Source organism: Thunnus thynnus, chromosome 23 (assembly GCF_963924715.1).
Source record: "Thunnus thynnus chromosome 23, fThuThy2.1, whole genome shotgun sequence".
Classification (NCBI taxonomy): Eukaryota; Metazoa; Chordata; class Actinopteri; order Scombriformes; family Scombridae; genus Thunnus; species Thunnus thynnus.
This window is the reverse complement of record NC_089539.1, coordinates 24,660,208-24,732,296: the sequence shown is the minus strand read 5'-3', so window position 1 is coordinate 24,732,296 and position 72,089 is coordinate 24,660,208. Positions and strand designations below refer to the sequence as shown.

Sequence of the window (72,089 nt, the reverse complement as noted above, 5' to 3'; positions counted from 1 at the left end):
ACCTTCTTGCACCCAACGTTCATAAATTATTTCTTGTAAAAGAAACAGACAGAGCAGCGAAAGATTTCAATTAAAGTTCTAAATGAAATGTGTTTATTAATGGTCTCGAGCTGTTAAATTGTATTTATAATTGTGTCCATCCGTTTCTCAATACAATAATTTTACTCTCTTGGTGTATTCTGTACACACAAATATCAATTTCCTGTCTGTCCATCCCTCTTCTGTTGCTTCTCCTGAGCTTTCTTCCATTTATTTCCCCATTTAAGTATTTTTTGAGGAGTTTTTCCAACAGTCTGAGGACAGAAGATGCTGTATTGCTGAACAGATTGCAAAGCCCACTGAGGCTAATTTATTTATGATTTGTGACATTGGGCTAGACAAATAAAAATTGACTTGACTTGTAATGATTTACACTTTCACTTGGAAAAATCTAAATGTGACAAGCTGACTAGACTCAGTTGACCAGATTTTGCACCAAAATCAGTGGAAAAGAAGAAAAGTATCTAAATAATGCAGATTTATAGCCACATCTGCTTTGTGGCTTCAGGGACGTCAAGGTTCATCCATCACTTTGGTTCAGACTGAAATATCTCAACAACTATTGGATGGATTGCCATTAAATTTAATGTGCCCCCCAGGACAAACTGTAATAACTCTGGTGATCCTCTGACTTTTCTATAAAATTTGAAAATTTGTTCAATACTTTGGTTTATGACCAAATACCCTCAAAACTAAAGTCATTCCCATCAGCCTCAGCTGTACTTTAGAGCTAATTGGCAAATGTTAGCATGCTAACATGCTAAACTAAGATGGTGAAGATTACACCTCCTCATCAGCATGTTAGTGTTTAGCCCAAAACACTGCTGTGACAAAGTACAGCCTTACTGAGCTGCTAGCATGAAAAACCTGACAAACACAATGATCCAAATCAATACAGGAGAACCAGTGATATCATTTTTTAAAATTCCTCTCATTCCTCTTCCTTGTCAAAAATGGGTGCCTACATTTTCCACAATGCAACTGGATTTGATTCAGTTGACTGTACAGATTGAGGTGTGCTATGCTAGTAGCGGCTAATGTAGCCTGTAGCTGCTAGCCTCCAGCAGAGACGAGGAGCTACAGAGGTCTGCTAACCTCATGTCTTTCTCTCTGCTTCAGACTTCAACTTTTTTAAGTTTTCATTTTACCAAAGGATAAACACAAGTGTTTATATTATTACCTAATTATGATGGTGAAGAAACTCAAGTTCATGTTTGCGGTGAATTGTACATGTTCAGCCATGACAAGTCTCATGATTGTTTGTGCAAACTCCACCCTGATAGTCCTGCCATAAAATTACTTACAGTACAAGTGTTGGTTCAAGCCGACACGATACCCAAATATTATTTATCTAAGTCGCAGTAAAAGAGTCAATCTTTGTGCACCATGCAGCCCTTTATCTACTGTAACACCAACAGCTGTCTTTCTGTATTTGCACACTAACAAGGAGCCATTCATGATGTTCACTAACACTGGCTGCTTTGCTAAATGAGCTAAATTAAACTGAATTAGGTTGGAACAGCAGTTTGTTCAGGTTCACAGTGTTTTAGAGCAGACTAAACATACAAGACCATCAATGTGGACTTTTCTTGTTAACAACTCACTTAAACACATCAGCTGTCTGAAATCATTCGACATTTATTATATTTTGGACTATTTTTACTGTTACTGTTTACTGTCCTTCATTTTATTTGAGTGTCTGAATCCTGAGTGTAAATTTATGCTCTATAAAATGCCCCAAAATGGAACGACGAAAGTAGAGTCTTGTACACAACTTACTGCTAACAAACCCACAATGCAATGTGTTGCAGTTTATAGAAGCAAAAACTAACAGTCGTGCAACACTTGACCTTTCAGAGACGACACAGTGTGATGACGATTCAAAAGTGACAAAAATCTCAATTTACTGCTTATTACAGAGTAAACTACAGCGTTTTTTATTTAGTCTTTCACTCAGTGGTTCCCATGTTTATGTTTACAGTAACAAATAGGTTAGTTTAACCAAAATTATATTGTCAAGAAAATGAAAAACATGTTTCTTTCACACATTTCTGTGTAGTTCTGTCAAAAGTATTTCCCTGATGAGCATCATAAAGTTTGATTTCCTCTGTTAAAACTTTGTCCATCTTGTACTTTACATGTCAGTTTGATGTCTAAATACATTAAGCTTTTTTTTAAAAAAAATCTTGTGGTTAAATTTTCTAATTTAGAAACATATCTACATAGTCTGAATATTCATGTGCAAAAGGAAAATTCTTCGTTTGTACAATGTCAGATTATTACTCAAAATGCAGAGTTAGTAATGAAGAAAAGTAGCTGCTGCAGCCACAGTGCAGGGCAGCAGGAGGTCATCAGATAGAGGCTTATTTCTGTGGGCAGCAGGAGGATTAGTTAAGCTCAACAAGGTCTCAGATGACAGAGGGAACTTTAACTGTTGGTCAGGGAACGCGGTGTAAAGTCAAGTCAATGAATCCTTCAGTCAATGTCACTCCAAACAGGTTTAATCATGTAAATATTTAATGTGTGTCCTGAAGAAGAAGAGCTCTCACAGAGAAGGGGATCGATGTGAAACACAACACTCGCTGTTCTGAATCTGATCGTCATTGATCTGATGTGAAGTCCTCCAGTCTGTGATGTAATCATGTGTGTTGTGTCTTCACTGATTGGTTAACCAGACCGTCAAGGAAGCCGGCAGTGACATGAGTAGATTTAGGGTGTAATTGTAAAAAAAACAAAAATGTTGTTGTGTTTTCCTGTCAGCGCCTAAAGTACAATAATAAAGAATAAGGAGATAATTAATAAGTACAAATTATGACTGAAGTCAAATTTAAATTCAGTCAAATGTATGATGTTAAATCAGAGAAAGTAAGTTATGACTTTTACTTATCTTATAATTATGACTTCATACCGCTTAATTTTGACAATCAATCAATTGATTTGCTATCTTATAACTATATCTTGTAATTTTAAATTAGAGGTCAAAAATGGAGACTGTCCTCTCACAAAAAAACCACTGAATCAGCTGTTTCATCACTTGCTTCCAAAGCTACATCTGTTTACATTTAAGTGACAGCGGTCATAGTAGCGCCAAAGGGGGAAAATAGGTGATGTAATTATAGTGCGTCAAAGTCTATGTAGGAGGAAGGTTTTATGAGATAAAATGTCTAAATTCAATTTTTCAAACTTTAAGTGAAATGAGATTAGATCAGAGAGCGTAAATCAAACTGTTGAGTTATCACGTAATTTTGACTAAAAGTCAAATTATTACTTTTTTTAAATGATAGGTGATGTTTTTATAGAACGACAATGTGTGAAGGTGAGAGGTATTATGAGATTTTACAGAAGTCTGTATTTCGACTCAAATTTACAACATTTAGTCAAATGTATGATATTAAATCAGAGAGAATATGTCAAAATGTTGACTTATTATCACATCATTTTGACTTAAGTAAAATTTTTACTTACAATAAAAACTCAATACCTTTTGTGGTTCAGATCAATGATTCACTGGTTAGTTGTAGAGCGTCTGTAGCTGTCGCCTGAGGTCTCAAATCACCAAGTGCAGTATTAGAACGTCAGGATGTAGCTGTTTCTCAACAGCCAATCAGGAAACAGCACAGGCAAGTTGGAAACATGGCGCACTTCTGGACAGAGTAGAGGGAGCCTGTTCCAGGGGGTTTGGCTGGTCTCTAAAGCTAATTTCCTCTTTCATGACAACTGTACGGGGGGTGAATTTTTTTATAACTCACCTGTTTAAATTTTATTAAGCCATAAAGTTATACATAATGAAGGACATGGCTGCTTTGAGTGACAGGTCCGCCAGCCGCTAGGTGGCTTGTTCCAGCCATTCGGCCCGCCTCTTTACCCATTTTTGATTGGCTGGGAGTTAGGCAGCATTACGCACTGCCAAGATGGCGACGGCCGGGTGACGTCACGGTAACTACGTCCATATTTATATAGTCTATGCTTTCATAGGAGTGAACGGGGCCCCGCCTCCAACACTGTATCCAGTTCTCTTTATACATCCGTGTGACCAGCTCATCCAACTGTTTGCATTTACAACGTTCACTTTACGATTGCAGCTCAAAAAACGTACTCCAATAAAATAAACCAAAACAACACCTTTTGCTTGATCGTGTCTGGTCTTGTTCTTTTTCATGTACGTTAAGCTAACGTTGTGAGTTAAGTTAGCTAACGTTAACAAACGAAACACCGTTCACCACTCAAACGGTGGTAACATTCAATCTGTTCATAGACAGTAACGTAGCTTGTAGGCTATCAAAACAAACAGAAATCTGCTAATCCACTAATACAACGTACCGATACAGAAGTAGTGGAGTATGCTGGTGCGTCATCTGTGTCTGTGTGCGTTGCTTTGACGTGAACGGCCCAGTTTTAGAACATTTACGATCAGTTTCATCCAGTTTCGTTGCAAATCATCGATCTGAACTGGACTTTAATTTGGACCCAGAAAGCCCACAAAGGATACCGAATTAGCTATCAGCACTTCCTGTTTGCAGTGTAGATGCATGTATCCGTGGATGTACAGAAAAATGAACTGAAGAAAACTTAAAAATATGATGATTCTCAGGAAAGTTCTGGGCACAACGGGGCTCTGGAGGCTTCTGATTGGTGTTTTTACTATTTACAGCCATTCTGTAGCCCAAATGATTCATCTGTTAATTGAGAAAATAGTTGGCAGATTAATTGATAATGAAAATAATCCTTCCCTGGCTAGTTATGGAAAAGCAACAAAGAGGACAGAATAATAAAACAAACTAATACATCACAGGAGCTCCATAATAACTCATAGAGGTTATCTTGATACAGTATAAGCTGATTTTCTACAAACACAGGTAAAGCAGGCAGCTAGAAAAGGAAATGAGTGTTTAAAAAAAGCCCAGAGAACAACAGAAGTATGTACAGTATTTGCTTTTATCTGCAGCTTGCATATGGTCATTCCTCTTGTAGAGAGAGAGCGATGGTAATCCAGAGGCCTGCTGGGAGAATGTTTTCCATAAATCATAGCGACACCTTTAAATAGACGAGGGCCATTATCTCAATAAAAACAACAGTAGTGGTTTCCTTTTTTTTCCAGCCTCTGGTACCCGCAGGGAAGGTGGTGATGAATCAGTGTGTGTGTGTGTGTGTGTGTGTGTGTGTGTGTGTGTGTGTGTGTGTGGTGACATGCTGGTGAATGTGGATGTAGATGGAGGTTTGGTTAAATGTCTGTGGTGACATTAGCTGCCTGCCGGGCTGATTGATTCTCTCTTCACTCATGTTTTACTCAATCTCGAACGCTTTTATGGTTTGAATCTCTTCCCGTCTTCACTGTATGAAGAAATCATGTCATACAGTCAATGGCTTTTCCATTTAAAACGGCCTTTCGTACACACGATTGGTTCCAACATGTTTAAAGGAACAGTTCAACATTTTTGGAAAATCCTTCCGATAAGAACATCAGCGAGTAGCAGACCGACAGTATCTTGATTCTGGTTCTTGTTGGAGTTTTTTTTGCAGATTTAGTCCAACATAAACAGTCTTTTGTCTTAAGTAATTATGTTTTTTGAGATTGGAAAACTAAAAACATATATTTGAAACATATTTTACTATCTGCAAGGCAAACCAGGCAGCCCAAATCTATAAACACACATTCATTTATTTAAATATATGCAAAAAACCCTAAAAATATAATTTATATTACATACTGTATCGCTATGCATAATATTTATTGATTTACACTTATGTCTTTACTTAAAAAGGCTGACACAAAGTGATAAAACTGATGTTTGTCTTCTTATTTGACTCTGAGGAATAACAATACTAATATTAATACTAATACTAATAACAACAACAATAATAATGTGTCATTATAGGTGCTACAGGAAGTGCAAAAAATGATTCAAGTAAAAGATCAGGTACAGTAAGAATAAAACATCACATAACACGATCACAAAAAATAATCACGTTGTAAGAATAAAATAAAATACAGAAAATATGAGAAAAAAACCAAATATCGAAGCACATAAAATACTTTAAATAATAAAAAGTCTGTTTGTTCAGCCTTTATTCCCCCTCAGAGAAATCAAGCTTCAGTTTTATTGTCACATGATTAAACAGTGAAAAGCGGTTTCAGCCTCCGACCTGCACACAGAAACAATATACAAACAAATATTAAAACATCTGATGCAGAGCTCCTCACAGCAGGTCTCCTGTTCCTTCACATGGACTAAAGTCACTTAACGTCACATGTTCCATCGTCATTAGAGCAGCGCAGAGACGTCGTTAGCTTGAGCCTTAAGTTCTTTGCACATCAAGTCTGTTTTTTTCGTCCAAAATTGTCACACGTTAAAAAATAAATACGACGTCACGTTGTGTTGATCATGTTTACACACCGACTCTGAAAGTTTCGTCCATCGTTAAAGTTTTCGGAACAGGTTCGAGTTTTTTTTTCATCCGTCAAAAGCCTTTACAGAGTTGTTTGACCACTCAGAGCCACCGTACATGCAAACAACACAGCCTGGAAACACTGATACCACAAAATCATCCTCACTGCTTGACGACTCTATTTTGCCTTGTATTGCGAATTTTCGCAACGAATATAGTAATAAAACGCATCAGATGACGGATTAAAAAAACGCACACGAAAAAAAACGGACTTGGTGTCCAAAGACCTTTAGTTTCATCTCTACGTTGGCTGTAAAAGGTGTGATGAGTGTTTCAAACTCACTCTCAGATTCAGATTTCATAACTTACTGTATCCAATTGATTAATTTTCTTTTATATTTGTTTGTATTTTTCCTGTGAGCAGGTAGAGGCTACGCATATGTGCAAAATCAATGTAATATGCAAGTGATAGTGCAAAAAACCCTTGAAGGATACAGTCATTAATTTACTGATTGGAAGGTTATTAAATGTGTATATGTGCATGAAATAGATGGAAAGGAAAACCGAGACAATGGAACTAATTTATGCATCAATGTGTTCTTTTCTTCTGCTGTTCACTGTGTTTGCTGCTTGTTATGTGTTCAACATGCGTCACGCTCTCAAGCCATCCGTGTCCTTGATAAATGGAAGTCAGCAGCCTCTTGTCGAGGAAAAGGACGGACGGGCAGCCATCGCCGCTTATCTTTCCTCCACAGCCTCCCCCTCCACCAACAATTCAGCATCTTAAAAGCCCGACATCTGACCGAACCGAAACCTCACCACCACCACCACGACCTACCAACATCTCAGCACAGCTCCTTCCTCTCCGCCTGCCTCTTCCTCAGGATTATCCTCAGATTAACTGCAATATTGTCTTGCCATCAGTCTGCTGCTGCTGCTGCTGCTGCGTGTTTTGGCTCTTTTCCCAGGTCAGATTTGTTCTCCTGGTGTGACCGTCTGAATGCTAATGAGGCGGTGGATTGACCGTTACCATGGTGATTAAATATCCTGGATGCTTTTGATTATTTATACCATCTTTAAGAGCCATATTTCTACTTCAGTTACATTTCTGATTGATTCTACCCTAAAACACAATTTTCTCTTTTAGACATATGAGCCTCTGTACGTTTTCTGACACATTCAGAGCAGATAAATCGAAATTAATACAAAAAGTACTGAAAAATAACCCCTGCAATAAACATTTTTCTTTCCTACATCAAGACCTTCCATCACAGGTAAAAATAACACACTGCTGCCAGCTGCAGTGGCCTGAATCAGGAGGAATGTATTCATGCGGAAAGATGATTCATGGTTTAATAATCAAACATTTAACCTTTGACCAGACTGTCTGGTGGACGGCTATGGAGCCCTGAAACTGACAAAATGTAGAGAAGTCAAAATATAACTGAATGTGTGAATAAATAATAATTTTAGTCAAATAATTCAAAAAGGAGTCTGAAAAGAAATGTAAAGCTTTATACTTCTAAAACCTCCACAGGTTCACCAAGTTACAGTTAAGACTCTGAGTCCTTTTTAATACCAAATAGAAAACCATTTAATATTTGTTTAAAGGGCACATATTCAGCTTTTTGTGATTTTCTGTTATTTATATCCTGTTCTGATGTCGGATGTTAAACATGGTCAAAGAGTAAAGAAGGAGAAAAAGAAGTGATATCCTGCTACTATAGTTTGTTTACGTAGCCTCCGGAGCCGGAGGAAGCTTCCTGAAAGCTGACCAATCAGAACAGAGTGGGCTCATCAGGAGGCGGGGCCTTAAAGAGACAGGAGCTAAAACGGCCTGTTTCAGACAGAGGCTGAACTGAGGGGCTGCATAAAGGACCAGTAGAAGATCAATAAGGAGTTTTTAACTGGAAATCATACAAAGATATTCCAGTAGAGCCCCAGAATATAAATACAGAGCTGGAAATGAGCAGAATATGTCATCTTTAAACACAAAACAAATACAAAAACAAAAGCATAAACAGTAATGTTCTTTACTTCAAATGTCAACTTCTCAAATCCATCCGTACATGTTGGAGCTGAATCACATCTGAAATATGAGAGTGAACAACACATGGAAACACCTTAGCAACCACCTTAGCAACCAAGGCTACTGAGCAGATAGCTGTTTATGGGCATACATGACAGGCAGCATTTCTACGTGTGTTCACCTCAAGTTTTTGAACTTTGACCATGTTTGACATCCGACATCATAACAGGATATAAATAACAGAAAACTAGAAAAAGCAGAATATTTGCCCTTTTAGGAAATGTGCTCTAAATCCAAAAAACGTATAAACTGTAAAACACATACAAAAATTTAAATACAAACATTTTGAGAGATGCAACAAATACTTTGGTGTTCAGTGAACGTTCAAATTTGTTGAAATTTGACCCAAGCAGACCTTTGTAGACACAGACAATTGCTTGAACTGAAATATGGACAAAGAAAACCAATCGCTTGTGTTTCTTAATTTCCTGAACTGTAGATTCAGCCACCAGTTTGTTACAAAAACACAGTTTGAGTCTCTGAAGCGTATCAATCTACTGCTAGCAACATTAGCATTGTAGCTTGTAGGTTTTTACAAAAGTCAGTTGACCTTATCAAGACAAAATTCTTGTAAAAAAACCCCATAAAAATAAACATCTAGAGGTCAGATTGGATGTTAATAGAGGTCCATGTTCTGTCTGGTTGATAGGGTTAGCAAGAATCTCATTCCAGCTCCAGAACACGCTTTGTCTCCAGTCTTTTCAGGCCCTCACAGACACATGAAAGTGTGTTTAGGTGACGTCTGTTGAGAAAAGAACAACACAATCTGACAGGACAGAGACAGAGAGGCTGCGGTGTCAGCTCTCCGTCAGTGTTTTTTTGGATGAGGGAAGCCGAAGAAACAGATCTCGTCCCCGAGGGCAGATCTGTCCCTTTCACCTTTCGTCAAAGAGTTTCTCTAAAGTGCAGAGAAGTTTCCACCTCGGCAAGGATGCAAACAAAACCAGAGGAAATTTGGCAAGGAAGTCTGTGTGTGTGGGTTTGGATACTTCTACTCACAATACCAAAATGACCTTTACTGAAGTTGACACTGACGAAGGAAACCTCAACCTGCAACATTAAAAATATTCAATTAAAAAAAAGGTTGAAAAATTTGTTTTTTGTTTGCTCCATTTTCTGTTTTTGTCTCTCGTCTCCGTGTAGCAGCCGATAGAAAATGAGAAAATCTCACGAGAGAAATAATAATAATAATAAGACTTATTTATTTTATTTTACTTTATTTTGCATTTCATAAGCCATTTCAAAAATACTGTAACTTGTAATTTTTACATTTTTTTTAAACTCTAAAGAAGTTGAACAAAACCAACTGGCCAACAACAATTGAGGAATGAATAAATGAATCAATCAAGTCATTCTATCAGTGACAGACTATCATATGTTTAAATAACATTGAAAACATCTGCTAAGGAAGATTATTTATAAGGCATTTTTGCTTTATAAGACAGGTAGAGTGGAGAGAAGGATGGATGGGATGTAGAGGGGGGATGACATGCAGCAAAGGATCTGGGTTGAAAGTGAACTCAGGCTGCTGTAAGGACTCAGACTAATACTACATGAACTAACCAACATTTAATGTCAGACATGAAGGAGACGAGTCCACATAAGCAACTACACTTTAGAAACAAGACCGAAAAACTGCAACCTGTAACTACTGATATTTGTAAGTGACGTTACAGTAAAAAACAGCTCAAAGTTGCTTATAATAGTTCTGATCAGTTCAACTTTCTCAAACTTAGCAACATATATCCATCTTCATGAGGAGATTAAGTGACTTGATACCAACGAATTACTGCACATATAGAATTAAAAAGATGATCTTCAGTGCAAACTTACGTTATCTTCAACTGACGTTAGCTTACTTTGTGTCACATCATCAGCTTTTAAATTGATATGTTGAACATGTTAGCAAACAGTTGCTTATTTCCACATCCAGCAGTCACGGAGCAACATTATCATTCATGTGGAGTCGTGTTTCTGTCCAATATTCACTTTCTTTTAGCTCTGTTTTTACTCTCTACCAACTCCTGAGGGAAATATCTGGCTCTTTAGCTGCTAAATGCTCCACTATGTTCACCAGCTAGCCTACAGCTAACTGTGTCTGATTGCAGGTAGTGTTCAGCGGCTTTTTACAGCTTTTTCTCTGAAAACGACACTATGAGAGCGCTGAGAGTGGGTTCTCTGAGGTGAACAATGTTTATTTGGTGTTGCTTACAGTATTTAAAGAGCGTTTCAAACATCAGCAGCAGCATCTCTTTCCAGAGTGAGCTGGGAAACATAAAGTAGATACAATAGCTGTGTTTAAGGGTGATATTTCTTCTTCTACTACACCGTCACCACTAAATAAACACCGAACATTTCTGGCTGCCTTCCTACATATTTGTGCTTCTTGGAGTTGTTTCAGCAGCAGCTTCTTGTGTCTGCAGGTCTGTGCACGATTGTTAGACCTGACATAAACTGAGATGTAACGCTCTCAAAACAAAGCGTGACAGCCTGCCGAGAGCTGTCGACCCAACAATATGGGAAAGAAATACAGTGCGAGGGTGAAGATACTTCTGACTGACGGATGGATTTCCTCTCTCTGTGGGTCAGACCAGCCGGCAGGAATCCTCCTGGAGCGTCGCTCTTTTCTTTCCCTCCTCGCTGTTCAAACACGATATCCAGGACACTAAATGTACGCGGTGGCCTACATACCTCTTCATAACGCAGTCAAAACTCAGATATGTAATGTGTTTTCCTGTTACATTTGATATTAACTCTGCTTTTATCTGATAGTTTTTATCTAATACACAGTTTTTATCAAGTAACAGATATATTGCTCAGAATGCTTAACAACACATTACGTTCACAATTATGATTAATAAATCACTAAAAATCCAGCTTTGGAACATAACTGTGGTTTAAAAAACAATAATATGTTTTTCTAAGAAATATTTCAGCTTTTGGCAGCTTTTTTACATAGTTTGTGGCTGGTTGAAGCTTAACGAGGACCTTGGCTTAACTCGTGCATTTTAGCTTGAGGAGGAAAAATTTCCACAGGACTCCGATGTCAAAAATGATAAAACAAGTATTTATTCCACAGTTTGTAGTATCTTCTTACAGGAGTATTCAAAGCCAAGTTTTCCTAATCAGTAAACTGTACTACGGTAAGAAAACCGTGTGGCTCGGTCTTTACTAGAGCCTGAATCCTTCGAAACCACAGGTTCACCCTGGCAAAACACAAGGGGCCGATATCTCTTAAAGTGACAGTAACCTACTTCACTGTTTTAACAGAAAGTCTAAATAATGGTGCCTTACATCAACATCAATTAAATCAAATAATTATTAGCTGAGCTTTAACAAATTACTATTAATTAACTTATTCAATAACTTATTTGTACTTTCAATTTACATGAATTGTTTAACAAAATGTAGACTCCACTTATTTACTGAACTAAACATACATAAATGTAACTTGGCTCCCACATAGTTTAAATTTATTATTGAGTTATTATTCTTTTAACTGTCTTTTATATTTCTGTCTTTATTTTTTTTTTAAATTCTCTTTTACATTACTGGAAATGTTTTTTTTAAAATCTGTTTTATCATTAAATCCAATCATTTCATAATAAATGATATAAATGAAGATTATTATTAGTGTTATTATAAAAATAGGTTTAGGGGTCTTGTGATCGTTTGGAAATTTTAGCAAGAAGCCCTTTAGCTTCCATTTAATGCTTTCAAAAAGCAATTTGCTAATTTTGCTTGTAAGTCTCTTTGGTAAAAGTGTCTGACAAATGAGAAAAAGGATGTAAATTTAACAGTAAACTAATGGCAGAATCTCATAAAGACTTGATTCTGTGGTGACTTTTCAAGCGATTTCACTGTCGCAGACAAATTTCCAATGTTGGAATAAAATCATGAGAGTTTTGCCAGAGTTGCTGCGGTCATCTCGATCGTTTGGTGTAAACTGGTCAAAAAACTCCGATCTGTCTTTTTCTCATTTTGATATCCTGATAAAATCAAACCTGTTTAATATTATCGGCTGTTTTTAGTCTTGGCTCATGTAAACAGTTAAGGTCAATGATGTGAACATTGTCAACAACCAATAGGTGCTCTCTCTCCAGCAACAAACAGGAAGCAGCAAACCGGGCAGATGAACCCGGTGTAGAACGTGAACAAGTCTCGGTTCTCTCAGACTGTGGAAAAGGAGGAGAAACTGGAGGAGTTGTGGAGTGAACAAGAGTGAATCTTTGACATTTGTACCGACGGAGTGGAAAAGGAAAAAGAGGTGGACAGTAATTGCTGCAGGGGTCGTGTCCATGCTCTGCGGTGTCTCCTGGTTTTTCAGAATAAACCGCTTCACACACACACAAGAGCAGCTGAGGCCAAAAGCTGCTTCTGTTTCTGCTCCATTATTCAAGTTTCTCTTCTTGTTAAATTTCCACCAGGAGCAGGATGGGAAATAATCTCAAAAGGAATCTATAGTTGTCATCTTGCAAATAGTGACCCTGCAAGATCCACAGTCTTCAAAATGAAGACACAATGTCTTCAGATGTGAGAAGCTGTCAGACTTTAGTCTTTTAAAAGTTTTCTCAAAGTCTTTTTCAAAGTCGTGTGAATAAAAAGCAAAAAGACTGAGTGAATAAATGATGATGTACATGAGTCATGTGACTTAAACGTCACTGAAATAATAATAATAATAATAATAATAAATTAGATTTATATAGCGCCTTTCAAAACACGTTGTACAAAATAGGAGAAAAAGAAAACTAAGCCAAGCTTAAATAATGCTGCCACGCTGAAGGCTCTGTCTCCGAAATTGCGTCAGCTGGTGCGGGGGGGTCGGAGAGCAGCCCCGAGTCCGAGGACCGCAGGCTTCGGGAAGGGGTGTGTTGGTGGAGGAGGTCTGAAAGGTACTGGGTATTTCACAGGGAGCCAGTGTAGGTGAATGAGAGTGGGGGTTGAGTTCTGGACATATTGTAGCCCGTCCAGGGTTTTACTGGGAACCCCGAACAGGACTCCATTGCAGTAGTCCAGATGATTTGAGATGAAGCCATGGCTCAAGGTCTCAGCAACGGTGTTTGAGAGAGACGGCCGGAGTCGGGAGATGTTCTTGAGATGGAAAAAGGCGGATTTGGTGACGGGTTTGATATGTGACTGTAGAGTCCAGGATGACGCCCACTCTACCCTGTCCTTCCAGTCATACATCAAACACGTCCACTTAAACGTCACTGAAGAGCTGAAAACGTCAGATCTATGTGGAGCGATGATGAGGAGACTGTAACCTTCCTCAGATTTCCAGAAAACCATCAAAAGAAAATGTAGTGAATGTTTGTTTCCATCCACTGCTGTTGTGTGAATATCAGCAGATAAACAGCAGGTGTCGCTGATTCTCCAGTCGGTGCCGTTAAACCGTCGCAGAAGAAGAAGAACACAACGAGATGATGTCATTAAAAGAGCGACAGTCAAAGCTCAAACGATGGAAAACATGATGGAAATATGACATTTCTGTTAGTTTCATGTGTTCATGTGAGGAAGGTTTCAGTCTCCTCATCATCGCTCCACACAGATCTAATTTTTTCAGCTCTTCAGTGACGTCTAAGTCTGTTTATATTTGCTTTTTATACAAACAAATATACTATACCACCTTTCTCTGCTCAAACTGTTGGAATCTGCTGCAATAAACTAAATGTCAGGAAGTCGCTGCGAAAACGGAAACAGTATACACCATTTCTTCTTTGCTGGTTCCTGCTGTGGTTTTGTTATTTTTGCTCAAAAACGTCCTTTAAGCGGCTTCATGTAGATGAAGACATACTTACACAGTGTGTGACTATATGACTATAGTTCCTTACAGATTGCTTTCTGGATAAAAACACATATACATGAGCGTAACGGTCCTTCTTATCCCCAGCCTCTATCATAGTTCTTATACTGTTTAAATTATATGGATGTTATTTATGCTTTGCCATTGTACATCCTTCATCTGTGACCATTTGGTGCCATTTGGAGATAGATATCATGTTTAATATATGATAATATTACAAAGTTTTTGATAAATTAACACTTTTTTTTGATAGAATTGGTTTATTATGGTTTTTGACCACACTGTAAGATTTCTATCAGTACTTTTGCTCTTAATTCACTTGATATTTTCTATTCTTGACCTTTGGAGAGTTTTGTGGTTATATGGATGCTGCTATAATGTGTTGTAAGATTTGGCATTGTTTTGTATTTTTCTAGTCTTTCCGAAGCGTTTTCGTGCCTCTGTTCTGGCGACAGCTGTGACCGGAGGCTTTGTGTTTTTGGGTTGTCCGTCCGTCATGTTCCTGTCAACGTGATATCTCAGGAACACTTGGAGGGAATCTCTTCAAATTTGGCACGAACCTCCACTTGGACTCAAGGATGAAACACAAAACATGTTCAAAGGTCAACTTCACTATAACATTATAAAGTTCACTTTTCTAGCTGTTATTTGACGCCATAACTCAGGAACAGAGGGGTAGACTGACCGTATTTCATGTTTGATCGGATACTGAACTGGTGACACTAATCTTCAAACTGGTGATTGTTTCGATCTTCTGTGCTGGTTGGTTGAAGATGTGTGTGAAGCAGCAACATCCATATCTGAAGCATCGTCTACTGTCATCGCTACAACTTTGTGTTCTATCAGAATCAGATTTACTGGCCAAACATGTGAAATACAATACATTTATTAAATTCCTTCAAATATTATGAGTCTGGACAGACATGGATGTAAACTGACTTCAGTAGATCTCTGATTGGATGACTGAGGCAGCTCCTATGTATATATATATATATATACTGTATATGGAGGTGTTGTGATGCTGCCTGTGTGTTGCAGTTAATACTCATTTAAAAACCACTTATTATGAGTATCAGCAGCTTTACTTTACTTGATAAATGAACCATGATGTCTTGGATCTAGTTGAATGTCTTCAGTATAAGTTGAGGTTGTTGCAGACACTAAATATAAAGCTTCATGTGGGTTGTTGCAGCTCATTGAACCTGCTTTTCTTGTGGGTTTTTAATGTTTGGACGTTTGCCCGAGTCGGTGAAACACGTCCAACTGTTCTTCATCCAAACACAAAAAAAAAAACAAGACTGAAAAAACAAACTGAGACATCACGCTCAATTTACTGTTTCTCAGAGAGCTTCTTCTTCTGCCAGCGTTTCCTGATCTCTCTTCTTCTCTGGCACTTATATTTGCTGTTAAGCCGTTTCAGCGAGAGAGACATCACAGCTGAGCGCCGCAGCGGCTTCCTGCAGAGCCGCACTGACTCTAATCTGCCTCTTTACACTTCTTACACAGCAGTGAAGGGAAACCTCCAGACTCGACAGCACACGCGTGTCTGCTGGACTCCTTCACTGTCGCTTTTTATACAAACTCAAAACACACCAAGAGCACAAACTCAGTGACGACAGCAGGAAACGGATGTAGAAATAATAAACATGTAATATGAAGAAATACAAATGAATCTAAAACAGTAGAAGCCTCGTGTCATATTTCCATTTCACTGCATTAGGAGCTTTATTGATAATTATGACGTCCATATCTCACAACATCTTTATCTTGTGATTATAAGATGCTAAATTATAATCCTGAGCTACAAAAACCCTAATTATGGGAAAATATGATGATTTTTTTTTAAGAAAAAAAAAACAGCTATAATGAATATTTTTAATAATAATAATTCATGTGTTAATTAGTGCAGGTTTAATATGAATTGTATTTTTTCATGAACACGTTGTGGTGAATGACTTCAGTAGCTTAGAATTACAAATACAATATGTTGTATTTATAATTTAGCATCTTATAATTACCAGACCCATATCTCATAATTACCATGTCATAATTATGAAAAAGAAATCCCATAATTACAAATATTACCTCATAATTCAGGCCTGACTGGAAAGCTGCGTTACTGAGCTGCATCTTCATCCTGTTTTCAGTAGAGAGTTGAAGATATGATGATCAGTCCTTCTGTCGGTTGGTCTTTTTCCTTCAAGCAGCCGACGGACTGGAAACGTCGGAGCGGCTCGGCTGATTCTTCTCAGCTGAAACCTCCAGAGGATCCACGTGTGGTGGAGGAGAGTCGGAGGAGGAGGTCTGACCTCTGACCTGCTCATCCTGTATGTGGGCGAACTGTTTGTGTAAGTAAGTTACAAACTGACGCAAATCAGGAAGAATTTATGACATCCCAAATTTATTTTGAGTATTTTCACCATGAGTTTTGTACATTTATTCTTCTTGTTGCTGTTTCTCTTTGCTTCTTACTTACATCCTCATTGTCTAAGTTTTGTGTATCGTAGCAACACTTTTAATGTCTGTTACTGTCTTGTTTTTATTGTGTTTATGTTTTCATGGTGTTTGTGTTGTTTTTTTTTGCCTGTGGCAGACAGGAAACATACCTGGTTGGGATTGAACCAGTAACCTTTCAGCTACCAAAGCGCTTCATGGTTTTATGTTTTTATGCTGCAGTAAGAATTTCCTCTTGTGGGACAATAAAAATCTGAACTGAACTGATTGTATTTATTTATTTGTTGGATATTTTAGTTCATCAGCCTTAGAAATGATAAATATCCATAAAAAGTTGTATGAACGTTGCATGGTGATGGTTCTGATAGTTGGTTCCATTTTGGATCCAATACAATACTCAGATATGTTAAATTCAGACAAATCTCTTGTTAAATCTTTTATCTTTCGCCACTCTTTTTTTATTGGCAAAGATGAATAGTAAACATAAAGGTAGGCTTCAATCATTTGTTCTACATTTCCATGTTTACACTGTCTGGACTGTAGTTACAGCAGACTGGTTCAAATAGTAAATGAACTGCACTTATATAGAACTTTTCAGTGGACAAAGTGCTTTACAGCTGTTTTTCCAGTGGTTAAGATGTTCTGAAGAGTGGGCAAAAAACCCCACAGCTAATACTACATGAATATTGACGGAGGAAAAGCTGTCAAACTAACAAAACACCAAATTTTCACTGTTTTAGATTTTATGAACAAAGCGGCTCGCTCATCCACCAAGTGGGCAAAGTGACTCCGATGCCGAGATTCTATATTCTTCTTCCTGTCAACAAATCTCATGTTTGGATCCAAACCAACGATGAACTGATCCACTAACAACAAGTATTGTGTTTGTATCAAAGCCTGATATATCTGATTGCTTCGTGCCCTCTCTGCCTTATACAGAACTACTCTCCAGAGACTGAAAATGTGATGCTGTTATTAGTCTTTGGAGCCATTTCTAAACAAACTAATGTGACCAAACTCTTCATGATGAAGGAACACGTCACCCAGTGCAGCGCTGTGACTCACTGATGTGTTTTTAATAGTTTAGTACAATAAGAAAAATACAGAAATTCACCAGTCGTAAGCTTTAAAATACATTTTTCACAACTGATTTTCTGCATAACAGATGAAGACTGAGATATTAACTGTATTTAAGTGACATTAGAAGGTGTGAGAAGATGTTTTTGTGCTGCTGGTCTTCAGTCCAGACTTCTGTTTTAAGTGTTTCAGGAATGTTTCAGGTCCGGCCTTGTAAGATTACTGTTGTAACTTCTCCGTTAAAGTGACTTGTGTGCTTCTTCATTCGTACATCTGGTCTCAGATTAATGTAAAGGGATGCTGCTGGTTTGAAAGGGGCTTTTTTTTCACGTTTCTAAATAATGTGGTTGAGTTTTAATTGATTAATTTCACCCCTTATATTAAATTGAGAATATTATTTTTCCTTTTAAGGCCTGAATGTCCTTCAGAGCACGAGGACGCCAGAAAATACTTGTGATTGTTTCGGTAAAATAAACACTCCTCCGAGGAAATTTGCATAACAGCCGCATCCGCAGTTCAACTCCGATTCGACTCTCTTACTCATTGGATTGTAAAGAGGCTGCTTTAACACGGGAAACACTGACAGGGCCACTTCATTTAAAGATGCATCACCCTGATCCCCGCAGGTTAATGCACCTCCTGAGTATTGAATATGAAGTCCATGACATCACCTTATTGATCAGGAACATTTAACATCAATCCTGCCGGCGTCCTCGTCCCCTGCAGAGGCTCAATAAAGCTTCTCTACTCATCTCATCGCTGACAACACATGATAGGACTGTGAGCGACTCCGCCGTGATGGATCGTATGTCCCGAGTCCTGACATGTAAACGCAGCAGCGGATGTTCCTGAAGTGAAGGACGCCGGACAGAACGGCCTCCGAAGGTCGAACGACGGATGATTTATCAAAGTCATGGAGGGACTTTCCCTCTCACTCAGTGACATAAATCACTCTGAGAGCACAGCAAGTATCAGAGGAGCTTTTACTCAAAATCACTTCAGTGCAGCAAATACAGTCTACATGAGGTTTTGTCTTTCATATTGTTATTATATATATATATAGTAGGGGTGTGCTCGAATACAAATACGTTATTCTGCAAAGCATAAATAGTGGGGTCTTTTACGAATATTTGTTTCATACAAATCTTTTAAAAATTATTTGTTTTCGGGATGAAAAGTAAACCATGTCAAATAACAGCACACAGGTCGGTTACATCACTATCTCAGTGTCTCTCCTCTGCTCCGCTGTTACGTCTATATATTAATGAGGGGAGTCACATCCACCTGCTACATGACACATATTTCCTAATTTGGACATCACTCCCAGAGTTGGGGGTGTTCTCCAGAGATAAAGCTGAGCTACTGACACACACTTCATGAACACTTATTGTAACATTTTAATTTTCTAAAATTAAAAGTGTAATAAAAACAAAAACAGGATTTTTAAGCCTCTTTCCACTTTTATTCAAATACAAATACAAATAATTTTGCTGCCTCAACAAATACAGATACAAATACAAATACTGGGCTGATTTCAGTTCAGTTAGAAAAATTAAAAAAATAAACACTTGCTGCTGTTTTGAAGATGCTACGTGATCATATGTAACCAGAGTAAACAGGCTAACTTAGCTAAGCCAGCTAGCATACGTCCATGAGCATGCTACAGCTAAATGGTGCGCTGCCAAAACATTCCAGGTAGAAACTGCTCTCTAGAATTATTGTTCCAACGTCAGAATTAGTGGATTATTAAATTATTCTGACAGTAATTGTTTGGAGCATCCTAAACTGAACATCCTGTGCCCAACGGTTTGAGACGAATAGACGTACCGTTACACCTCTACTGCAGACCCGAAATAATGTTCCTGCTAAATCATATATTCTGTATATTTGTTTTTCTTTGGAACGTGAATGTCAGTCTCCACAAGTTATTTATATGTCGTATTATTGTCAATCCCATGTAAGATTATGGGACCTTTTTAACAGTATGAAAATTCATTCACTCACACATATTTATATATATATATATATATATACATATATAGAAACATATTTCCACCTGTAACTTTAGTTTCCTGCTACAACTTGAATCACTGAAGTTTACAATAAACAACTTTCTCTCTCTTTCTCTACACATCAATGATATGAGCCAAAAGAAAGACTCAGTATTTAACTGCAAGCATTTAAGTTTTAATGACTAATCTCTAATTTAATTTAGTGATTTCCAGATATTGTGTCCATTGGTTTAAAATAATTTCATTCACTCTGGCAGCGATGTTCTGCCACTTCTAGAGAAAGAGCGCCTTGGTGCAAAACCTAATGTTAAGCTGTGTCTCAAATCACATACTCCTGTTAGTACACTTTCATGTAGTACACTATGTACTTACTGGCGTAGTGCGCAAATTTCTACAGGGTAGTGTTGTCTCAAATCAAACACAGCCGTTGTGCACTTAACCGGAAATGACTTACCGCAAATTAGCATTAGCTAGCGTTAGCATTCATGTTATCGTTCACACTACCAAATCATTACAGGCTGATAAATTAACCCAAAAAACATACTGATGGCTTATATCCGACAACAGTATAGTGGTGCTTAGTGCTACAAAAACACATGTATAAATTAAATTTGTATAATGTGGCGATGTTCACCGTAGTTACAACGTACCCGGCCGGCATTTCCAGTTTGAAAAGTGGTCCCTCCCCTTCTGCTACGTAGCCAAGATGGCGACCATTGAGGGTGAGAAGTATCCATAGTTCCACACTCAACTTTTTGACTGTTTTGAGTGCACCATCCGGGTTCTCTCAGTGCATTTTTCCATACTTCTCAGTGTGAACGCACTAATGCGCTCAAAATGTGAAGTGTAAGTACAGAGCACAGCATTAGTTTTCAAATATGGGAGATTTTTTTCAGCGGGTGGATGAAATATGTTCAGATGAGACAGTCTTCAGTAATGTGCAGCCGTATCTTTATAATCCAACACACAACAGAGGTTTGTGATACTGATGGTGAATCGAAGGAAGTCTGTGTTTCATACATACGGTGTGAAAGATCCAATAAATGGAAACTGTTCAGTGTGAATCAGGTTGTGGTGACAGATGGGTTGAAATTGTATGTAGTGTGTAGTTTGTGTTTGATAGAGGATCTGGCAACTTGAGTAACGTCAGACAAACATACAAAACTTACGGATCCGTGTATGACGATTATTCATAATAAAGTTTGAGGGCCGAGCAAATTACTGGAGTTTCTGAGGAGAAACAACAAAACAGGAGGATGCTGGGAGATGACCTTGACAGATGGGAGAAATGGGAGTGTTGGCAGGTGGAGACAAACATTTCTTACTGTGGAGTCTTTGTTGTTAACCTGGATTACTGGAAAACTATAGCAGAGACTATGGCTGGACACCAGTACGCCACTTTCCCTCTACATCAGTTAAAGCCTCACTGATAAATTGGCTGATATTAGTTTATCACATATATAACACTGTATATGTTAGTAATATAATAGTTTAGAAATATCAGACGTGTTTGAGGTCATGTAGTGAATGATCCTCGTGTGATCCTCACAGCTCGACTTCACTGTGAGCCAGAGATTAAAAAAAAAAATAGCCTCATGGTTAATCTATCAGAGCACCGAAATCAATCAGAGGTTAATTTAGGAAACAAAACACAAGTTGAGGTGGAGGTCTGCTGGATTCTTAATGAAATCAGCCTGTTTGATGAGGAGTTAAAACGCCACAACAAGCAGGAAACCAGTGTGATTAAGGAGAGGACGGAGTGACTGATGGAACCCAGATTACACACCATCATCCACCAGTTAGACTATCGATCTGTGTTTAGCTAACCGTCGCTCCGGCTGCGGTCTGTGAGCTCAGGTGCTCACACGCACGCATGCCACGCAGGGATCAGGGAGGCCGAGCCAAGCCCTGGAGGCCCCTCCGGTGCGCCGCCTCCTGTCCTCCTGTCCTCCTGTCCTTCCCCCCCTCCGCCCCCCCTCAGGCCATCCACAACCCCTGCCACGCAGGATGACAGATGGCCGGCTTCCCACAACAACATGCAGCGCTGTAGCAAAATGCCAAGCCTCCTGCACGGCCTTATCAGAGCTTTATAGACGGAGCAGAAGAGTCCCGAGGCGCTCCGGGTTTTTAGGTTAACGCACAAGAAGGGAGCAGTGATGAGAAAACAGCTCACACGAGGCGCTGCGGTCAGCAGGTTCAGGTAGAAAACTGGTGCAACATGGGTAAATATATCTATAACACAGTAACTATGGCCTGATTGAAATTTGATATGAATATTCAGAATCCTGGAAGGAAGATTCATGATAATGTTGATGATTGATGCTGACATGGTATCACAGAAAGTAGTGAAAGTCATGACGTTTGTTGTAAATATTCACAATCTCTTGAAGATAAAGTTTTTTTTTAAAGCTTTAACACCAGAAAATCTTGACCTCTAGTTGTCTGAAGTTCTCTTTTTTTTTTCACCAAACCTTCAACCAGAAGAGATCAGTTTTCTGCTTGAAGTTACTCTTTAACAGCAAGTCTGGTTTATTAATAATAATAATAAAACTTTATTTATATAGAACATTTCAAACAAAAAGATGCAAATCAATGTGCTTCACAAAACATGACACAACAAACATGAAATGAAGACTATGAACCGCTGACAGCTGGATGCTGGTCGCCCTTTAGGTCCAGTCACCAACTCTGGATCAGGCCTCTTCCTCCTCCTCCTCCTCTTCCTCCTCCAGGCTTTTACACAGACAGAAGGTTTGGAAGTCATCACCTGTAGGAACTGTTCACATCAACATTCAAGGCTTCATTTTCTTCCATTGCTGCAGAAAAGAGTCTTTCATCCATTTCTTGATCCCTGAAGAATGTCTTTATTATAACTCTGATATTAAATTATTTTTCCACCTCCGGCAGTTTATCACTTACCTTTGTACCATTAAAGGTTATTTAAAGGTTATTCACTGGACTTGAACTGCTTAAATTTCAATAAAAACCGAAAAACTGACAGGTAGTGTAATAAATTGAATGGATATTGCACAATAAATCAGAACATCATAAATAGTAAATTTAAGAGTGTCTGTTTCTGTTTTTTTTCTGTTGGGAAATGAGGCTTTAACAGAAAAAAAATGTTGTTTGGAGGTTTGATTTTGTGATTCTTCACACCAAAATACAGCTAAGAGACAAAAGATGTGGATACTGAAATGTTTAGCAGAAACATCAGCACTATGAAACTGTTTAGACAAACACACACACACACACACGGTGGGAGATTATGCACATGAAGCCTCGGGGGAGCTGGACTGTTGCTGAGCTGAGAGGCTTATTCCTGAGACGAGGACAGAAAGAGAAAACAGAGAAGACAGAGAACGAAGGACACTGCTGCTGCTGAAAAACACAAATACTGCACACACACACATGCACACACACACACACACACACAACACAACACACACACACACACACACACACACACACACAACACAAATAAATGAACTCAAAGACACTCAGACAGTAACGTGGTTGTCTGGCTGTAACCAGGTGCTACACAACAACAAAACAAAACTGTTCGTGTCTGAATTATTAAAAGGTTGTTGATATTTGGATTTAAGGTTCAAATTAACCCAAATTACAAATGTAACTGTGTTCTCACTTCCCTCCAGTGGTGTCTGTCAGTGATCATTTTTTTTGTCTAAAAAAAAAACGGTTCTTAAAACTCAACAGGAACAGTGTCTCCTTTACTCCGGATAATCCACAGAACACACTGTCAGCAGCTTTTTTAGACTGTTTCTGTGGTAAAATTCAATAATTTGTGCTCTCAGTTTAATATACACACTAGGGATGTGCAGAAAGCCCAGTATTTGTATTTGTATCTGTTTTTGTTGAGGCAGTAAAATTATTTGTATTTGAATAAAAGTGAAAAGAAGCTTAAAAATCCTGTTTTTGTTTTTATGACACTTTTAATTTTAGAAAATTAAAGTGTAACAAGACAGACCTCTACCTATCAATACACCCATAACACAGAGACAACACAGCGTGTAACGCGTAGAGAAGAACTTTAAAGGTAATTATTGCTTTGCATTTTTCATTTATCGCCTATTTTTTTACAACCTAACTTTGTGGAAAGGAGAAGGGGAACAACAGGTTATGGAGAGTCCCTTGGGAGCACTTTGCTTGTGTCAGTAGCTCAGCTTTATCTCTGGGAACACCCCCAACGCTAGCTAACGTTAGCATTCGTGTTATCGTTCACACTACCAAATCATTACAGACTGCTAAATTAACCCAAAAAACATACTGATGGCTTAAATCTGACAACAGTATAGTGGTGCTTAGTGCTAAAAAACACATGTATAACTCACATTTATATAATGTGGCGATGTTCACCGTAGTTACGATGTACCCGGCTGCCATTTCCAGTTTGAAAAGTGGTCCCTCCCCTTCTGCTACGTAGCCAAGATGGCGACCACTGAGGGCGAGAAGTGTCCATAGCTCCACACTCAACTTTTTGACTGTTTTGAGTGCACCATCCGGGTTCTCACAGTGCATTTTTCCACACTTCTCAGTGTGAATGCACTTATGCACTCAAAATGTGAAGTGTAAGTACAGAAGTTTGTGATTTGAGACACAGAATGTGTCATTCTGCTGCAATGAATTTCAGCGTGGGCAGTTTTTGTTGGATGCTATTGCCGACGCCGACCTGTGGTTGGGTGTCAGAAGCTCTCGTGCAATGCATGCGGTCAATATAGCACGCACTGATGGATTTACTGCTTCCAGTGACTACATTTACCATCAACACTGATTGGACAGCCACATAAAACGTGGTGAAATTTCCCTCTAATAGTCTCTTCTCTAATAAAAGACAACCCCGCTTTTTCAAACATTATTTCCAGAATAAATATCATCTTATATTCAGGACAATATGGTATTTAATGTGTAAAGAGGAGAAACAACTCTTTTAAATCCAGGCTGAAGACTTCTCTGTTCTGTTTTTCATATCTCACACTGCACTGTCATTTTCATTCTCCCATTTAATCTATTTCATTCTATTTTACCTTATTTTATCTTCTAATCTTAAAAAATCCTATTTTTTCTGTGTCATTGTGGTTCTTGTCTTAGAGTCTTTTATGTTTTATGTAAAGCACTCTGAATGTTGAAAGGTGCTTTACGGATAAACTTACCTCACAGGTTCAGGCTGTGCAGAAAGGCAGATTAAATAAATTAATACAATTTACAAGATTTATAAAAAAAAACACTTGGCTTTACACAGCGGACAGTAAAAACTGACAGAGAGCAGCGAGGTGAAGAGAAGAAGAAATAATGTCAAATATGTGCAGGAAAACATCAAAGTAGCACATGTTGTACTTCAAAGAGTGGCGGTATTTGCATATTCTCTCACTGGAGTCTCTTATTAACGTCTGAGCTGAGCGCCATCTGATGAAGAGCATGTCAGTGTGTCAGAGGAGGGCAGCGTATTGATTACAGGCTGCTGCTGCTGCTGAATCTGCTCTGTGTGAGTTTCACTCAGAGGATGTTTTTGCTCTTTTTTTCAATTTCCTTAATTTACAGGCTCATGGCAGAGTCATTAAATGTGTCACCAGACTGACACAAGGACAAGCTGTTCAGAAATGCATCATTTTACATGTGAGATACAACCTCATCTCCTGCACTGCCTTTACATAGTCTCATCACTTTTATATCTCTGTTACTTCTGTAATGTATTTAGGTATTGAACTGTATTGTATTGTAATACTTGTTGAAGCAACGCATTGATAACATTAAGTCACTAATTCGTAATAATCTGTCGAGGGACTACGGATGAAAATGAGCTCATTAGCGAATTCCGGCACATTTACATTGATGTGGAAACTGAAACGTTGCAACTCAACATAATACAGAACAAAAACCTGCAGAGACACAGAGGCAGCTGCATGGATGTATAATAAGAGCTGGATAGGGTGCCGCCGCTCAGCCTTGCAGCCAATTTTTCCCAGTGGCCACTCGCGGTATTGCAGCGAAAAATCCCCCTATGGCCCAAAAAGGATTTTCCCCCATAGACCACCACTGTAAAAGAGACGTTGACAGGACGCCTCGCACTGCAAACAACATCAATTATGACTCTTTCTATTATGAACTTTTGATTTATGTTTGTCAAACTGTCCTCGAGCCGAGAAAAGCGACTTAAAAATCTGTGATGTCATCACAATGTAAAGTCTATGGGCTGAGCGGGAGCTCGTGGGCGGGGCCAGCGGGGGAAACACCACTGCGCATATTCAGTGGGTCGCACAATGCGGAAGCAAACCTGGAAGCTAGAAACTTTTTTTGGCATATGCGCCAGGCGAGCAATTCCTATTGGACTGAATGGGCGCCATTTTTAGTCCAGTATCCAGCTCTTATATTACATCCATGAGCAGCTGTCGCACTGAGAGAAGGTTCCATGTAGAAGCTGCTGCGCCAAAATATGCCAATAAAAATCATACAATCTACAAACCATTTTAAATAAATTGGTAGCCGTGATGATGATTACATGATTAACAGTATAAATTTTACATTGTTTGTTTTACTTACATATTTTTTGTTAATTTCGTCATTAATTCAGATTAAGGCATTATAATTATTAAACTTAGACTACGACAGTACCTCAGAGAAAGTTCTTAAATCGCACAGTGAACTCACATGTCTCCGTTTTGCCTCTTCAGGTTAGGCTAACATATTGTTGCTAATTTTGGAGCTAACCTCCTTTACTTTTCCAGCATTTGGGGAAACAACAGACGTGACTTTTTAGCATTTATTAACTGACACACTGTAGTCTGTGCTGTACATTTACTGCCAGACTGACAACTTACTACTAACCTTTTCCTCTGCTCCGCTTGCATCCACCGTCACTTTCCTGCCCCTCGCTGTTTCCCGCTCGCTACGCAAACATACTAAGTACTGTCCTATTCCTAAACAGAGTTACACAACTGATATTTAGCGTTATTTTTGGTATTAAAAAAATATCTTTTGGCCTGGCGGGGATTCGTTGATATTATTACAGGAGAAACGCTGATTCAATAAACATTCAGTAAACCTTCAGTAAACGTTGAGTAAACGTTGAGTACCGTTAGACCCAGCAGGCTCCATCAGGTTGGGCGAGTTCAAAGTTGTGAAAACAACGGGGGTGTTCTGAATACACCCCCGTTGTTTTCACATGTAATTTGTTAGTCTGTCCCTCCCGCCGCAGGAAATAATGGATTAATCCTGGAAAGCTGTTGATGTAGCACTTTTCTCCTTATGAAAGTAATTTGGAGATTATTCGACCAATGAGAATTTAGTCGGACGAGAACATATCGACCAACTAATCGACCAGTCGACCAGCAGACTGCAGCCCTACCAGTCACTCCACTCATGCATACACGCTGGATAAACAGCCTGCCCTGCACTTCCTGTTCCTCCCCTCTCCCCAGATACACCTGGTGGAGATCTGCACTGTTGTAGTTCAGATATGCAACACTTGTGTCAGCAGGACGTTAGACTTGCTCAAAGGAAACATCTCTAATCGCACACTAAGAGAAACAAACCTGCTGTTTTGGTGTCTCTCTGGAGTATTAGCGTGAAGCGTGTCGTGCATAATCCTCAAGTTTTCCTTAATTTTCACCGCGGTTCACACTTCAAAGAGAGCTCAACCCCTTACATCCAGTAAACTTAATCCCTCCCACACAAACAGCTGTCTGTCAGCGGAGGATCCTCAACCTCTCTGACACGTGACTCACTAAAAACTTCTCAGCAGCTTAGTCAGCTAATTTCCACCAGGAAGCTAATGGGGGGAAAATGTAAACTGAGAGCTTCACCTCTCTGTTCTGGGTTCAGCGGTTACACTTTGTCTCAGGTTTCATGTCTTAGATTTATTTTTTGCTCCTGTGAAACCTGAATATGATGATCAGTGATGTAACGGTATTTATTGACCTTTTTGTTTGGTTTTAATAATAGATGGAACAATATCCTTTTACATAAAGCTAATTTATTCATGCTATTTGTTTTTTTTCTACATACCTGCCAGGTTCTGTGCAAAAACAGAATTGTAAGGTTTTACAATTTTAAAATAGAGTCTTTTTATTTCATTTTATTAATTATATTTCACATAACTTGACTACTGTAAGGTGGTTTTCTCATTTTCATAAACCAATCCTGGTCACCAGCTGAAAGCACCACATTCACTGCATCTCAATCTGCTTTTACTCATTTAATCCATTTGTTTGGGAATTTGAATCACTAAAAGTACAATATCAACTAAAGCGGCTCCTGTGTTATGACCTCATTTGGTGGCGACCACTGATTTGTATCCCAGCGTAGGAGAGAAGGTTGCACTGGACTTACTGGGAACTTGAAGGGACCAGTATATGGCAACAGCCCAACAGCAAGTTTGTGAACCAGAGTCTAAAAGGTTAATCTGGCAATGCATATAACCATTATTGCAACAGTATTTTATCACAATATTTTAGTTAAATAGGTCCTGAATGCTCACTGAAATATTTAGATCATCTCTAACAGACTTTAAAGCTGCAACTAACTATTTTGAGTCTTTTTTTTTTTTTTTTTTTTAAAAAGTCCAAATTCTCTGATTCCAGCTTCTTAAATGTGAATATTTTCTGTTTTTTTAGTCCTATATGACGGTAAACTGAATATCACTGGGTTGTGGACATTTGTGGACATTTTGATCTTCATTTTTCACCGTTTTCTGACATTTTATGGACCAAACAACTAGTTGATTAATCGGTGATGAAAATAATGGTTAGTTGTATCCCTAATAGACACTCAAAGAACTTATATTTTCAACCGAGTGTGTAGTCCAGCTTTAACACCCTAGACATATTTTGACCTACAGATTAAAAATATGCTCCTCAAAAATGATAAACATGTTTTAATCTTGAATACAGAAGAGGTTCGGTCAAGTTCAAAGTTATTACAAACTAGCATTTTAGAAATACAGAAGACACTGAGATTATAAATCCTCCAACAGAACCATCAACCAAACTTATTCATTCAACTTTTCAATCATGTTTTCTGTAAATTTTATCTTCCTACATAGCTCTGGTGGAGAATACAACATTTGTTTGTCTAAAACCAGTCAGAATGTGTTTATGTGTGCAGTAGGGGTGTAATAGTACCAGATAAACTCTTTATAATTCACCCAAATTGTCGTAAATATCACCAAGGACATCGGTGTCCTCTATAATGAAATGTGTCCTGAGTGCAGCTTGAAACTTTCATTTTTAGGCTCACCTAATTGCTGCCGGTAAATATACTGCAGGGTGTGTCCGACCTGGTGTTGTTTACTTAGGAAAAGGGACGCTGTCGGAAAGCAGCCACTTGTCTGCTTGTGTAAGGAAATAACAGCGGAGCCATGTTTGTCCTGTGTGTCTGCGTACATGCAGCGTTCCTCTGCTTATTTATGCTCATTATGTTTTTTCCATGCCGGTCTGAGGGTGGCTGTAGTCCTGCTGTCTTCCTGCCAAATGTGTGCCCTAGTTGCAGTTGGCAGCACTTCTCAGGCCGCAGTCCAATGTACACAGTGCACCTGTCAGCTCTGACGGGGACAGTACAGCCTTGTTTTCTACCTGTACGGCCGTGTCGGCTTCAGACAGATACTTCACTCATCTAAACCATCAGCTGGAACAGGATTCATGGGTCATGAGTGTCACTGAAACTGTAGCTGAGCCTGTTATGACTCATAAAATGACAAACCAAAGCAAATATGTTGGTGGTGAGAAGTTTACACGGTCGGTGCATCAGTGTTGAAAATCTGTGTAAACAGAAAGCAGAAATAAAAACTTGAGCTGCTGCTGGTGTCTGCAGCTCTACAGCAGATTTTATATTTCTTTTAAAATGAAGCGTTTCGTAATCCAGCGCCACTACCAACAAGGACTTCCTTATTTACATTATGTAATGATTGATGAACATGATAAGAGAGCAGTGGTAGACCAACAGCAACAGGATCTTTCATCCTTTTCTGATCCATTACAATGAGATTTACAGATAGACATTCAATAATCACCATTTTTCATTACTTTATTTGATGCTTGCACTAATTTTTTTGTAATTTCTTTTCATATTATTTCATAATCACATCCTTTCATAGAACATATAATCATGTAATTCTACTTTATAGATAACAAATAGACTCACACATCACACTGTGGTTGGCTCAGTCAGTATCTCAATTAAGAGGATAATTAACATAACATACATTTTTCATTTTATAATCTCTGAGTCTGAACACAGTGTGGAAACGGAGGAGACAAAAGGCATTAATACTGCAGCAGGGATTGTTTGTATATCACCAAGTTCCCTCAGTATTACTGTACTGCACTGCAGTGTGGTGAGCCAGTGGCCTGTTATCCCTGGTTGATAACATCTGATGGTCTGCTGTCTGTTGGTTAGCTCCGTTAGCTCCAGCAACAGACTGGCAGAACAGCAGCTCTGCCTGCAGGCCGACCCAGTCAGTTTATATAATGCATATGTATGTGTGTGTATATATATATATATATATATATATATATATATATATATTTCAGAACTGCATTTTAATAGGGAACAATATCGACTAAGTTCTTGCAGACAATAAAGTTGTGGCCGGTGAATCGGACTTTCTTGACTGACAAGGAACCAAAGTATCCTGCAAACTCCTCAGATGTTCATCGGGTGAAAAGAGGTTTGAGAACCAAATAAACAGGCTAAATGATATCAAACAGCGGGTTTCAGCATCAGACTGGAACAGGCGTCAGATGAATGCCACATTGCTGTCATCATTTCAACAGAAAAATACCTTTCTCCAGAGAGACATTTGAGGAGTAATTCTTAAAATAACTGCACTCTGGTCTGATAAGGAGTCACTCCTTTTGGCAAAGCAGTCATTTCCCGCCGCTGTTTGCTGTTCATACTCATACATACTCATAGAACCTAAGAGGACAAAGAGATAGAATATCAATCTTGTGTAAAAGGGGTCTTAGATATGTGATCACACCTGAAGAAGACGGCTGTCTCTGTTCATGTGCAGCCAATCAAATCATATCCCTAAGTTGTAAACATGTGATTCGCTGTTACTGACCCCAAACCTGATCTTTCCATGGAGCTATTACTCATGGGTTTGTCTGAAAGGTTGCTGTAATTAAGAAGGTTCTGGCAGAGAGTCGACCTCGAGGAATCTAAGTGGCACTGATGATTGCTCTTGTCAAATCTGTGTTTTCTTTCCAGCCTCCTCTAACCTTGGAAACACAGGACCATCCTTCATTTAAGAGGACATATTCTGCACATTTCCTGGGGCTCTACTGGAATATCTTTGCATGATTTCCAGTTAAAAACTCCTCATTTATCTTCTACTGGTCCTTTATGCAGCCCCTCAGTTCAGCCTAGGTCTGAAACAGGCCGTTTTAGCTCCTGTCTCTTTAAGGCCCCGCCTCCCGATGAGCCCACTCTGTTCTGATTGGTCAGCTTCAGGAAGCTTCCTCCGGCTCCGGAGGCTACGTAAACAAACTATAGTAGCAGGATTTCACTTCTTTTTCTCCTTCTTTACTCCAAATGTCAACTTCTCAAATCCATCCGTACATGTTGGAGCTAAATCACATCTGAGATATGTGGACAACACATGAAAACACCTTAGCAACCACCTTAGCAACCACCTTAGACAGCAAACAAAGACTACCAATGGTCGGCTGTTTGTGGGAATGTACGAACAATCTGATGTCATCACGAGGAGGAAGTAGAGGTAACTTTGCAAACTAATTATTTTGGACTGAGTGAAATGTATCCGTGACACCAACTGTAGGGTACCAGAAGTTAGGATTGAATGTCTGGTTAGATTCTTGTTGACTCATACTTTACATGGAGATGTCAGTAATTTTAATCAAGGTAATGGTCCGATTCATTTCGTCACCTGTCAATGGCGTCATACCCCCTCTACCAAGTAGTATACACATAATAGATAGATAATAAGTCAGCGTTGTGGTTGTCTGTCGGAAACTTTCATAAATGGAGTTTTATTCAGTTTTAAGCCACATTTTTATGATAAACTTTTTATCATAAATCTTATCATAGATCTTAAGTTATCAGAGAAACAAGCTGAGCAAACGTTAGCAGCGGCTCAGCTAACACCACCTACCGGACGTCCTGTGTCCGCCGAACAGCATCGGAGAAACGCTTGATTTTTTTATGTGAGACAACTTTTATTTATTTATAACATTTATTGTTTTGACTGAGAGACCCCTACTGGCAGAAATGACATATTGTGTGTTTAAGATCTGCGTGGAGTTCATGCAGTGATTTGGCTCCTCTGTCTCTTATATACTCTGCAGGGATTTATCCTGACAGCTGACCTCAAGTGAAATCCATTTACAGGAGGCAGCAGTTTGGTTTTAATCTCATTGATCAGTGTGGAGCTGAGGAAGCGGCAGATATGTTCAATTTACCAGATTAGAACCCGACACTGGAGGGTTTAAAGTCACAGAGCTGACCTATTAGCTCCTAAACTGCTGACACTCCAGTGTGCCTCCAGGAAACCGTCATATAATAATAATAATAATAATCATAATAATTGGTGTTGACTATGCTCTAAAGCTTGTAAATTCATAGAGATTCTAAACTTTGAATCCAAGTTTAGAATTAGTTTCTACTAACATGGATCACTTCCTCTATTCCCATTATTATGATCCTGACAGGGAAAACTGGATTAAAAAGAACAATTACAACTAGAAATTGAAAATGAAAGAAGTTACCAAGCTCTTTTTGAAATGTAAATATAGTTTTTGCCAACTGATATCTGCTAGCTGCTACAACACACAAGCTAACGGTCAAGTACAGTTTTTGTTTGATTGGAGACAGCTGGTCGTTCCCAAACCATGTGATTAATTGGGTAAATGTTTAAGAAGAGAGACATTTTTATTAATTTTACTTAAATTTATTTCACTGGGTCTTAAATTGTTTATTATATGTTAGCTACCTACCCCAGTAAGCTAGCTAACGTTAGCATGATAACCTTAGCTGGCCACAAAAGAAAATGTCAGAAAACTAAAAGCAAATTATGCTTTAGTATTTATTGGAACATATTTCTAAGCAGATAGCTGTCCAAGTAGCTGTTTGAGAGCAGAAAGAGTGCTGACTGACTGTAAACAGGCGACAGTAAACATTTTAAAAGTATGCTACTGTCGCAGTGTTGGGTAAACAGTTCAGATTTTTAAAATGGCAGCTGTTATGTGGACAGCCCAAAACTGTCAGGTGAAAAATAAAGGAAAAATAAATCACTGCTGGAGGTTTGTGTTTTATTCTCTTGTTACATGAAAGTGTCTGTTTCTCTGATGAGCTGTCATATATCTAAACCTCATAATCTCTGGACTGGTGTGAAATCCTTTTCATCTTCAACACAATACAAACACATCAACTCGTGTGCCATGAAAATAAAATTATCATATCAAAGAGCTACAGTAAGTGATGATTAACATATCAAATCCAACAACACAGTTATTAGATGTTAATCTACATTTCTAAAACAGAAAAACACACTTTGAAATGCATGATGAGAGTATATCACTTTTCTTTTACAGGATAAAAAAACACATTTGAATATACAGTCTATTATTTAGGAGAACAGAGGTTTGGAATAGCTTGATGCACACTCCTGCTTCCCTCATCTGTTTCGGATCTTGTCTCTTTTGAATTTAAGTCCTAAAACTTTTCAAAGAGCATTTTAGTTCATTCATACCTTCACTTCTAATCCCTTGTACCATCAGATCTTTGATGAATCACGACCTCCTGAAAGCTCTCTCAAAAACTGTGCAAGAAAGTGTTTTTATTTTCCATCTGCACTTTGGCTAAACCATATTTACTCCAAAGCTCCACCTGGCAATTTGAAAGGGGACAACCTCAGTGACCGCTCATTTTGTAATTACACAACGTCCTCCAGCAGCTGAACTGAATACACACAACACTGATTCGGTTTTTCCTTTGAGGTAATGACTCCCACTTACAGCACTTAAAAAGGCACTAAAGATGTTTTTGTCATAATTTAGAGCTCCATTACTCAAAGTTTTATATTAACAACGGATTAAAGGTGTCTCTTCAGCACTTTTCAGCCTCTTTTAGCTCCCAGTTGTGTTTCAGTCTCAGTCTTCCCAGCAGTTAACTACTAGCTGGTGAAGAAAGTGGAACATCTAGCAGCTGAAGAGTGATTTTAGTAATTAAGAAAGTAGTTAAAAAAGTACATTCCCTCATTTTATTATAGCATCTAATAACTAGGGCAATGCATAAATGTTGAAACTGCTATTTTGTACTGACAAATGGAGATTCAACCTTTTTCACTTATTCATAGGTTAGGGTTAAATTGTTTTTTTGTAAAAAAAAAAAAAAAACATTTGCAAAGATGTTTTTTGATGTGTCTTATGTGGGGATGTAAGTCACAATTTTTATTTGTCAATTAATCGTTTTAGTCTATAAAATGTCAAGATGAAGACTTTACATTTTGTCCTGCAAAACCCAAAGATATTCAGCTTACAATGAAATAAAGACAGAGACAAGCACTACATCATCTGGAGAAGCTGGAACCAAAACATTTTAAATATTTTTTCTTAAAGAAATGAAATAATTATATTGTTTATAATTATTTTCAATCATTTTTCTATCAATTCTATAAAAAACTTTTCACTGGGTCTTAAAGAGTTTATCATATGTTAGCTACCTACACTAGTAAGCTAGCTTAGTTAAAGTTGTACTACTAACACAGAAGCTAAAAGATGTTAGCATGCTAACATTAGCTTGCCACAAAAACACCAGAAACCTAAAACCAAAAAAAACCAAAAAGCTTCAACTGAACAATTTTCCGAACAGATTGGATGTTTGAGAGCAGTTAGACAGAGAAAAACAGGAAATCATCACACAAAAGAAGCTGCAACCAGATTTTTTTTTAACATTTTGCTTCATGAATGAAATTAGATAGTTCGCAGTTATTTTCTATAATAAATTATTCTTTTAAGAACTACTTGCCTGTGTAACTTCTATTTCTAATTGGTAATTTGTATATTAACAAACCAGAAGCAACTTCATATTACCAACACTGATGAAAGCTCCTTTACTCTGATGCCAATTATGGTCTGCAGGATTATCCATTCAATATATTTACATTCTGTAATTATTTCTCCAGGCTGGATCTATATTGCCTTCACACACATGAGGGATTCACAGGAAACGATGAAGCATGTAATCCAGCGTTACTGTTTGTAATTTGATCTCATTGATATCAGCTTGTAATAACTGATTCTTACTATTATGCTTTAAGGTTATTGTATTTTTTCTTTACTCTAGCTGATCATCAAGGTTCACCTCTCTCTGTCCTGTAAAGCTCAGGTAAACCTTCCACCCCAAGTCCAACTTTGACAGCAACATGGAACTTTTTTTTTTATTTTTTCCCCCCCCGACCATATTTCTCTACATGGGTTGGGCCTGGTGATAAAAATAGCCACACTGACCATTGATGTTGGTGCCAACCGTCGCTTACCACCTACCAGCAGAAGTCCTCAGCACCTGCTCGTCTCTCCAGTTTGTGAGTCTGTGTTGCCTGGAAACCAGCATTCCCCCCCCGTCAGAGGAGCCGAATGCTTCGATATGAAAGGACGAGGCGAGGCGAGGGGGGGGTGGCGTAGAGGGCATCAGCAGCAACATCAGATGTTTTCTCCAAACACCGACTTCCAAAACTGCCTCGTTAACATTAAGTTCATAAACAGTTTAACTATGGAAACACAGCTGCTCCTCGACATTTCGGAGCCTTTGGAGAGACGTCGACTAGTGAGAGGCAACTGATCTTTTCATTGTAATATATTATATATTATATTTTATATTTATTTCACCCCTCAGTTTTCACTGGAACCAGTTAGTTTTGGTGACCTTAAATGTGTCAGTACATTCATGTGTATTACATCATTTGGGTTTTAACTTCAAGGCAGAAAAGAACGACACTGAACAAGCAACAGTTGGTAAATCTAAAAATCTGGCTCGTAGAGAAAACAAACCCCAACAGATGGATTATCATCACCTGTGCAGGAAACATGTTGAGAGTCGTGCGGTGACCCAGAAACACAGACGGGCCTCGTCAGCTCAAACAGGAAACACTGTGAGGAGATGAAGACCGACAAGCAGAAACATGAGCGCTAAACTTCTGACCTGCAGAGAAAAAAGATGACGCTAAAAGTCAGCAGACATGAACTGGCCTGCAGTATTTTAAAGGACCAGTGTTCAGGATTTAGTGGCATCTTAGCAGTCAGGTTGCAACCAGCTGAATATCCCATAATAATCAACACGACCTACAGTGGCCATGAAACTCTTGAAAAAGTGAAAGGCTCCCTCTAGAGCCAGTGTTTGGTTTGTCCATTCTGGGCTACTGTAGAGACATGGCGGTGCAACGTGGTGGGCTGTAGATGTAGATATAAAGGGCTCATTCTCATTTTAAAGTAACAAAAACAATGATTCTTATTTTAAGGTGAATATACACTAATTAAAACATACTTATGATATATGCCAATAGATCCCCTTAAATCTTACAGACCGGTCCCTTCAGAGAAAAACGATTCCAGTTGAAGATCAGTTGAATTCTCTCAGCTCTTCAAAGACATTTGTGGTGAATATTCATTATCCCCTGAGGATGAATATTCTTGGTGACCCCATTTACGTTCTGTAGCTCCACTACAAAAGGAGGAGAAAAATCATCAGGATATTTTGTTTTTACTGTCCAGAATTTTAATTTTTGGGGCTGTAGTGAGGCACTAGGGGTCGAATCATTTACAAAAAGGAACAGTGGAGATACAAAGCTCTGCTGGTTTTTAGTGTCAGCACACCAAAACTGAAATATTTAACAACTTTGTCTAGTTGACACTTTGATGGGTATGAATGTTTTCATCGAGGCAGAAGCTCTAACATCTTTCGCAGATAGATAAAAATCACATATTGGACGGATTTACATTAAAACACAGTTAATCCAAAGTAGTTTTCGGCACACACAGAGGAAAACACAAACATAGAAAAAGAGAAATAAAATGGCACAAGGTCACTCAACGCACATACAGTAGAGACAACAGAGACCTACAGAGGCTTCAGAGGAAATTAGGTCAGCAGTGGTGGAAAGTAATTAAGTACATTTACTCAAGTACTTAAGTACAGTTTTGAAGTACTTGTACTTTACTTGAGTATTTCCATGTGATGCTACTTTCTACATTTCAGAGGGAAATATTGTACTTTCTACTCCACTACATTTATTTGACAGCTTTAGTTACTTTTCAGATGAAGATTTGACACAATGGATAATATAACAAGCTTTTAAAATACAACACATTGTTAAAGATGAAACCAGTGGTTTCCAACCTTTTTGTCTTTTGACGTCTTACAAAAAGCAGTGTGTAGTCGGGGTCACATTTCACATGTCTATGAGTTGTTAACAGCTCCACCAAATAGTGATTTTTCCCTCTAAACTTCTCACATGCTTTCATTTCAATAAATGTTCAAATGATCCAATATTTCAGCAAAAATCAAAGATTAGAGAAAAAGTCCAAAAACTGAAAACAGATTTGTGTATCAGAACTTTGTTTTTTCTTCTTTCCTCTCCCATTAATCATCTCACCACCCCTCAGATTTATCTGCTGACCCTTTGGAGGGGCCCGACCCCTAGGTTGGGAACCACTGGACTAAACTAGCTAACTGTATATAAAGTAGTGTAAACTAGCTCCACCTCCAGCAGCTACAACAGTAACATGCTGCTCTAACACTGATGCTTCACTATTAATAATCTAATGATGTCATATATAATAATATATCAGTCAGAGGGACCAAACCACTACTTTTACTGCAATACTTTAACTACATCAAGCTCATAATACTTATGTACTTTTACTGCAATACTTTAACTACATCAAGCTCATAATACTTATGTAATTTTACTGCAATACTTTAACTACATCAAGCTCATAATACTTATGTACTTTTACTGCAATACTTTAACTACATCAAGCTCATAATACTTATGTACTTTTACTGCAATACTTTAACTACATCAAGCTCATAATACTTATGTACTTTTACTGCAATACTTTAACTACATCAAGCTCATAATACTTATGTACTTTTACTGCAATACTTTAACTACATCAAGCTCATAATACTTATGTACTTTTACTGTAGGAGGATTTTTCATGCAAGACTTTTACTTGTTTACATTTTTTACATTGTTGTATTGGTACTTTTACTGCAGTAAAGGATCTGAGGCACAGTTCAAGGCTAACGAGTACAAGTGAGTTTTAAGATGACATGAAAATCTTAATAAATCTCAAATGACTCATGTAGGCTGGAGAAGAAATCCATAGTTTTGGAGCAGCAGCACAGAAGCTGATTGTGAACTTTCATTCATCCTGTTACTGAGAAGAAAACATTCTTGCACTTCAGCAGAGCAAGGAGAGAAGTTGTTGGGCATGTTGCTAAAACGCCGACCTATTTCAACCTCACAGGGTCTTTATCAACTCTTAGCTCAAACTTTTAGCGTCATGTAGGAGGACTCCATGTGGTAAGATGAGATGCTTTTTGTGCCCCTGAAGTAAACTTACTGTACGTAAGTTGACAGGGGTGTCCATGTACTTTTGGCCGGATGTGTACGCTAACTGCATGCTGAGCCTTGCTTCTTCTTCAAGATATTAAAACTGTTGTTTATGTTTTAGTGTTTTTATTGGAGTCAGATTGAAGTAGTCTCATCCAGCTGCAGATATATCCACTTGTTTTAAGCTTTAGGACTCTAATAGACAGAATAAATGTTGAGATGGGGATGTTTAGCAATGTATTTCTGCCTGGTGGACAGTGTTCAGTGGACCATCAGATGCTAATCAACATTGTTTGAGCAGGAATACTGAAAAAATATGCATATTAGCCTGATATTAGACTCATGTATTACTCATCTTAGGGGGATTTTCAGCTCAGCTAATTACTTCCAGACGTGTTTCCTCCTGTTCAGCACGAGTGGGCCTCTAGAATCACCTCGAGAGCTCAGTTTCCTCCTCCAGCTTTTATTTCTGAGACCTCAAAGAGACAGAAAAGACCGAGAGTCGCTACCAAAAGCTGTTCCCCATGCAGACGAGCTTTCCTCTCGCTGCTTTGATGAGGATTCACACGATGCTGTGGACTAAACAAGAAGGAAAGATGGAGGAGGGGAAGAGATAAGTGTGTGTATGAATGTTTTTGGAAACCTTTATTTAACCACACTGTGTGTAATGGGACTTTTCCATGCTTCACTTTTGCCCCAGTGCTCCACACAACCCAACCACAGGAAGTGCAAACAGGGGACACCACAGATTATTAGAATTTAATATTTAATTTAACTCAGTTTAATAGAAAATACACTTCATTACACCAAAATGAAAGCAGTGGAGGTTCACACAAAGACAGAAATATGCACATGCACTCTTTCCATCAGATTTATAAAGCCGTGAATATACATGGTTCTGTTTTATAAATCATTGTGAAACTGGGCGCACGTGCACGAGCCTCATTTCCACTTCAGTTAGCCATACATGGATGAAGACATTTTGCCACACCTGTCTGTACACCTGTCGATGAAACACTGGTGAGATTCTCCAGCATATTTGAAGGGCGTCTGTTAATAACCAGTATGAAGAGGAGGAATGATTACAGCAATAAAAAACCAGTTTCAGTGTTCATTTGGACGCCCCATCCTTTAATTGACTCCCTAAACATTTACTACGTTTAACCGTAAGAGTCTCCTGTTGACTTTCCGGCGGCAGTGTGAGGTGAATCCTGACAGGTAGCTGATTTATAGAGGATCATTTATTTACCTAAAAGAGTGTGCGTAGGTGTGTTAGCGTGCCTCAGTGTTGTCTTAAGGATGTGGTTGGTTAGAGGAACAGATAACAGTGTGTGATTCCAAGACAGCACACAGTCAGTGTGTCCACACACACCCAAAGATGACGTCCTCAAACGTCCTGATTTGCAACCCAGTCGCCAGAAGAAAACATTGGCATTGAACGTTTCTGCAAACCACAGAAACGATGAATATATACGTTTCAACATGTGTAATACGTATCATATCAACGTTTCTACTTGTTGAATAATGATGTTTTATGGTGTGACAACACTGTGGTTAAGGTCTGGTTAGGTTCAGGCACGGAGACCACTTGGTTAGGTTTAGGGAAAGATCATGGTTTGGGTTAAAATAAAAATAAAAAATAAAATAAAAACGGCTGCAAATGTCCTGACGTCTCGCTAAAAACACCCGCTTTTGTCGGTTGAAACGGGAAGCGGACATTGGTTTCGGTTTCGAGGTGGTCTCGAACCGTGTTCGATGCTGATTTCCAACAAATTCCAACAAATTTTCCAACAAACTTACAAACCATCCACCTGCAGCTCCTCCTCCTCCTATATAGGAAGGATCAACTCATATAGATCACATGTGAACTACGTCACTTTAGAAATGTTGAGATGATACGTATTTTGGAAATGTTGACATCATATGTTTGGTTGACATTTTCATATGATAAGTTCTGTAGAAATGTTAATATGCTACGTATTTCACGTGTTGAAACGTAGATATTCAACGTTTCTGTGGTTTGCAGAAACGTACAATGCCAACATTTTATTCTGGCGACCAGGCTGTGATTTGTCCCGATCAACAGATATTCAGTTTACTGTCATCGACAAGTAAAAAAAACAGAAAATCAAAATCTGGCGGCCTCAGAGCAGCAGTGAAAACATCTCCAGGAAATAAGTTAAAGGATAAATTCACACTTTTTAAAGTCTGTCATAAACAGTGTTGAGCAGTAGCTAATTAATTAATCAGGTTTCTTCAGTAACAATAGTGTAAGGGATTCCCAGTAACGCTCACGTTTACACTTGGGGGTTGGCGTGCTCACTGTCTTACCGGGACTAATGGAGGGTTGATATCAGTATGGTAAGGTATTGTCTTAATGTTAATGTTAATGTTAGCCACAGGTCACCTGAGGCTACGCTAACGCTAGCCGTTGGATGGTCAGTAAATCCTTCCAAACTGTTTCCTTCCTGCGTCTCATTTCTATTTCTACATGTGTCACGAGTGATATAACACGTTACTGGATACCAAAAACAGGTATCCAAGCTGTTGATGAGACTAAACATTTCAAAACCACGTTCATAAGGGCTGAATGTTTGCCTGGATCAATATCCCAACAATAAAAAATATAAGACAATAACAAGGGAGTGCCCCGGAGTGCCTGACTCAGTGCTGTACAACTACAGGGAAAAATAAAGCGTGCTAATTATTGACCAGACCTGTTAATGTTTTTTTAAAAGAGGAGGAAATAAAAACCATCTCCTGTCAATAAAACCGGCACTTCAATCAGATGTTAGTGTTTACAGAGCAAACAGGAAGTGAATCATCTGACGGTTGGATGCTCATCCATCACTGGTAACCTGCTGTCAGCCAATGACAGAGTCACGATCAGACACAGTGAATCCTTCACCTGCAGCACAAAGCAAACTCACCTGACGAGGTCGAGAGCTTTTACACCGTTACATTTGGATTATTTTCTTTGTGAATAACAGATACTCTTGAAATAAAGGTCAAACTTGAAGTGTTGCTGTTGTGACTTTTATTTTGAAGTATCTTGAGTGTCAAGTGAGACATGACACCAAAATGGAAACTTTAAAGGGGCGAGAGTGATGGACAGCAATGGGATACACATGATAAGCTGTTTTACTCTGTAAAGTGCAATAGATCACAAGAAATTTGTGAAAAATTTTAAAGCTGCTATCTTTATCTTGTAAATCCTTACATTTGCTATTTACATTTAAAATTTACATGTACGGTAGATGTAAAGAAAAATACCAGCTCTGGACTAAAACAAATCCATTTTCACTATTAAATCACCCAAATACCCTCAATTATTACTTAACTTATCCAATAAATAATAAATTAACTAAATTTTAAGATGTGCACCACTTTGCACTTCACGTTCATGTGAAATATTTTAATTTTTTAAATATTATATATGTGGGAATGTACATATATGTACATATATGTATGTTTGGTATTTTATTTTGTCCTTATTGTAATCGCTGATTTTATTATGTGCTATATAAATTAATATTATTATTATTATAAAGTTGTTATTATTGCTGTTGTTTTTTAAGTCCATTAAAAATCAATTTCATGTGTTATCAGAGTCGAGGGATTTTGGTTTATGTTAGTGGTCTGATGTACTTTTAACTGTAAATTGATGATATTTTAAAGGATTATTATTCAGTATTAAAGTATTCAATAGGTTTACTCCATATTTAGGATTATCAATTATTACAGTACAATGTGATTTTAATTGGTTTTCTGCATAGATTAAAGGGATGAAAACACCTTAATTTCAAAATCCTGTAATTAACAAATGAACTAGATTTTAAGATGTATTTGATGATTGCTTTTGGGAATGTGTATAAATATATTTATATATATATATATATATATATATAAATGTGTGTGTGTGTGTGTATTTTATTTTGTCCTTTGTTCTTTTGATATTATCATTATTATTATTACATCCATTAACTATCAGTTTAAGGCCTTGTTAACGTAAAGGGATTATGGTTTATGTAAGTGGTCTAAGATATTTCCAGCTGCAAGTGATTTTTAAAGGGTTTGTTATTCAGTATTCAGATTTTTTATGGGTTTACTCCACATTTTGGGTAATCAGTCGTTATAATAAGGTGGTTTCTGCATGGATTAAGGCGTTTTCAAGGGATACAAATTGAGAAATTGTACATAACATTTAATAACCATTACAGAATTACAGGTTTTACTCTACAGATTAATGGGTTATACTATATTAAGGAGTTTATAATGGTGGAAATCCCCATAAAATCGACCAGATATTAAGAAAACCATCCCTAAATTCTCTCCTTAATTGACAGATGAAGTGATGGCTTTCATGTTATGTGGTCAGTTTGATTTTTTTTTTTACCCTGCACAGGTAATCCATTAATTAACCCCTAACTAATTACATCACTGTTAATGGATAAATTAGTGGAATTAGGATTCAGCTGGTGTTTCCCCTTTTCATGACTTTCATGACTTTACTCGCCACTAAATTTAATTTAAAACTGTTGAAAGATTTTCTGCTTAATAACAAACAAAGGATGTAAACAGCCCGCAGAGGTAACAACACCGAACTGGTGAAAACAAACAGGCCTGTTTGTATAAAAGATTGTGTTTTAAATTAGAAAACATCCTTTCAGTCCACCTTATCAGCATTCTGGGAGCATGAACGTCTGCAGGCTTCGCTGCAGCCAACCGTCATCCAGAATCAGGCCATTCGTTCAGATTTGCACCATTTGCCGTTATATTTTGTGGTAAATTAACTCTGACTGCAGAGCGGAGCCCAGAAGAGCCGAGCCATGCCGCTCTGTGTTGTGTTATCCCTCCCCGAGACTGCGATCATGAAGTCAGAGGCTGCATGTCAGGAAATAAACCGGCTGCAGAGAGACAAGGACGAGCCCTCCTCAACGCTCCGCTGCATAACAGCAATCACACTCAGGCTGCGAGTGTGTGTGCTCATCTGTGTGCTCATGTGCATGTGTGTGCTCTGTGAAAGCAGGAGTGCAGCGGGGTCTCACTTTCAATCTAAATGCCCATAAATCATGTCATGAACCACAATTCTCCCCCTCGCTGCACCGCAGATCAATAACACCGAAGAGCGACTTATTAAAGATAAACAGGCCGCGCTTATTCACGAGCTCTCTGAGGTTTCTGCTTTTTAATGTGTTTACTCTGGTGAACTCTGGTTAGATTTCCTCCCTCGGTGTGGTTCGTTTGGTCGGGTGTGAGCACAGTAATCGCACTCCGGTACGAACCAAAACAACCGCAGCAAGACCCTTTAGAGGAGGTGGTCTCGGTCTGGTCCCAAACGGTTTGTTTGTGGTGGGAACGTGATCCGACCCGATCTGACCTGACTACTAGGTGTACTCCGCAAGTTTGAGCGAAACGGCTCCAGTAGTCAGGTGAGCTTTGCATTGTGGGATGCAGATGAGTGAATTTAACAGTTGGATTATAGCACAATGCAGTGTGTTTCCTTCAGGACCTACTTCCTGTGCTTCTGCTCTGGACACATCTGACCAATGAGTGACGAGAATGTTGCTGCATTTTGGCTCGCTTGGATTTTTCTCTGTGTGAAAAGAAACCAAACAAAAAGGAAAATGCACCAAGTTCACCAACTCATCAACTGATTCACACCAGAGCAAACAAACTACAGGTGTGAAAACACTTATGATTATTATAACTCATGTTTTATCCATGAAGACTTTTCCTGCTGGTGATTTGTTCAGCTTATGATCAGTTAGTTCAAAACAAATTAACATTATCATATTTAACGCAGGTGTTGATGAGTAATTACACAAGAGAGGAAACACTGAAACAGCAGCTTCCCTCAATGGATCAGATACTAATAAATACACTCTGCTGATTCAGACTTAAAAAAGGAACCATATTTTATTTTAAATGGAAGTTTGCTGGTTAATTATAATAGTTGTTAATCAATAAACTCTGACCTGTTAATAAGACTGATGAGATGAATAAATTACTCAACTTTCCAGCAAAATAACTGATGTTAACATGCAAATATTCGACTAAACACTCGACGACTTCTTAAAAGTCTTTGAAGATTTTTGAAAATACCTTCGTTGTTAAATCACAGAATGAACCATTTCAGACATAAATGCATATTAATTAATAACGTTTAAGTATGTTGGACCCATAACCAAATAGAAAAGAAACTGTGCTTCGATGCTAATGCTAACAAAGCATGATAATATAATGACATTAGCATGCTAACATGCTAGTGGCCAAACGATGGTGATGATGTCACGACTAGTTAAGACAACGTGTACATGAAGCTGCTAAATTCTAAATTACCGTTTTCATGCAAAACCAACAGCAGAAGTTTCAGCTTGTTTCTGCTAAAACCTCCGTCCACATTAAACGCACAATATGTAATTTCAGCCGCTAGGCGTCTCAATCAAAACAATAACAACAGACGGAGTGTGATGACGGTGTGAAGTAGCAAGGGATCATGGGAGTTGTTGTCTTCGTTGTTAAATAACCAGCTTCACCGGGATAGGATTACTCCAGCGTTCATCATTCAGGATGTTTTTATCCGCAGAGGTCTCCTCCTCTCCAGAACAAACGGACACGCAGATTAAAATCGTTAAAATACTAATTAAAGCTGTTTCACCTAAAAAATCAATATTTCTCCGACGATGTTTGGTGACCACCGGACTTCCTGGAGGGGCTGTTAGCCGAGCTGCTGCTAACGTTTGTCCAGTTTATTTCTCTGATAACTTAAGATCCAGACGTCCAATGACTAAAATCCTTCTTCCGGCTAAAAGATATAGTTAAAAACCACCTAAATTTATCATGAAAATGTGTCTTAAAACTGAATAAAAGTCCATTTATAACAGTTTGTGTGGAACAACCACAACGCCGATGTATTATCTTGTATGTGTGTAAGTTACTCTTTGGTAGACGCCATTGTAGCGGACAAACACAGCGCCGCCGTATGCATCTGGTGCGTGTTTACTCTTTGGTAGAGGAGGTATGACGCCATTGACAGGCGACCAAATGAAACGGTCCATTACTTTGATTAAATTACAGATTTCTCTGAGTTTGAAAATTGTTGGAAACATTTGGGATAATGTAAGTACACAACTCAACAACATATATAACATAGGTCTAGTTGTTTTTAGACATTTTAATGTGGAATAATTACTTATTATGCGGAGGACAGATGAGTTGGTGCAGTTGAATCATGGCTGATTGTTTGCTGCAGCGTGCACTGACTCCAGTCAAACTTTAAATGAGCTAAAGTACTGTTGCTGAAATGCCGAATCAATGAGAGTCTGATAGTTAACTGTAGAGATGAGATGTTCACAACGGAGCCGAATCAGCTCTTTTAAGAGCTGCAACCTTTTTTTTTTTTTATTGACAGAATTTTTCAATTCTGCTTGAGAATATCAAAAAAAAAAGTTTTTAAGAAACTGTTAAAACGGTATAAAGTACACTGTATATTACTGGTTTGCTTGTTGAATTGGGACACAGCTTCTGTCTTTACTGTGCTTTTTACTCTGAAAGCTGAACTCCAGTGAACCGTCCACACAAGAGACTTCAAGTCCAATCAAAGGTTTAACCAGGTGTTTACCTCAGCAGGTGTGTGTGTGTGTGTGTGTGTACTGCAGCCAATTACACTGACGAACTGCTGAGAGCTGCTAACTTCAATTTCAGCTGTGTGTGTTAAGTCCTGACACGAGGAGAGACTGAACCCGGAGCTCACACTTACTGTAAAGCTATTCACTAATGAGTGTGTGTGTGTGCAGCACATACAGGGACTGACTGTGCTTGTTACACATGACGCAGGTTAAATTTATGACTGTTGTGGCAACAAATATAAATCATATAATCATAGTGAAGCATACAAATACTATACAGAAACTGCATCACCAAAGCGAACAGATGAAAGCCAGTCCTTTGCCTGATAGATTCAAGTGCCATAAAATAAATGGCCACAATAAAAAGGAGCAACAACGTACAGAACTCCTTCTGTCCACTCACAAGACATGCAAGCATAAGAATATTGTACAAAACAATCAATAACTGCAGGTATTACAGTCTGTTCCTACTTTTAAAACATCTTCCTCCTGGTTTTATGTTTTTTTGGCAAAGTCCTTGATTAGAGCATTAAAGTCCAGAGTTCTAATAATGTCACTCTCCAAAGACATGTTAAGTCATTTTAATTTAACTCGATGTTCAAACTTCCTGCTTCAAACAGCCGCTGGACAGTTTCCGTTTCGTAGCATAGAAACTAAACAAAGTCCAGACACCACAAATGTAGAAAAACCAGGCAGGAGTTTTAAAACATTAAAACGGCTTTGATACTGATTTCGCCAAATTCCTGTGAGTGCTGCAGAGGAAGGAGGAGAAACTCTGGACCTCCATCAGTCACATGGAGAGCTCACCTCTTACTGGGATTATAATTTGTATTATTTCATGTGTACAGGAGTTTCCTCTCGCTTGTTGTATGTTATAAATCTTGACTAGTGTTCTGTATGCAGGAAGGTTCATGTCTGTCTGTTTAAGTCAGCAGTTCTCTTAAGAAGATGTGACACACTCAGCTCTAAAAATCATGACTGAGGTTTGTTCTCCCATCAAACGTCACATCATCTAAACAAACTTTGCCACTTGCTGTTCATGATAATCAACACAATTGATGTCACACTTTGTTCTACATTATACATTGCTCAAAGAACTTCTTGTGATATGTAGCACAACAAGCTAGTAGTGTGCCTGAATACAAATACATTAATCGGCAAAGCACAAATAGTGGGTTTTATACTAATATTTGTTTCATACAAATATTTTAAAAATGATTTATTTTTGAGAAGGAAATAAAAAAAACATATCAAATACCAGTTTGTTAGTCGGTTACATTGTTCTCTCCTCTGCTCCGCTGTGACGTCTATCAGGGGTAAGTCCAAAGGGACTCTCCATAACCTGTTGTTCCTCTTCTCCTTTCCACAAAGTTAGGTTGTAAAAAATAGGCAATAAATGAAAAGTACAAAGCAAGAATCAGAGGTCTGTCTGCAATGAGGTGATGAGTAAAGTTTTAGTTCAGTAGTCAGCGCAGTCGTCTATGATCTGGGAGACTCCGGTTCGGTAGGTAAGATATTTTATTCATGAACACTTATTGTAACACTTTAATTTTCTAAAATTAAGAGCGTAATAAAAACAAAAACAGGATTTTTAAGCCTCTTTCCACTTTTAATCGAATATAAATACAAATAATTATGCTGCCTCAACAAATACAGATACAAATACAAATACTGGGCTCTCTGCACATCCCTACAAGCTAGCGAAGCTGTAAACAGAACCGTGTTCCTGCACATGCTCAGTGGCGTCTGCCTTACACAGAACTACTCTCTAGAGACTGAAAACATGATGCTGTTATTAGTCTTTGGAGCCGTTTCTAAACAAACTAACGTGACCAAACTCTTCATGATGAAGGAAAATGTGACCCAGTGCAGCGATGTAACTCAACAACTGAGGAATAAGATATATCAGCTTTGATACACACACGATACTTGTTAGTAGATCAGTTCATTGTTGGTTTGGATCCAAACATGAGATTTGTTGACAAGAAGAAAACTATAGAAAAGGCAGAACTTGTTCAAATTAAATGTAAAAAGTGATAAAAACAATTACTGATGGAACTCAAAGCTCCACTGACTGTTGTCCAGCTGCCTCAGTGGGCATCATTAGCTGTTTGCATGACGACGGCAGTGACAAGTGAGTGGAGGATGGATTCTTTTTGGAAGGAGGGGAAGGGGTCACATGGAGGAGGAAAGAGCTGCAGAGTGAGAGATGTGATGTGGAGCTTTTGGCGGCGTGACAGCGGGAGGCCTTTCATCGTCCGTCATCTGAGCTGCTGTATTGTTATCCCCGCGGTGAGAGGCGCGGCAGGAATGCTCGGCTGGTGGTGCTTTCTATACTTAGAGGATTGACTACATGCTGCACCTGTCCCCCGCCCGTCAGCACGCCGCTCACGCCTCAGAGCGGGCCCAGAGAGGACGACTCCACGGCCCGGGAACAAAAAACTGCTGAAGCCGTTTTTTCCTTCACAGAACTGTAAATCCTGTTGAGAGGCGGCAAAGACACGGCCGCTGACACGGCGGCATACGAGATGTGACACCGGCCTTTTATCGACTGTTACATCCTTAAAATATACAACCCACATGTTCACATGAAAGAGTGTAAATTCAAGCTCAGCGCTGCCAGTGTAACACACACAGAACTGGTCTTAACAGGCGGCTTTACTGAAGGGTCATACATGCTACTCTAGAGCTGACAGAAATATAATTAGCAACAATTTTGGTAATTAATTGTTTACAGATCCCCTCCAGACATGTTTAAAATGTATATAAAATACTCCACTTTGAATATTAATTTATGTATAATATGGTTTTTCTACAAAAAAAGTTCAATTATCTCATTAAAATCTCCTCCTTCTCCCTCATTAGTTTCAGAATCTATGAATATGTAAATATTGTTCATTTCTTAAAGTTTTCCTGCTGGACACCAGATGTGTCCTCCTTCACTGTAAAGTTCATCTCAGTGTTTGTGCAACTGGAGGCTTCAAGTTTCCACATCAGGCTTTGAGTTGAACACTGGACCAGGATTGTCTTCCAGACTTTATCATCGCTCATAGACTCGCTTTTTTAAACTAACTTAATGAGCTCAGAGAAACTTTCCACTTTCAGCAGATGAATGTGAAAACAAACTCTGCACAGAGATCCAACTGAAAGGAACAAGAAGAGAAACATGTTTTTGAGTGAAAGGGACTTTAAGTTGTTTTTTTTAACTGCAAAAATGCCAAAAAAAAATCACTCGTACCAGCTTCTTACATGTGAACATCTACAGATATTACTGTCATGGAGAATTAACTCAACATCTTTGGGTTTTTTGTTGTCACTTGGGCTTCAGGTAAGAATGATTACTATGATGATATGTATATATATATAATATTATAATGGTATTTTTCACTATTTTCTGACATTTTATACACTAAAGCACAACAAATATATATATTAAAACAGTTCAGATCTTAAAACTTTATATTTTGACCCTCTTCAGCATCAGGACCACAGGATCCAGCCTTCTTGAAACAACTATTAGTTTGACTCAGAGGATTTCATATTGATTAGTAAATCAGAGTAATTAATGAGTGCTCTGAAGGACGTGATGGAAGCTAAACTGTTGGGCTAAAAGCTTCCCATCAGTGGTCTCTGCTGCTAGTTAACCCCTCGACTGTCTGATGTTCAGTCGGCTCGTCTCTGTGAATTCCTGCAGCAGCGGCGGGTCTGAGGTGGCCGGTACCTGCGTGATGACTTCAGCTCCCTCCGTACCTGCCTACACACCTGCAGCCTCGTCCAACAGGAACACGTGCAGACAAAAAGAGATGATCTGTACATGCGACCTGCGACTTCTTAAGACTGTTTTAGACACGAGATTGATCACATTCAGATATTTTAACCTGGATCTGATGGATGCAGAATCACAGATAGAAAAGATTTTATAAGGGAGTCTAGAGTTGGATGATGAGATGATATATATACCATGAGATGATGGAAATGAGTTTTTCCTGCATTGTTACATCTGTTATATCTCTGGTTGCATTTAGTTGTAGCAATGTAGGAAAATGATGAGCAAGTTATTCATTGATGACTTATTTTAATTTAAAAGTAATGAGCCCTCCTAGTGTGTCCAACCAACTGTCTGTGTCCTTAAAGAGGAATTTCACCGCTATAAATAGGATGATTTCTAAAAACTAGGTCACCTATGTAGAAGAAATGTGCAATTATTTTCTAAATTGTGGCCCTATGAGTAGAGAAAACTGAGAGAAAGGCTGCAGAAGTCGTCCTTTAACCTCCAACATGCACCTCTTAAATTCTTCTTGTCAAAGTGTCACAAATATGACAGTCTGTCCATCAACAAACAAGACTAAGTGTTTTTAAACCTTTATCTGGTTTTCTCTAGTCTTAATAATGAGTTGGTTCAGTTTTGTTCCAGCTTGGCTTATTTGCATATAAAAAAAACCTGAACAGAAACGTTGGAAACTCGAAAGAAAAATCACAAAATATCGCAAAAAAGTGTGTCTGAAGTGTAAAAGTGTGGATACAAAGCAAATGTAAACAGACTTAAGCCACAGACTCCAGAACAGACGTGTACACGGACATCTGCAGACACCACAGACACGTAGTAGTGCTGTTTATACAACTTTCTGGAGGATGCAATCCGCACATGTGCAGTAGATCAGCGTTAACAGGAAGACGGCGTAGTGACCACGCAGACTGTCGATGAAATTTACGCCAAGCGGACCCTCGTGTACTCACAGATGCGCAAAGTATAATTTCGGCTTTAATGAATAAATGATGACTTAAACGTCACTGAAGAGCTGAAAACATCAGATCTGTGTGGAGCGATGATGAGGAGACTGTAACCTTCCTCACATCAATACATGAAACTAACAGAAACGTCATATTTCCATCATGTTTTCCATCGTTTGAACTTTGACTGTTTTAATGGCGTCATTTTGTTGTGTCTTCTTCTTCTGCGACGGTTTAATGGCACCGACTGGAGAATTAGCGCCACCTGCTGTTTATCTGCTAACATTAACGGCAGTGGATGGAAACAAACATTAAACCTTTGTGTCCAGATATTTCACTGGATGTGTTCAAACTTTGACCTGCTGGTGGCGCTAGAGGATCACCAAGTCACTTGGGATTCATCGTTCTGAGGAACATGAATGTTTGTACAACATTTCATTGCAACCCATTTGATAATTGTTGAGATATTTCAGTTTGGACCAAAGCGGTGGACTAACTGGCTGGCTGACACTTCTGTTGGGACACTGAGCTCAACGAGGGATTTTTGGGAACAGCAGAGCAACAACAACAGGGCTGATTAATGCAAGAAAGAAACACAGTTTGTCATTGTCACCAAACTGTTCAAACATTCATCTAAATGAAGGTTTAAAGTGCTGCTGGGCAGGTTTTAAACACGCATTTGAGATGGAAACTGGTATTAAAAAGCAAAACAGCGAGCTGTCACACCGGATCGATTCAGGAAATAAGAATATGAGAGGTCTGTGTGTTACTCTCCCCCCTCCTATCCATGCCTGCTGCAGGTAATTAGGTCCTTGACAAGGACACGGACCCCCACCACCACCACCACCACCACCACCTCCATCCCCTCCCCTACCCTTCACTTTGCCTACGTGACAATAAAAGCCTCCACACACCAGCAGCCTTCTCCTCCTCCGTCTCCGTTTGTAGAAACATAAACCCTCAGTGTTTGTTAGGAAACAGACTCGAGTGTGACAGTATATTACGAACCATCTATCACATCTGTCACATCTGTCAGCTCCTCCTGCTGCAGCACAGGAAGAGGTGTGGTCAGCTGTCAGTCACCAGCAGCTAATTTAAAAAGGAAAATCCATCCGGTACATTAAATGACAGAGTAACATCTCACCAGGAGAAGCTCGCTGCAGTGCAGGAGATGTCTGGTGATGACGTATACTCTCTTAGTTTAACCTCTTCTGCAGACTTCCTTCTCTGCTTCCACTTCAGGCTGTGTTTAAATACGTTACCCAGAATGCCTTTCAAAAGAAACTGTTACCTCTGATCAAATGGAATGGATTATTGTAATTAGGAGATTCCCACTTGTGAATTGTCAACATCCGAGTCACAATTATGACTAATGAGATATATTACAGAAACGTCTTTAAATCAAGCAAATACAAGTCAGTCATTCGAGGAGATTAAACCCACATTTACTGGATATAGAGTTGTGCAGTTGTGTATTGTACAGTCAATGCACAGTATTTTTAACCCTAAGTCGACCAACTCTAATCTTACAAACATCTTTGAGCCTTCGCTTGTGTCAGCAGTTCCGCTTCATCTCTGGGGAACACCCACAACTCCGGGAGTGATGTCCAAATTAGGAAATGTGCGTCATGTAGCAGGTGGATGTGACTCCCCTCGTTGAGACCTGCTGATAGACGTCACAGCGGAGCAGAGGAGAGACACTGAGATAGTGATGTAACCGACCTGCACACTGGTATTTGACATGGGCTTTTTTTTATTCCCGAAAACAAATAATTTTTAAAATATTTGTACGAAATAAAGCACTATTTGTGTTTTGCCAAATATTTGTATTTCCTAGTAAATGTGATCTTTCCCATCCTTACCATGCATCCCATATGATGTGAAAAATGACTAGCAGCCATATAGACATTCAAAGTGAGAACCATGGTTCCAAGTAAATTATTTACAACAAATTAGTAAACCTCATTTTATATTTGTTTAAGTGATTTTAGTGTTATTTAAGGGCTTTTAACTGTATAAGTAGTAATATTTTGATTATATCACATTGTCTGTGCTGCTGCTCAACTTCCAACATTTCAACATGCAAATAAAATTTGAAATATGGCAAAATAGAAAATAATTAGCATAGTTTTTGACACCCCTAAAATAGATTTTGAGGTATTTTGTGAGGACACATTGTCTAAATGTATATAACTGATTCTAAGCAGTAAAGTAAATTCAGTGTGTTCCTGCTCCTCTGCAGTGAGCTGCAGCAGGATGAGCGCTGTTTGTTAATGGGGGTCCTCACATATTTGTCTGAGCTATTTTAAGACGAGGGAAACCCAAACCTCATGCAGACTGAAACTGTTGAGTAAGAGGAGTCGGAGGTCGGGGCGTCTCCGGGGTCGACGGGGCTTCACCTCCAGCCAACACTCAACACGTTCACTGGCAGCTTCTGACATCCAGAAAATGACATAACTCATGAGTGACAGCCAACATCTCCACCCGGCTCTGACACCTTCTGTCAGCCTCACTTCTGATTTATCCCCCTTTCTTATTCCTCCTCTTTGCTCTGCTCTGCTCTCTGTAAAGACTCGGGGCAGCTGATCAGCTGCAGATAATTATCATCCTCTGGACAGGAAGATCCAACCCCAGCTGCTTAATTGTTAGCTTCAGCTCGCCCTTTGCTTCCCCCTCATCACTGCTGCTGTTACACAGGAAAACACTCGGAGGGAAACTTGGATTTACGGAGGCTGGAAGGTAAAGAGGCCGAACAAGACATGCAAATCTCTGTTTCCTAAATGCAACGTTCAACTTCATCAGCGTCTTAACAGCTTATTTTAGACTGTAAACATCAAACATCAGTGATTTTTAATTAAACACAGACTCCTAACGGCAATATTAAAGGTTTCTATCACAAGTAGCAACATTTTTAAGAGTGGGTGAGGATTCATAAGCTCTGCCAATATGATGCACATTCCTGCTGAAGGTTGCACGCTCCTCTGCTGATCGACAGTTGCCCTCGGTAACGTAGCAACACGTCACCAAAGACCTCCAGCTATTAAACGTGGATGTAAATAATGCCTGATTTGAAATAATCAGAAAACTGAGTCTGCAAGTGTTTTAAAAGGAGAGAAAATGTATTCAACATGTTTGTTAGACCTGAAGGATACACATAATCAACACTGACGTGGATAAAACTGTTTGTGTTTTCAGGAAAACTCCACAGGGCACCATTAAGAGCTTTGGGAGCACATGTTTGTCAGGGTTTTTATATTTCGTGTGTTTCCAGGCAGACTTTATGGCCTGATGACGTTACTTGATGAAAGGCCAGAGTATTTATCCTCTGGAGACCATGAATGCAGCAAATTTCAAAGAATTCTGTCGAGGCGTCTCACTCTGCACAACAATCTTTGGCATCCTTAACCTTTCGACCCCTTTCAAGGACGCTATTTCAAAACTAAATTCCTACCATTCATATGTGAAACCAAGACGCACAGACTTCAGACACACACTGTAAAACCCAGCAGAACCTTCCCTTTACAAAGATGTGTGTTTCTCTGTGATAAGCATCAGGTTTAGTCAATCTTTTTACAGCTATATAGTTTATATTTTGTTGGTTTGGCTCTATCAGTACGTTTAGACGTTACCAAGGCCTCGAATGTCCCATCAACATGGACAATCTCCTCTATCTGTTCACAGATGGATATTTGAGCTGAATCGAAAAGTTCTGTATGTAAAGAAAAAAAAATTACAAAACATCAATTTACATTTTTGTTTTTTTCCCCATAAAAAGTCTCCTAGATGATGTTTAGTACTACTCACATGCAAAATGATGGAATGTCTGAACTTGACTCTACCATGAGCGTCTAAATGAAGTAGGCTGAGCAGATAAATTGATTGATATTTAGATTCTTTATTGTCCTTCAAGGAAGTTTGTTGCCACAGTCTGTACAGAGCCTCACATGAATGCATAGATACATGAAATAATAAAAATAATAATCCGCCAATTATTTCCTCAATTAATCAATTTATTGTTTACTCTATGAAACGTCAAAAAGAAACAAACACAAAGTGATGTCCTTGAATTGCTCATTTTATCCAACAAACGGTCCAAAAACAAAAAAATATTTCATTTACTTTCAGATTTGAGAAGCTGGAACCAGCAAATATTTGGCTTTTTTTCTTGAAAAATGACTGAAACGATTATCGCTGCTGACTGATTTTCTTTCTATTGACTATTTGATTAACTGACTAATTATTGCATCCTTGAAATTAAATCCACACAAATTATTATCAGTGTAAGGCTTCCTGTAGAAGTTCTAAAACAAACTTCTGAGGGAGAGATGTTGAAAGACGCTCGGACGTCTCGGTGTGGAGGTGAAACTCGGGTTCAGATGGTGACCGAGCTGTTGGAGAGAGAGGACAGAGGGCTCCGGTTTCAGCTCGTATCCTGCTGGAGACCACAGCGAGGACACGAGGAAGGAGGTGAAAGACAAACCTGAGACAGAGGACGTCTGAGAGTCGGAGAGCAGAGAAGAAGACGGGGACGAGTTGTTTCCTCTGCTCGGTGACCTCTGCGGCGCAGCCACTTGATGCAGAGAGATCCGTTCGATACGTTATCTCTGAACCACTTGATGAACTGTAATCAGGATACGGAGGATATTTGTGGAGCAATCAGTCGTTCTGCTCCGACTGTTTCCTCCCTTAAAGACCTTGGACTTGATGTACTGAACCTCCACATGCTGCATGATGATTTTACATTTCCACATGTGAAGATCGAGGTCACAGTAAATAACATGTTTGCAGCCTGGTACAAAAAATGGTTTTGTTCTCTGTAGCTAATTTCCTCTTTCATGACAACTGTACGGGGGGTGAATTTTTTTATTACTCACTAGTTTAAATTTTATTAAGCCATGAAGTTCTGCATAATGAAGGACATGGCTGCTTTGAGTGACAGGTCCACCAGCCACTAGGTGGCTTGTTTCAGCCATTCGACCCGCCTCTTTACCCATTTTTGATTGGCTGGGAGTTGGGCAGCGTCAGGCACTGCCAAGATGGTGACGGCCGGAGCGGCTCTCATCACGGTAACTACGTCCATATTTTGATACAGACTATGGTTAAATCTGATGTTTTGTTGACCCATCCGTCTCGTCTTGTTGTCTTATGTATAATTTGATCTTTGTCTGGAAAAGTTTGGGTTCAAAGTTGATTTTTGATCTTGGAAATAGTTGTTGGAAAATCAACCTCAGCACAAAGTTAGTTTGAGCAGCTGCTCTGGAGTGTTTTAGACATCCGTCAGTTGTCTATCTGATGTAAAGCAACACTACAGTCTCCTAGAAATTATGCTTATATGTTACTAAACCGTTTCCCCGATTATGTCGCATCGTCAAACGTAATTGCTAAGCAGCTATAATCAATATTTCTATAACTGCACTGTATTCACTGTCAGTGTGTAACGTGTTGGTTGTGGCTCTTAGTGATGAACCTACAGAGACTCTGCAGCTCCTCTCCGCTTTACGGAGCTTTATAGTGAGTTTCAGCTCATTGTTTATCTGTCCGGCTGCAACTTTACTGTTCTGGTTCACTCTCAGCGTCTCATAGCGTCGTTTTCAGAGAAAAAAGCTGCTGTACACTACCTGCTCAGCACCAAACAGCAAACAGACACAGTTAGCTGTAGACTAGCTGGTGAACATAGTGGAGCACTTAGCAGCTAAAGAGCCAGATATTTCTCCTGCTCTTTGGCCGCCACTTTTATATCATCATTGCTCAACAACCAGAACATCAGCAGACTATTGGATAATATTTGCTTGCGTTGCACAATACAATTCTTAAAACTCTAACAATATCAGATATTTGAACATTTCCAAGACTTCACAGTTAAAGGTCAAGGATGTAAAGTGTCTGTCAGGTGCAGAAACCAGAAACCTGCTGATCTAAGCAGGAGTGTTAACTTGCACAAAATTTTAGTTACAAACACACACACTGACCAAAAATTTCCATCATGTGTTAGTCAATCGTCAATTTTCATTGAGTCTTTGCAGAGAATTACTTTAGAGGTCGGTTTGGGTGGAGTGTGTCTCGGGCATACTGTGGTGAAACCTTTAATAATGTGACAAAAGAAGCCACATTTGTCAGATGTTAAATGTTATTTAAACAAAAGCATCCATCTGTATAAAATTAAGACTAAACTTGGCAAAATTATGATGTAAATCAATAAGAATCTGATCAATTAATAAGACAAAGAAACAACAAGAACGAGAATTTGACAAGATTTTCAGTGCCAACTTCCAGAACATGACAGTCTGATCCCCTGAACATGTTTCAGTTGGCACAAAAAACAAAACATTCACAATATAACAAATATCTTTATGAGTTTAAACTTCAGCTCTCACATCAACAGATCATCCTTTGTGTTGGGTGAAGGTTAAATGTGTAAGCAGGTATGTTTGGAATTTAATTAAAGATTTTTTCCATCTGAAAGAATGGAACAAAATGTCGCTCCAGCCTGCGTTCAACAGTGAAGACAGAACAAACCTGCCTCAACTGTTCTGCAGTTTATTGATTTGTTTCGAGGCTCCACAGAAAAGAGTTTGTCTTATCTTTCGGTACAGCTGCTCCTCGTACAACTCAGCATGTCCTTCTTTACATACATCAGCCCACAGTATGAACTCATCCACTCTGTCTCCCACTCTTTCACATACACATACCTGAGCACGCAATGCCCTTGAGAGAACAAAGCACACACAAAACACACACGTGGATCTTGTTCATACCAAACAAAAAGCTGGATAAAGACTCACAGGGAGCACAGAGGAGCTGATGCTGCAGCCTTCAGGAGTTATCAGGTTCAATCTTTTTACTTTCCCGCTGTGCTCTGGTTGGTTGCTAGGGGTGTTCTGGACTTGAATACAACTGCTAAAGTACTACATCAACATATCTGCTCTTTAAATCACTTGTCCTGTGTTCTTTGTTTGAGAAAAACAGAGAAAGCCCCTTAGTTTTACAGTATTTTGATTGAATATCATTCCATCATCCCCTTACGTAGCTGGAGTCCTTATTTCCATATAGCAAATAAAATCTTTGCATAAAGTGATAACGTGTCGTTGTGTCACAGTCAGAGCAGACGGTCACACCGAGCCTGATTGCATCCCGTTACACAAGAGATAACAACCCACATTAGCTTCCCTGCTAAAGTGTCCTTCTTATCTAACTTACAAACATGAACACACATCTCAACCCGCAGCTTGTTGAATGAGCCACCAAACAAGGTGTACCACTAACATCAGTTAGCTCATTAGCTGCTCAGCTGCAGCACATTAAACATCAGGTAAACATACCTGCAAATGTTCACTTCAGACCTGTTAGATGCTGGTTTGGTCGTTGCTCTTCAGAATCCCTGTTAGCGTCACGCTGTCTGTCTATGACTCGTAGCTACAGCAGCTCTTTTATTTTGTATCTGTTCATACGGTGAAACACCGGCAGCCTGCCAGCTGCTGTCAATCAAACACAGACACCGACACTCCCTCCTACCGGCTGAGACAAAAAGCAGCATTTCTGATATTTGTCTTCATTCTAATAATACAAAACTATTAACAAATCATGTAAAAAACATGTTAATATTATTTTCCAATATTTTTGCAAAGAGGAATGATTAGATGTGATTTCAGGTGGTCTTTAAAGAAAAACTAGAGTCTATTTGTTACCAGCTCATATCTTAAGATTCTTCAAATTAAATATAATTTTTGTATTGATGATGATGATGATGATGATGATGGAGCCTCCAGTCAGCAAAGGTGTGTATTCACACACATACATCACTGATAAATTCAAAAACACACATGAACAAAACAAGTTGTTGGTTTGGTCCTTGTGGCTGATAAAAAGATGAATCAAGTTCCCAAACTGACTGATTATACCTTCAACAACGCTGGACTGAAACAAATGATATAAAAGTGTATGAGTGTGTGTGTGTGTGAGTGTGTGTGTGTGCAGGTTGGGGGGTACAGGAGAAGACAAATCATAAAACTTCCAGAAAATAGATCTCCAGTCATCATCGATCATCGAGCGTCGCCGCTGTCAGAGCGTTCTGGAACTGAGATGGAGCTGCTGATGTTTGCTGGTCTGCAGGAGAAAACTCAGAGATGTACTGTACACTGTATATACAGTATATGTACTGTATATACATGTGAATATATGTATATGCAGTACATATACTGTATATACAGGTTGTAGCGGTCCGTCAAGTCTCCCATCTGAAAAGCTCTGGGGTTATTTTGCTGAAATCTAACAAATTTGCACCTTTAACATTTAAATGGAACCATTACTAACGTTTTGAGTGTTTTGCGTTTTGATTATGATTTTATTTTAACCTGTTTTCTCTTTTTTTCTCTGAATTCTGACCTCAGCTCATCAATGCTTCTCTTGTATCTTCATGATGGGATCCTGGGGCTGTTTTGTAGTCTCTCTGTTCTGTGGCGTGTTTTCAGTCCCGTGTGGAAACCACAAATATGTGTGTTTCATGTGTTCATCACCTCAGTGCAGCCTGGAGTGCTTTTCCTCTCAGCAGAAGTGGAATCATTATTACCTCGCAGCCCTCGGCGTCACCTTCCTTCCCTCTGTGACAGAGTCTGTAACCTCAACATGACTGCTAAAGTGTGCATTTGTTTCGTCACATGGGATGAGGTTACTGCAGCAGTAGCCACTCATTTCAGACAGATGATATGAGCTGGTAATGAACCCGGTGTGTGATGGGTAATAGAAGCTATAACAGCCTGTCGGCGGCGACCTCCTGTGATTGATGTGGCACTCTCGGACACGTAAGAGCAGATCTCAGGTCTGTGATACTCCTGAAACAATGACAGGAGGGTCAGAAATTGAAGTCAGAGGTCGATGGTCTATCAGCAGAGTGAAGCGAGGAGGCTGTAATAGAATGTCTCGACTTAAAATGCAGCATATAGTGCCTCATTCTCAATGAATGTAACGGCTTCTTTACCTCACAGCTGCTGAATGAAGAATCAAACTTAAAACTGTGTTTTTAAAACTCTTAGTTGCGTTCAGAAGCAAAGATTCAATGTTCACCATGTTTGACTGCAAAACACAGCTGGATCTTCTAACCAAGACCCTGAACTTTAACCCTGAGTATTTTTATTTCTCTCAAAGGGGCCACATTCTGCTTTTTTTTTTTTTGGTCATATTTGCTGTGTACCACTCTACAATTGAATTAAGTCAATATGCTTTCTTGGCATGAAACATCATTTAAATAATATTACACAATATTATTACACTTTTATTTTATTACTACTATTTTTGTCTTGTACTTTTTTTATTTGCATTAAAAAAATACGACACTTTATTTTGATCAGAAAAGAATTAAATGTTTCACGGATCTAAACTTGAAAACGGGTCAAATTTGACCCGAACACAAGAGGAGGGTTAAATGAACCAAGGTCCTGTTCTTCCTACGTAGCGTTCATAGAGAGATTACTTAATTTGACTGATGATGATTTGACACAAATCCTCAGAGCTGCAACAAAATCTATCTGTGTTGTTAGACCAATAAATCCTTAAAGGATCAATCTGGTGATTTTCTATATTTTTCTTCTTGTCAGCACATCTCATCTGGATTCAAACCAACAATGAACTGATCTACTAACAAGTATTGTGTGTGTATCAAAGCCTGATATATCTTATTCCTCCGTTGTTGTCCAGAAACTATTAGAAACACGTCAGTGAGTCACATCGCTGCACTGGGTGACATGTTCCTTCATCATCAAGAGTTTGGTCACGTTAGTTTGTTTAGAAACGGCTCCAAAGACTAATAACAGCATCATGTTTTCAGTCTCCGGAGAGTAGTTCTGTGTGAAGGCTGATTTACGGCAGGTCATTCAACACTTTCGATAAGTGTCGCTCAACAGAAATTAAAGAGAAATTTAAAGGGAAAGGTTTCAGTTGTCTCCATAGTAACCAGATGCCATTCTATCCGATCATGTTTTCAGTCTCCAGAGAGTAGTTCTGTGTAAGGCAGACGCTACTGGGCATGTGCAGGATTGTGGCTCCGTTTACAGCTTCATTAGCTTGTTGTGCTTCATATCACAACCTCTGGACTTTGTACTGAAGTTCTCTGAGAAATTTACAATATAGTATGAAGTCAAGTAGCCCAAGAAGCTAACTGTAGCTAACAGAACTATGTTCTTGTGAAGTTACAGAGTCAGTCTACAGCTGAACATTTCAGTGGCTCCATCGCCACATTAAAAACTGCTGCATCATCTCTGTTTGTTTGCAGTTGTTGGTCGCCATGGGCGGATTGAAAGCCTGACCTTTGACCTCTGGCCCAGAGAGAGCTGTTAACGATGCCAGAGAAAGTTACTGCTCTATCAGTGTGAGACATCTGACACTGCACCGAGAGGAGCGGGTGGAGAGAGAGAGAGAGCGAGAGCGAGAGAGAGAGAGCTAACAGCCAATCATCTGTCGAGAAGGATCATTGTGTCCTGAATCATCCAGTGAAAACAGAGTCTGAGCAAATGCACTTTGACAGAAACAGTGATACAGTTCATTCTGTGATATTTTCCTGTCTGGTTCACTGCTGTGGTCCAGACTGGAACAGCTTGACAAAAATTGGATGAATTAGCACAAAATTTGGTCCAGATATCCATGTTCCCAGTGGATGAACTGTAATAACTTTGTTGATCATTTAACTTTTCATCTTGTTCCATCATCTGGTCAAAATGTATGTTCAGAAAAGTGAGTTTTAGAGGTGGTGCGAATGCATTCAAAGTCAACGAAAAGGTGATAATTCATGCAGATTCCTGCTTATTCCAAGACTTTATGAATCCACTACATAAATCCACAAGAAGTGGAGGGGAAATATCAGAAAGAAGGAGTTTCTGGTGAGTTCTGAGTTCAGTCAGTTTGAGCTGAACACAAACACACAGAAACAGTCTGTTGCTGTTTGTGCAGATGGTAAATTAGCTGTTTGGGGTGAATAAACCCAAAAGGCAAAAATCTGTTTCTGAAGCAAGATGCAGAGGTGGCGCAATAGCATTCAAAGCCAATGGAAGGATGTGATTAGACGCGTCCATGCCAGAAAATGAAAATGTTTCAACTTGAGTGAAAAATTCGGGATAGCTAGCTTACAGCTTACACACAGCTGGTGAATTGGCTGTTTGAGGCATATAAACCCAAAACAGACCAGCAGTCAATTCTTGTCTTGTTTTTGCCGTCTTCTCATCAAAACGTCCACTTGGACATATAAAATATATGAATCTAACAGGCAGTGATTGAATAAACTTCCATGAAATTTCCATGTCAAGTCAGTTTTATTTATATGGCGCCAAATCACAACAGAAGTCTTCTCAGGGCACTTTTAGCCTCGACTGGACTCTTTAATTTACAGAGACCCAACATTCCTCCATGAGCAGCGACAAGGAAAAACTCCCCTTTAACGGGAAGAAACCTCAAGCAGAACCGGACTATAGGTGGACGCCATCTGCCTCGACTGATGGAGGTCTTTACGATCTGTACATACAACACCTTCTATCTTTATCCCATTTTACCATAAATACCAGTTTCTGACTTGTAAACAGTGTTCATGTCAAAAATGCAACTGGGAAAGTCAGAGTTTTGTAAAAAAAAAACAACAACCAAACATCGATGCCCAACGGCAGTCAAACTGCATCGTTAAAGATAATTAAACCCACATTTTCCGGATAAAGTGTTATATTAAACAAAGAGGTAGTTGTGTGCACATCCTGTCCTTCATTCAGGACAAAAGATTCAATGAAAGGATTTTTAAAAAAATGTATTTTCTGAGACACAGTAAGGTTGAAATGTGGTTGAAATACAGTGTTTTCTGCAGATAAAATCCAGGGTTTGGACACAATACTTGCTTTTTTAAACATTATAGTGTCAGTGTACTGTATTTGTAACTGCAGTCATAAAACTGTCTTGTGTTGTCTGGTGATGTGAAGATACTCAGCCTTTAAATGCTGAGTGTAAAAATATCTGATGCTGTTGCTGTGATGTGATTTTTAAAACTCTTCTCCTCTTCATGGCATTAAAATTTCAGCTTTATAAGTCTGGCACCTCATTATAATTGCCTCTCCTGAATGGCTTGATTGGGGTCATCTCACTGCGGGTAATTGCAATAATTGTATTCTCCCCCTGCTCATTATGCAAAGCAGAGAGGCTGCAACCATCACAGTGAAGTGAGAGACCAACCTTCAGCAGAGTAAGAAGAAAGAAAAGACCAATGAATATGTTTTCGTTGGTCATTTAATCTTCCTGCAGGATACTGAAATTAAAGAACTCTGTTAGTTTTTTATTTTGTGGCATTTATTAGCTTTAAAGGAATAAAGATTATATAATTGTGTGGTTTTAAAAATTAAAAATGACTCTATACAATGTCCATAGCTCATATGTTGAATATTTTATTTAAAGCTCTAATATGTAATTATCCCACATTAAAATGTCTAAAAACAACTAGACCTATGTTATATATGTTGTTGAGTTGTGTACTTACATTATCCCAAATGTTTCCAACAATGTTCAAACTCAGAGAAATCTGTAATTTAATCAAAGTAACAGACCGTTTCATTTGGTCGCCTGTCGATGGCGTCATACCTCCTCTACCAAAGAGTAAACACGCACCAGATACATACGGCGGCGCTGTGTTTGTCCGCTACAATGGTGTCTACCAAAGAGTAACTTACACACATACAAGATAATACATCGGCGTTGTGGTTGTTCCACACAAACTGTTATAAATGGACTTTTATTCAGTTTTAAGACACATTTTCATGATAAATTTAGATGGTTTTTAACTATATCTTTTAGCCGGAAGAAGGATTTTAGTCATTGGACGTCTGGATCTTAAGTTATCAGAGAAATAAACTGGACAAACGTTAGCAGCAGCTCGGCTAACAGCCCGTACCGGACGTCCGGTGGTCACCGAACATCGTCGGAGAAACACTGATTTTTTAGGTGAAACAGCTTTATTCAGTGTTTTTACCTGTAATCTCCGGGTCCGTCTGTTCTGGAGAGGAGGAGACCTCTGTGGGTAAAAACATCCCGACTGATGAACACTGCAGTAATCCTATCCCGGTGAAGCTGGTTATTTAACAACAAAGACAACAACTCCCATGATCCCTTGCTACTTCACACCGTCATCACACTCCGTCTTTTGTTATTGTTTTGATTGAGACGTCTAGCGGCTGAAATTACATATTGTGCGTTTAAAGTAAGACAACAAGGTTCTTCACATCTACAGATGGCCACAGATATTTTATAACTGTCTGAGTAAAATCAATTACAATCCAAGAAAGCCCATCAGTTTTACTTAAATCATGCGGAAAGGTTTTAGTTCGGACAGTTAGTAGGATTTCATGATTTTTATTCTTGTTTTCTTTAAATAGAGTTTAGCTTATTCTGAGTTTGAATATTATTTTTTTTTAAAATGAAGGTACCCATCATCTCAGAAATGTGACGTTGTTCTCTTCTCTGTGTAGAATGACGTATGTGGCAAATTTGTTTTGAATCTCAGTTTAACACGTGAACCTACGAACAGGATTTATGACATCACAACTAATTTGGAGCCAATCGTGATCCAGTATGCAACTTACTTGAAGCCTCCAGTGCACAAACACTGAGAATGAACTTTACAGTGAGGGAGGAAACATTTGGTGTCCAGCAGTTAAAACTTTAGAAATCAACAATATTAACAGATTCACAGATTTGGAGGAAGGAAGGAAGGAACTTTATGGTCCAAACTGTGGAAAATTATCTTTGGATTCATTACGAAGCGCTTAAAAACAACACAAAACAGGTAAAGTTGACCAAACAGGATCCTGGATCTTTACATGAAGGAGAAGGAGGAGATGATGTTTTAAGAACTTTTAACTATGTAATCGCTACGTTTTTTTGTTGTTGTGGGAAAACGGTATTACCTACAACACTAAAAAAAGGTTTTACTTTACTGCATTTAGAAAGAGTATTTTTTATGGCTTTTTCAATTTGTGTATAAAAAAAATGAGTAGAAATTTGAAAAAAGTTGAAATATGTTTTTTTAATATTGGATCAGGTGGAAAAGTTAACGTATGGAAACAGATTTAGCGAATAAATGATGATGTACAGGAAGCATGTGACTTTAATTTTCGATGCTGTGAAACAGAGTAAGTGCAGGTAAAATATGACACCTCCAAATAATAACACACAAGGTCACCTTGAACCGCCTCCGTCTGAATACTAAACAGGCAAAACCTGGTGAAGCTGAACTGCTGCGACAATGTTCATGTTGGTCAAATCAGATCCAACAAATAGACTGTTTGAGTGTGATGTCGCTTTAAAATTTGATTAAAATACTTTGAACTAAACATCTGTAATTTAATCTTTGTTAAATATTATTTAAAGCCTCTAAAATGTGTCTTGAACATTAAATACTCTAAGTGAGCAAAAACATCTTTACTTATTATTCATGGAGAGTTTAACTCAACTTGAGCCTCAACATCACCATTATTTTTTAATATATTGAATTAAATGTTGATAAATCCTGATTGGTACACAGAAAAATGTGACATCACCTTTTTTCTAATTGAATCCCGCCCACTTCAAACCATAAATAACAAACACACAAAAATCTCTCTTGTGAAATAACTAAAACTTTGTCAGAAAACTTTGTGTGAAGCTGATTGAGAAAATCTGTTTTCGGGGCCCTTAAATGTTCGTGTTCATGTGTAGATGCGTGAGGATCTATATCAGTCTGCTACACTTTACGACTTTATGTTCTCTAAAGTTCTGATATCACGGGACGACTTACTGTGACATTAATTAATGAACGGATAATGAAATCTGCAGAAACGTGCAGCCGCTACATCTCAGAGTAAAGCTGAAAAGATTCTTGCTTCTGCAAACTCAATGTCTTGTCTCTACTATTAAGGTTCGGCAGACGCCACTGAGCATGTGCAGGAACACACAGATGTAGCACAACAAGCTAGCATAGCTGTAAACAGAACTGCACATGCTCAGTGGCGTCTGTCTCAAGGCTGATTTATGGCAGGTCGCTCGACAGAAATGACGTATTTTGGACAGAAAAAAGTGACGTTCGACACTTTCTGCTCATTTTGCGCACCAGGACGATTTTGTTATGTCGTGGAAACCATATTTGGTCACGCAATGTGATTGGGTAGTGTTACTGATGTTGCCATTGTAGTTTTCACTGAGCTTCCTTATTGATGTTTTAGATAACTTGTAACATCTTTGTTTAATTAATCCCGGTCGGGATGATGTAATATAACTAAACAAGCTGGCTGGAGGATAGCGTCTGGTTACCATGGAGACGACCGAAACCTTTCCCTTTTAATTTCTCTTTAATTTCTGTTGAGCGACACTTATCGAAAGTGTCGAGTGAAAAATATAGAAAATTGCCAGAATGATCCTTTACAGACATTTGAAATGAACAGTGTGAATGAGGCCTAAAATACAGAGATGAGGTAATAAAACAGGACCTGCCTATGTTGATATTCTACGCTTGCAATTAATCAAATTATGTACAACCAAACGTCTAAATAAACTGCTTTATTAATAAGCAGAATTGACACACTTGTGCATTGAAGTCAATTATTTCTAGTGATTTAGTGTTTTTCTCTCTTCCTCCTTCCACCTCCTCGTTTTGTTTTCATGGTATCATGTTTGTGTTTGTGTTGACCGCGGATGCTCTCTGAGGCTGAGAGCAGAAACATCCTGAGCGCTGCATGAATGTATTCTGTGTGTGATGGGATGTGACAGGTCAATCTCTGCAGAGAGGACAGTCCCAGGTTGCCACGGCTACCGACAGTCTGGCACGGCAGGTAAGCTTCCCTCCAACCCCCCGAGGGAGAGACGCTGTGAATTAATTCTGCTTTAGACCTTGTTTCTTCTTCTTCCTCCACGGCGGCTGGAGATGGAGGCGATAAGGAGCCCGCAGTTATCCGTTCTGACACAATGCAGAGCTGGAATCACATTTTAAAACATGCTGGGACTGTGCAAGGGTGGATGTTTGGCTCAGTTTAACAGCCCTGTTAAGGTTCAAGCTCAGTCATTACTCGGTGGTATATGAGGCGAGGAGGAGGAGGAGGAGGAGGGAGCTGCGGTGTCAAGCCTGACTGACAGCAGAGCTCTAACCTCCAGCCATGACCGCTGCGGTGAGTAACGGCTGCACCGAGCGTCAGCAGAGCTTTATGTGTGTACGTGACTTTAATTCAGCTCACCTAGCAGCGTCCTGAACCGCATGCAGATAAAACAGGGACACTCAGTGATAGGAAGCACCTGAACACTAATATCATCCACCTGCAGAGCTGCAACACACCTGCAGCTCCACTTTAAAATGTAACACCGACAGGCAACAACAGTGACGGCAGCAGCAGACGTAACGACAACTCGACACGATTCATCTATTTTGCGTGTTACCTTCTTGCAGACGGCACCAAACGCATCCAATCAGCCGAAGAAGACGTTTCCCTTAAACATCGGTTACTTCTTAATGTGCTGATGATGGTAAATGAAGAGCAAATAAAACTTGTTTGACTTGTTTGCAAGCTAACCTGAGCTGGATGACATCTGCAGGAGTAGGAACGTTTTTAAAGTATATCCACATATCAATTATTGTCCAAAATCAAAATAAATCCAAATAAAGTGATCCATAGTGAGGATGTCTGCAGGATGAGATGATGGCATAGGGGATAGAGGAGTAAAAAGAACAATACTGATGGATTTATGAATTGTAGTGAAGTAAAAGTATCATTCAAACCTACATACTCAAGTAAAATACAAGTACTTTGCATTGTGCTTACGTGGAGTATTTGAGTAAATGTACTGTACTGACCTCAGGCAGATTGTTGCAGTGGAGGCCTCAGACTCGGTGTTGGTGGTGATTACATCATGGCTGATCTGGCAGACGGCTGCAGGCCCGTGCCAGCTCCAGGCCATGTGGTGAGGACGGGCCAGTCTGCACAGGAAGTGACTGAGGAGGGACGATGACTGCTGATTCAGGACTGACTCAGTTCACCTCCTCAAACTGAGTCTGTTGTTCATCAGACCGGCCAAGACATTTCAATGGAAAATATTTTGGATGCACTAAGACTTGTAATACTCTCTTACTCTGACTCTCGGAGGTAAACAAGATTGTTTGAGTGATGGTGGAAGGTTATTTTTGCATCTTAACAGTGTCCCCAAAGCTAATTTTTGCTCTGCGGAGCACCAACAGGTTAAAGGAACAGTTTGACATTTTGAGAAATAAGATTTCGTGCAGAGATGTTCGATAAAAAGGTTGATACCACTCGAATATAACTCCAGATATGAAGCTACAACCAGCACCCAGTTAGCAAAGCATGAAAAGAAATAGAGCAAGATTTTTACATTTAATTTTTTGTAAACAAATGAGATATAATGTGTTAATTAGTTTAAGAGGTTCTAGTACAGTAGAGCTAGGCTAGCTGTTTCTTTATGTTGTCTTTATGCTAATCTACAGGCTGCTTACTGTAGCTTCATAGTTATCGTAACGACACAAGAGTGGTGTCAATCATCTCATCTTACTCTCGACACTCCCAACATATCAAACCTTTGCTTTAATCTGGCCGTGCTGACCAAACTTCCTTAATTATTATACACATTACATCTATTGTCATATTTGATATTTTCATAGACTGTATAAAAATATGGACGTAGTCACCGTGACGTCATTCGTTGGTTTCTGAAGAGCAGTTTTGAAGCTCAAAGCGAGCCGCTCCGGCCGTCGCCATCTTGGCAGTACGTGACTCTGCCTAACTCCCAGCCAATCAAAAATGGGCAAAGAGGCGGGCCGAATGGCTGAAACAAGCCACCTAGCAGCTGGCGGACCTGTCACTCAAAGCAGCCATGCCCTTCATTATGCAGAACTTTACGGCTCAATAAAATTTAAACGGGTGAGTTATAAAAAATTCACCCCCCGTCCAGTTGTCATGAAAGAGGAAATTAGCTACAGAGACCAAAACCGTTGTTTGTACCAGGCTGTAAACATGTTTATTTCTGCTGTAAAGTTGGGCATTTTAACATGGAGGTCTATGGGGATTGACTCGCTTTTGGAGCCTCAAGTGGCCGTTCGAGGAACTGCAGTTTTTGGCGCTTCTGCATTGGCTTCATTTTACAGCCCCGGAGGTTGCTGCTTGGATATTTTCCCATAATTTTCAAATGTTATTATTTAAGAAACACTGAGTGATTTTGTTATTACTTCCCAAATTCCCATTAAATTTACTGTTTATGCTGTTAAGAATGAATTAGACGTGTTTACATGTTTTTACCTCTGTAAAGTGTAAAACCTTCAACACACACAAACAGCATCTTCTCGCTGAACATGCTGATTTACAAAGTTAAACAAAGCTGAATGTAGTAACACTTCATGATATCTGAGACTTTTCTACTGATTATTATTAGAAGCAGTTTTTTCCCTCAAAAATAAAGTAAAACTTTGAAATACACAGAAAATCTGAAAATCTTGTGATGTGACATGTGAAAAATATTCCATGTGGTGAACAATAATGTAGATTTTTAACCAGAAACCACTATATATATATCTGCTTTTTGTGTTTTGCAACACAAGAAAAACAGGATTTTATTGTTACATATGAAACATGTAAAAAATAATTAAAAATAAGACAAATAAATAGATGGTTGAACCTCAAAAGAAAACCCTCAGTTGATTGATAATATGCGAGGAACACACTGGTGCTGATGATTGTTCCACTTATAAAATGTGGGTCTCACATAAGACCTGAGCTCATTATCGCTCCGAATAAAGAGCGACCTGCACAGCAGCTATTAACTGTCAAGGTGAAAATTAAATGGACCTTTGTTGCTCTCTGCAGGAAACGTCCTATTGAAAAATCAATAGAGCTCGCTCTGTTTCTGGATCCATTACTGAGGAGAGTGGAAATGTGGTCTGAGCAGCCGAGAAAGAGCCAAGAAAGACTCTCTGCCAGGGAGAACATGCATCCAAAATAAAATTAAGTAATAGCAATAACAATGGAAAAATAATCATTTATAAATATAAAAGTCCTGAACAGGACTTATGTAAGTGAAGCAGGAGAAGCAGCAACATCTGTGTATCACAAGTAGAAGATGATAAAAACAATCTGGGTGTTTATTTCAAAACATATTTTCTGTTGTTTTTTAGTAGTTTTCATGGTTGGATGTTCATGTGTCACTGATTTTGTACAAAATAAAATTCTTTGTCAGTGTTGAGTGGAATTTAACACTTTACGATCAGTTGAAGAAATAAATAATAAGGAACAATAAGAAGGAAAGTAGGTGGAACTGAGAGTTAAAAACCTTTTAAATGGATCTAATCCAGTGTTTATCAGTGTTTGCGTAATTTAAAGAGACATATTCTGCATTTTTCCAGCTCTATATTTATATTCTGGGGCTCTACTGGAATATTTTTTGCATAATTTCCAGTTAAAAGCTTCTTATTTATCTTCTACTGGTCCTTTATGCAGCCCCTCAGTTCAGCCTCTGTCTGAAACAGGCCGTTTTAGCCGCTTAGCTAACAGGATTTCACTTCTTTTTCTGCTTCTTTACACAAAATATAAACTTCACAAATTCATCCATACATGCTGGAGCCGAATCAGATCTGAAATATGAGAGTGAACACCTTAGCAACCACCTTAGCAACCAAGGCTACAGATGTGTAATGTGTGATGAGTCAACATCAGCTCGTCAGCAAGGTAGAAAAAAAAATGTTGCAAACGAAGCGTTCAGGGTAGGATGAAGCCCTGGGGTTTGACTTGCAGGCAGGGTTTCTACATATGTTTCCCTCAAAAGCATGATCATCACAAAAAGCATGTTATGCCCCCTTTAATCTGAAGGCCCTTAGCCAATCAGGGCACACAACACAAAATTACACAAAGCAGTTCATGTCATACACTAAATTACACTTACACTAAAACAACTGTCTCTCTAGCAATTTAAGGATTATGCACACAGAAAAAAACAGTAAAATGCACAGTCATTGGTTACAGAGTCGGGTGGATTTTAGCCACAGTTTTTATTTTCTTTTGGAGATTTTTATTTTATCTGACAGCATGTTGAATGTAAAATATGAAAGTACAAAGTCACCAGAAACTTAAGCTGTCAGATAAATATTGAGGAATATAAAGTACATTTCCTTGGAGGAAAAGTATAAAAAAAAAAAGTACCAGAGTCTGCAGTAGTAGTCGCAGTACTGGAGTACAGTACATGTACTTCCCTCCTCTGGTATCCATTACCGAAGCGGTTTCTGGAGGATGGAAGTGGAAACGTGGTCTTGGCCGGTCAGGCCTCTCTGGCACAATGAGATGTTTTCTGATCCCAGCGTTCCCAGAGCGTTTGGACGGCGCTGCCCCAGTGATTGATGGAGCTATTCTTATTACCGTGACCCGTTACGTAAACCACAGTCAGACCCTAAAAATAAGAGCAGGCTTTTCAGGACATTCATTGTTTGCTTTAGTACAGGAGCAGGAATCCAGAGCCATCAGTCACCGCCCCCCCTACAGGCCCCCAAAATTAGTCACATTAGCGTCTGCCATGTGCTGCTGTGGATAAAAGTTATTGATGTGTGTCTGTTGTGGATGAACTGACACCGACCGGTCAATGTGATGATGGGAGGAGGGAGTTATCAGCACTTGCTCTGCAAACACAAAAACAGCAAAGTGTGTGAAATGTATGAGCATGGAGCAGAACTAGAGGAGGGAGCTTTCCAGGAAAAAAAAAAAAAAGAAATAAATGCTGGATGTGTCCCAAATCTGGATTTTTCTCTCACATGTGGAACAGATCTGATGGTTCAGATCAGTCTGGAGGACAAAAAGCTGCATGGAGACATTGGTTTAAACCGGATCTGATGTGGATCACCTGGTTGTGTTCAGACTGCAGGTAGAATAGGAAACTCAACGCTGCTGAACCTGAACTTTTCAGTCCGGATTTGGTCCCACATTTGAAGCATGTTATAACTTCAGCCTGTGTAAGTGTACATGCATGTGCTAAAAGGAACACCCAATCCAAGTCTTTTAATAACAATATCTGATTGATAACGAGTCTGATCAGATACTATTTATCTAAAAGACCAGAGGTGGAGGAAGTACTCAGATCCTGTACTTAAGTAAAAGCAGCAATTACACAATGTAAAAATACTAATTATAATTAAAAACTCAGCATTAAAAATCCCACTTAAATAAAAGTACATGTTAGCAGCTAAATTTACTTTAAGTATTAAAAGTAAAAGTACTTGTTTTGCTGAAAATTGGCCCCTGTGACTGATATA

At 38.9% G+C, this 72,089-nt stretch overlaps 3 long non-coding RNA genes across 3 annotated transcripts; 1 reads left to right on the top strand and 2 right to left on the bottom strand.

The window, feature by feature from the left end:
- Positions 1–2,538: 2,538 nt before the first annotated feature.
- LOC137176077 (uncharacterized) lies at positions 2,539–5,529 on the bottom strand. The gene is made up of 2 exons (XR_010925794.1): positions 3,521–5,529; positions 2,539–2,802 (listed from the first exon to the last, which is right to left on the bottom strand). It is a non-coding gene; the product is annotated as an uncharacterized lncRNA (long non-coding RNA).
- A 7,711-nt stretch (positions 5,530–13,240) lies between these two features.
- LOC137176101 (uncharacterized) lies at positions 13,241–17,035 on the top strand. Its single transcript, XR_010925803.1, has 2 exons — positions 13,241–14,667; positions 14,708–17,035. It is a non-coding gene; the product is annotated as an uncharacterized lncRNA (long non-coding RNA).
- Positions 17,036–54,688: 37,653 nt separating this feature from the next.
- On the bottom strand, positions 54,689–55,569 carry LOC137176065 (uncharacterized). The gene is made up of 2 exons (XR_010925792.1): positions 55,290–55,569; positions 54,689–55,197 (listed from the first exon to the last, which is right to left on the bottom strand). It is a non-coding gene; the product is annotated as an uncharacterized lncRNA (long non-coding RNA).
- Positions 55,570–72,089: the final 16,520 nt, after the last annotated feature.